This window comes from Clinocottus analis, unplaced genomic scaffold (genome assembly GCF_023055335.1).
Source record: "Clinocottus analis isolate CAN_PGR_092001 unplaced genomic scaffold, fCliAna1.0.p SCAF_20, whole genome shotgun sequence".
Taxonomy (NCBI): domain Eukaryota; kingdom Metazoa; phylum Chordata; class Actinopteri; order Perciformes; family Cottidae; genus Clinocottus; species Clinocottus analis.
Genome location: NW_027175932.1, coordinates 14,165,338 through 14,237,426, shown reverse-complemented (window position 1 = coordinate 14,237,426; position 72,089 = coordinate 14,165,338). Strand labels below are relative to the sequence as shown.

At 43.9% G+C, this 72,089-nt stretch overlaps 2 protein-coding genes across 2 annotated transcripts in view; one reads left to right on the top strand and one right to left on the bottom strand.

Annotated features, from left to right (window-relative positions):
* slc41a2b (solute carrier family 41 member 2b) overlaps window positions 1-27,316 on the top strand; it is a 32,307-nt gene extending 4,991 nt beyond the window's left edge. Inside the window, exons 5-11 of the mRNA XM_068586837.1 lie at window positions 447-591; window positions 799-945; window positions 4,910-5,057; window positions 5,569-5,648; window positions 11,641-11,772; window positions 12,463-12,611; window positions 25,001-27,316. Of these exons, the coding sequence (XP_068442938.1) occupies window positions 447-591; window positions 799-945; window positions 4,910-5,057; window positions 5,569-5,648; window positions 11,641-11,772; window positions 12,463-12,611; window positions 25,001-25,186 (987 nt within the window). The 3' untranslated portion in view covers window positions 25,187-27,316. The remainder of the gene's footprint in view (window positions 1-446; window positions 592-798; window positions 946-4,909; window positions 5,058-5,568; window positions 5,649-11,640; window positions 11,773-12,462; window positions 12,612-25,000) is intronic.
* A 15,004-nt stretch (window positions 27,317-42,320) lies between these two features.
* Window positions 42,321-62,874, bottom strand: chst11 (carbohydrate (chondroitin 4) sulfotransferase 11). Its single transcript, XM_068586765.1, has 3 exons — window positions 62,791-62,874; window positions 44,894-45,123; window positions 42,321-44,705 (listed from the first exon to the last, which is right to left on the bottom strand). The coding sequence occupies exons 1-3, from the start codon at window positions 62,872-62,874 to the stop codon at window positions 44,081-44,083; spliced, it is 939 nt and encodes a 312-aa protein (XP_068442866.1). The 3' UTR covers window positions 42,321-44,080.
* Between the last annotated feature and the right edge of the window lie 9,215 nt (window positions 62,875-72,089).

Below are 72,089 nucleotides of genomic sequence, written 5' to 3'. Positions count from 1 at the left end.
CCCATTTAAGCCTTAGTCCATCTCCATGCACGTGTGTGATTCTATTTAATCATATCATATTTAAGGATATATCACCATGGATGTTATGTGTAACCCTCTCACCATTACCAGTGGTGGAAACTGTCTGGATCCCGGTGGGCGTTTGCTCAGACTGTTTTATTGATATCTCAGTCTATGTAGTAAGAGTACGTTCTCTGGTAATGATCTACCCACACTGACAAACGCATGCAACCTCGTAGGGGTTTTGTATGCAATACACGTCAGCAGGAAGTATTATGTAATAGATTAGTAAAAACCGACCCAGACATAACATAATTACAGTACTTTACCTTCATGTTTTGTGGAACTTGACCTTGCATGAGTAACCCTTCTGCTGATCCTGTAAGCACTGTTTGTGTGTTTTTCCACATGCGTAGCAATGCTGTTTTTTCCCCTCATCCAATTAGGTCCAGGCCACGGTGGTGGGCTTCCTGGCCGCCGTAGCAGCCGTGGTTCTCGGCTGGATCCCGGAAGGGAAGTTCCAGATGAGCCACGCAGTGCTGCTTTGCTCCAGCAGCGTGGCCACGGCCTTTATAGCCTCCATGCTGCAGGGTAAACACACACACACACACACACACACACACACACACACACACACAGTGACAGCTGAGGACCGCAGCTTAAAATACACTGTTAACACTGTTGCTGTGGAGAGGCTGGGTCACTTCTGTCTTCCTCCAAGTTAAACACGTCTTCCTTTCTGACTGACAGGTTGTTTGATGTTTGCTCTCTGAAGGACCCCTCTTTTCTTTGTGTCAGGTTTCATCATGGTGGGTGTAATCGTGGGTTCGAAGAAGACTGGCATCAACCCAGACAACGTAGCCACACCCATCGCCGCCAGTTTTGGTGACCTCATAACCCTGGCGATCCTGGCCTGGATAAGCCAGGGCCTCTACAAGTGCCTAGGTAGGTGATCAGCTACTGCCTTCAAAAGGAGATCCCGTTGTCTTTTCATACATATATATATATAAAAAGACATATATATGTATTTAAAAAATAAATAAAAAAGCCACACCGACGGACAGCCTTGCCGAACGACGCACAATTACGCAGCGCCTCTCAGTTGGACGCCTCCAACCTCGCCTCTGCGATGTTGTGCGTCCTGACCGGCCCACCGGGGATTTCCTCGCATCAACAAGAACCACACTTAGTTATAACGCAACGCACAATTATGCAGCGCCTCTCATTGGGCTGGGTGCACCGCGGCGCACCCCCCGGGTCATCAACGATGCATGATCAGCATTTCACTCACCAGACGCACTTAACCCTCTGTGGGGAAGAGGTCATCAGTAAGTCCTGAGATTCTAGATTCTAGGTTCTCTGCGAGCTCCACTGACCAATCACAGCGCATGTAACTAATCACATGTCCAGACCTAGAAGTCCGTTTCATGTATTTTATTCAGGCTAATCTTGCTAAGAGGAAGACAGGTTAAATGTATAGAATCCTGTGAAACAGGTTCAAAGCCGTAGCAGAGGCCTGAAGGAGCAGAGGAACAGATGAAGGCAGCTGTGCAATGAGAAAATAAGCTAATAGGCAAAAATAATTATAATACATGTAGTGTATTTGTGAAAAACAATTACATTATAAAATCGCTATAACTTTTAATTATGAAAATGAAAAATATATATATTTTTAATTATAAAATAGCTATAACTTTTAATTATGAAAATTAAAAATATATATATTTTTAATTATAAAATAGCTATAACTTTGTGATTCTGTTTAGGCCACCAGAGAAGGCTTAGAAGGCCCTGACGGCCTGCCACTGATAAAAAGATAACGGGTCAGAGTCAGTCGGGGTGTCCTGGTCTTTGTTGATGAACCGACTGCAGCTGGAAAGGAACCGTTCTTGTGGAGTGAGATCTTGGTCCTGATGGACCACAGCCTCCTGCCAGACAGAAGGGACTCAACACTTTGTGTCCCGGGTGACAAGAACCAACAGTTAGTAGAGATGCAGGAGGAACAGAAAGGGCCTCATTTCTATCACCTTTTTACTGAGTTTGTCACATAAACTTTGTTGTACACAAGGTACCACAGACAGGGATTGATGCATTTACAAACAACTACATACACATACCACTATTGCCTTGCAAAGAAAAATAAATGAGAATACATAAATCCACAAGCAAACAGATTGACAAAACAAGGGCATGAGGGCATAATAAGTGAAAAAGGTCACCAGTGTGAACACGACCTCAGAGGTTAACCTGACAGATTTTTGGAGTTCAAATTGTCCATACATTGCACATGCATTCATGAGGTGGTGGATCCTCTCCACCTAGTCTCCAGTTAAGATACGCTTTGGATTGAAGCAACACGAAACACTTTGACAATCACTGAATTTGATAGAAACGCTCCTCAGCTCAGCTGGAACCTGGAGGAAACTTCCTCAGTCAGCCAGCAGGGGTCCCTCCTGCCTCGCTCTGCTGCAGCGCCGCTCTCCTCTTGCAGAACAGAGTGGCCCTATTGTGCCACACATTCCACATGTTTAACTCATGTAGCACTGAGACCTGCGTCCCACCACCTTGTGTCACTCAATCCGGTGGACACCGGGACTCGTTTCCTCTGGAAAAAGACTCTCTGTCTGGTCTAATTATGGGACACAGACATTCAGCACAGTGAAAGGAGCAGTTCAGCGCCGTGAGCTAAATGTGTTAAACACACATCAGATTTCATAATTCCACGCTGGGGTGTCTGGCTGTGTCTCTCCCGGGACAGTGGGCCCTGCTGTTCGGCCACACCAACACTTTCCTGTTAAATTGGAACTAATGGTCAGTTTATTCTTAACAAATCTTTATTTAAACCGCGTGATTATCGACACAGATATGAGCTTAATGCCTCTAATGCTCCTAATTTTGAGGTGAACCAGCTGAGCAGAAATGGTGAAATGTCGCCGCTGCAGGAGCCAAGAGGAGCCCAGTCAGGTTTATTTATAACGCACCTTCAACAAACAGGCTGGAGCAGGCTCAACAGCAGATAAGAGCATGAGACGGAGCGGACACCGAGGAAAAATCAAGGCCAGAGCCTTGACGTTTGTGCTCATGTAGCATCTCAGGCCCGTTTCAGGGCAGTCGGCAGGACAATTGACTCCATGGTTTCGGCAAAATGGGGATGATAGGGTTGGTATTAAGTCCAATAAATAAATCGGGATCAGTCTAGACTTGAATACTGAGTTAAGCTGCATTTTATATAACAATCACATATCCATCTGTTATGACACATTGCCCAAAATGACAAAAAGAGAGGACATTATCCTCCTGTGTATTTAATTTTTTTCACCACATCATTACATGCAGCCATAAACTGGCAGCAGGCTGCCGAAAAGCAGTAGAGCTCCAGAGCCAAATGTCTGGAGTAAAGCTTGTGTGCTAATTGATTTAACAGAAAGTAGCAATTTTCTTTACAAAAATAACATAGATTTGCAAAGTAGGAGTGGTTTCTGTTAGTTGTCATTCAACGATGTCCTCAATGTTCCGCAACATAGAAACACACGCAGTCTCGTGGATAGTTTAAGGATGGTACAGATGTCATTTTAGTTTGAATACTTTTAGCTTTGTTTGTGAGAACCATAGCGATGAGAGCCGTGAGACTGAACCAAAAACAAAGCGCTGAAAGATGTAAAACAAAAGCGTCGCAGAGCTGAGGGGAACTGCAGAGTTGGTGATAATTCATTGTTGGTGCTCTGAACAAAATCAAAACATCTTAGCAAATAAAATCCCAAACCTGCAGGGTCAAACCAGACAGAGCGACAATGTACGTGTTCGACAAATAAAATCAGTGGCATAAGGAATAAGCCATGTGGTAAAAGTGAGTTTTTAGAAGAGATTTAAAAAAGCAAACTGAATTTTTAGGGGGGGGGGGGGTTATGTTCTTTTAAAGTTCTCCAGACTTGTCCATGTCAAAAAACTAAGCCTGAAATAATTAGAATGTGTTACTTGAAACTTCCTGGAAGAATGTAATCTAAATTCTCCGCAGCAGGGCTACCCGATGGCAGGGTGCCAGAGGTCCATGTAAACAGTTTAACCTGTAGTAGACCCTCGTTTGGAGCGCATACGATCGGCCGCTGACTCTGTGAATGCTCACTCGGTGTCAGATTCCCCGTCAATGTGGGTCGATCTGGGTACAAGGCTCCGCTCTCAGCTCTGTATTTAAGGTCCAAAAACCCGCTGGAGCCCGTTCCAACCAGAACACTGGGACATTTCTGTTCTCGGGTTACACTGATGATGAATCTGTTTCCTAATGACGGTTATTTAGTGCTCGGAACTGGATCCTGCTGGAAACATCTGGTCGTCGTAGCTCGAGGCAGGTGCTTTCCCCTAATTGTTTTTTGTTTTTTTTTCAAACTCGTTGTGCTATTTTGTAGTTTGAACAAAGCGGTGCTTTTGTTTAGAAAGAGAGCGAGAGGAACCTTCCCTGTGTTGGTTCCACTCCATGCTCCGCATTTCAAAAAACAAAAAAATTAATCACAAAAGCACAGTCACCTGAAATGGCCTTAGATAAGGTTCTGTATTACCTTTGGGCCTTTATTTTTTCCAAAAAATTTAATTATATGGAAGTTGTAGATTGGATTTTAAAAAAAAAATCAAGTTTTATGTCCTTTTTCGTCATATCAATTAAAATAGTTAATAGGTGAATATTCCCAAATAGATGCTTTCAATTGAGAAATTAATTAGCAAGTTAATTCAGGATCGTCTTTGGCGCATTGGACACGTTTGTGTTACTCAAACTAAACTTTCTGGGGGGAAAGAAAGTATAATTTTGGACTGTACCCAGCTAGTTTACCGTGCCGTTCCCCAGTGCATGCTGGGAAGGGCACCAAACCGCCATCCAGACAGAGAAAAATGAATGCCGTCTCTTTCTGTTCTCCAGATACCTACCCGTATGTGTCGTCACTGGTCTGCGCCTTCTTCATGTGTCTGACTCCTCTGTGGATCGTCATCTCCTCCAAGCACCCGGCCAGCCGCACCCTGCTGTACTCCGGATGGGAGCCAGTCATCACTGCCATGGTCATCAGCAGGTGTGTTGTGTGTGCGTGTGCGCGCGCGTGTTTGTGTGCCGGTGTAGTCTTCAAAGGTGGAAAGAACTGCTATTCTGCGTCTGCAACTCCCGGTGTCTGGATGACTCATCCCCCAAAACAAATTTGCAGCACCCGAGCACATGCACCCTCTGGTCCCCTGGCAGCCTCACTAATGCAGCCAGTAGGAAGGGAATACTCTGAGCAGGCGATACTGCATTTCTCAGACAATCAACAAAAGCATTTGCACACCATGAGCAAAAAAAAACAAAACTATTGCACCGTGTTCCACTCTCTCCTCGTCGTTACCACTTTGCAGCTGATGAAGCATTTCTCTTGGCATTTATAGATAAGCACACAAATTCACCGTCTTCCTCCTGCCATGCCCTCTTTTGTATCTTTCTGTCTTACACACACACACACACACACACACACACACACACACACACACACACACACACACACACACACACACACACACCAGTTAATCATCTAATTATGTTGTGCTTTGCAGCATTGGAGGGCTCATCCTGGACAAAACGGTGTCTGACCCAAATCTGGCCGGCATCGTAGTGTACACGCCGGTTATCAACGGTGAGTCACAGTGTTGGCACTGCTCCTTCCTTTTGCTGTGAATGGCTTCGAGGTGTCACTGTTTGGATCGCAATCGCTTCACTGCACCAACAGACGAGGGCAATCCGGACCAAAGGTTTTGATACACAGCTTCCTAAGTCCCGGGGATTTTAGAGAAGAGTATTACATATGTAACAAAATCTTGTTTAGTCAGATTGCTCTAATCCTATTCAGTCAAGACTAGAATGGATCCTCTCCTGAGAGTTTGTGTTTATGTGTTCACGTTGCGCGCCTTGTTGGTGAGGACTCCTGTATCTCTACGCCTGTCAAAGGGTTGCAGTTCTGTGTGTGTGCTAATTTAAATGCAGTGTGTACTTCTTTTTTTTTCCGTTACGGTCCTCGCGATATGATGAAGTCATAAATTGAGACGTGAAGTTATATATTTACACGAGACGGAGCAGTGCAGATTATGTTTGCTTTTTTAAAGCAAGTTTAGGTATTGAGAAGGAAGAAATGTTGTCAAAACATCTCTCCCTTTGGGTAATTTAAGATGTGATATCCCGGGAAGAATCAGACAATATTAAGCATAACTATGTAGTTAAATGAAAAACTCATTACTACACAGAAGAGTACCAGTGCTGATGGGAAGAAACAAGTGCAGCGGTTAGTTGAAAGCTTTCTTCAGGACATTCTGTCCTATAAGGCGGCAGAGAAACATCCCAGTTTCATTCTATACAGCAGACAACAACGTGGGGTTTTGGGTACGGAGAAACTGCTGCTGTTGGTCCAGTTTGTCTATCAATTTTGCGATTAATGCAAAGTTTGACCCTTTGGAGCTGAGATTCAGACAAAGTGTTTACACACAAGATGGATGACGCACCGTCGAGTCTATTTGTCTTGTGCTGTGCCGCTCCCAGGTGTGAATTAATGTGGAACCCAAAGAAGTGCTGATACTCCGTCAACAGTCCCCTGATTAATGAAAAATACTAAATAAAGACTCCAAGTGCTCATCAGCATAAATGAGTGACCTAATGAGACAGTCTGTCTGTCTCCACTCCATAAACTGGTGCCGTTCCATTTGCTCTTGCTTCTACCTCCCACCGCTAACTGGCTCAGCCACGGTTGCCAGGGCCCTGGCACCTCCACAACAAGAGATAAGCTTTTAATTAAGCGCCATTAATGAAAGACATTTAACGAGATAGGAGTACGATTCTGACTCTTCATTGGTTTCTGCGTCGAGACGCATCACAGACAGGGAACAGCTGGGGGAGTCTGCGCCCCGCTTGTGAGGGGGGCGCAGACGTTTTTATGCCAGAAAAAGAGCGGCCGTTGTTTTGTGTGTTTTTTTTCTTCTTTCCCATCTCCTATGATTTTTTTCAGCGTGTGAGGAAGCGGTGAGGCGGGGGTGCTCGTGTCGTTGGGATTGATTAAAATGCACCGAGGGTCCTGTTCTAATAAAAGAATGAAATGAAAGAAAAGGGAGACGCAACAGAAAGCGTGGAAGGAAGTGTGTGGATGTTTGATTAGAGAGGAGATGAGTAGCGCGCGATAATAAAAGACGGGTTAAACGAAAGGTAGAGGGAGAGAAAGCCTTTTTTGTACCAACACTAGCCTCCATTAATTTCTTTTTAATACATTATTTCATGCAATTTCCCCAGAGATAGAAAGTAGCGGGTATGTTTAATCCAGGTGTTGAGGAAGCGCCTGCCAGTTAATTTCCTGTTGCACTTGTTCATATTGGACCAGCCTCTGTAGCTACAGTGTATCACACCAGAAACGGGGTGTTTCTTGTCTTTATTAATATTGTAAATTCAGCTTCAGGTGTCATCATAAAGTCTTTGATCTGTCTTGCTCAACCTGCAGATATCATATTATGTTATGCGTCTTCTGCAGTTCTCCACCAGACAGCACTCGGGTCTTTAATCTTCGCTTGTCATCTTCTCATATTTGTTTGTTTGTTTTGGGATAAGGTGTCTGCCTGTTTTGCATCCCACTTCCACCTAAAAGTCATTTGTTTTCTCCCCCCAAGCCTCCCTCTTTTTCGGTTCACGTTTCCTTTCATCATATTTTATCTGCGTTCGTTTTATCATGTCACAACCTGATAATGGAGCCGTTCAAATAAACAAACTGAAATCAAACCAAGAGGCGAGGTGGTGAGCGGGCAGACGGCGTTTTGCGTCGGCTCCCTCGGGGCCGAGCGACCCGGCTGAGAGGAGCACGGAACCCCCTGCAGCTCCCTGTCGCTGAAGCCCACAACCTCGTCATCCTCATTCTTCCTGTCAGACCCACTGACCTGAATAAACCCCCGAATCCTCCTTCACTCTACCTCTGCCCTCTCACCGCCCCCTTGCTGAGGCGCTAGAACCCCCCCCCCCTCCCCTTATTTTATATATATATATATATATATATATATATATATATATATATATATATATATATATATATATATATATATATATATATTGGCTACAAAACAGGTCCATCAAATGCCAAATTCCCGATGTTTTTGGCTCAGGTGTTTGTTATTAATGAAGTGTAGTCCTTGCAGACTAGGTGATGCATTCAAAACAAGACATACCCTTTTCCCCCCAAGACACTTTGACGCAGTAGGAAAAGCACAAATGTAAATAAAAATAACTTAGAAACTAAATGTAATGATAGCTGCGTTTCATTTGGCTGTTCCCGTCTCAGGGGCCTGGTATTGTTCATGCTGGCTGACGCTGTCATGTCTGACTGGGGCGGTTTAACGCAGCGGTCCCCAACCTTTTTTGTGCCACGGACCGGTTTCGTGTCGGTCAATATTTTCACGGACCGGCCATCACGGTTTGGGCAATAAATATGACGTAATAAAATGATACGACCGGCATAAAGCAATTATAAAGTGCATAAATATTATACAACTCACCTTAACGCTGAATTAGTGGGAGCCCTGCCGGTTTCTCTGCTACGAGCCGGGTCAAGGTGATGGGAGACACTCGACGGGTGGACTTTATGTCTGGTCTACTCCATAACTTCGACCTTTATGTCCAGTCTACTGCTTAACTTAAATCCCGCTTCACAAAGACAGGATGTTGAAATGGAGGCAGGTTTCAGAGCTTTTTTGGCGATCTCAGAATATTCTGCCTTGATTTTAGACCAGAATACCGGCAGAGTTGTAGCAGACTTAAGTTTTGTTTTTGGGGTAGCGTATGTCAAGAGGTTCAGACAGACAGTTGGATGTATCCGGTCCTTTTTCAAAATAAAACCTTTTTTTCTTCTTCCAAATAAAACTTTTTTTACATTTTTTTTTCTCACTTTTTAAAAAATTAATTAATTCTGTGCGGCCAAGCGACCCGGGGATAGGGGGGTTGTGGACCGCTGGTTTAACAGACACACACAATCCCCAGTATAGGGCTGCGGTAACTTTTCAGGCAGTGCTATGATTTTCACTGTTCACACATTCACACTACATTCGGGAGCATTTGTGTCTTTTCACACATGATACAATATATAATATAATATACACATGCTAAATAGAAATAGATGTTTACTCAATTAGCCATTTGACTAACACGCCACAATAACACCACACCAAATACCTTTTTCCATTTTGTCGCTTTTAAGTTTCTCTGTATCATATTTATCAGTAACGGCATTAATTAAATCCACTGTGTAGCACTTAGAGCTTCTTCTCTCGTTACTCCTTTTATTTCCTTCTTCCAAAACGGGGGTGAAGCACACCAAGAGCTAAAGCGAGGAGTTGAGTTTTTATTCAAACAAAACCATGAATTGTGTGTTCACTGCGTACCAAATGAATCTGTGTACACCAGGACAAACTGGCTCTTAAGTTACCACATGACCTGGTGCTAAAAACATATATTTCTAAATAGAGGCTGCTGCAGTGGTCACGCCACATTAAACACACCGGGGCTACATTACATCACTTCAGCTAAAAACTACAAAAACACTGAATCTGCGTGGTAATTGCCATCATTTTTGGCCGGTACAATTACAGATGAAAGAATAATGGCAACTGCTAAAAATGTATCATAAAGGGCTGCACAATATTGGCAACAAACTTACACACAACAAACTCTTTCTGTCCAAGAATCCTTAAAGTATTTCAATCCAAGAATCCTTATGATGAAGTCTATGATGGTGTAAATGATGTATGAAACTATATATTGTGTAGTCCCAGTATAAACATTTTAACATTGGTACCGACGGTATTCCTTGTGTCTGTAAGGAAAGGGAGAGCGTGAATGCTCATCGTGAAGTTGTGTCTGCTCACTTGGCCCCGTGGCACTGCTGGTAATGCTCCAGAAAGATGTCACCAGGCCGACAAAGAGACACAATAGATTGATTTAAGTCGACGTCACCCTGAGGTGGTGGCAGTGTCTGATTCAATATACTCGCACCACAATAACAAGTCTGTTTTTTGGGGCGGGGTGGGAGTGTGAGAAACACTTCCTGCTTCTCTTTCTCCTTGTGTTTATAGTACACAACCGCATCAGTGACTGAAAGCAGCCCTGTATTGAGGATCTGTTTCCTCGCTGCACTGCAAGCATTGAACGCTGCACTCCTTATGATTCTGAATATGTAGACGTCTCTCTTCCTTCCTCCAGGTTTTACAGACATAAAGGCTAAATAAGGGTTGTCTTCTTCTCTTCTGAGCTTAAATGACGCCCACCTTGTCAGCTACTTTGTTGCTGATATCTGTATGTATGTGAGCTCTCCGGCAGAGCTTAGTCACCAGACTGGGTACAAGGATGAAAGATGCAGGAAGTGTGTGTGTGACTTGCTGAAGGGAAGGTGTGATAGCTGCAGTATGTGAATGTAAAGTGGCCCTGTGTTTCGTTGGTACAGATGGTGTCCCACGTTCGCTTGACTGTTCATCTGCTCGACAAGGAACATGACTGTGATCCCTTTTCCTCTCTTGTAATGGGGCCCTTTCAGTACAGCACCAGCTCCCAAACGTCTTGTCTGTTTAAGTCAAATCAATCATTTTTAGAGGCCTGAGACAGTGCAAAGACAAGAGGAGTTGACTCTGAAAATATTATTTGGTGGAGCAGATTTTAACACTGTGCTATTTATCTTTCAAACTAGATTCATGGTTGTGTTCAGGAAATCCAGCCTCCACTAAGCCTGCCGCTGCTCCATCGAGCTTGTCGGTGATATCATGAAGCCCACACTGTCACTAACTGCACTCCTTGAAGAAATATGGATCATTTTTTGAAAAACTTAAAGGTTTCTAAGCGAGGCACACAAAAGGTTCTACAATATGCGTTGGAAGGATATATCCAAGTGAAACTCTAATACGAACCGAATTTCCAGAAAATCTGCAAAAAAAAAAATAAATGCCAACGACTGTTGTGTTTCTATCCACTAGTATTTTGTGAATATTACAAGTATATTTCAATGAACGGCACTCGGGTCACAGAATCTTATTCTATTGCTATTTTAGTGAAGCGCCAACTTTTACACCTCATCCAAACGGTTTTGCAAATACATATTTCCCCAGGGTTCCTACTCCGGATATAAAAACAAGTGGATCGGAACACACTGTTCACCTTGTGATAGCAGGATGTGTAACTATAACATTTCCTCGGGCTCAGTCTCTGTAAGTGTCCCAGTCACAACCGTGGAATAAGAAAACCTAAAAGGAATGCATTTGTTCTGAATGGTATTAGTGACACAAGTTTAACCATTCATTTGTTTTTGTTGTAATAAGCCTTCTGGCACAGTTGTTGGCTACTTTTTGTGTCATTCAGTTATTTGTGTTCGGGCAGCAGTGGTTCATGTAATTCCTGGGGACAAAAGGGATTCATGAGTGCGCAGCTCGAGCCCTGTCTGTCACGGATAGACCGCCACTGAAGACGACCCGGTGAAGGCCGATCTCTAGAAAAGGGAGGGAACGCTGGAAAGGCATTATTGTTGGTATCCGTTCTAACCCAATGAGTGACGCTACCATGTTTACTTGCCTTTACTTTACTCTGATCTCACCTGACTCTGAGTGCTCTCCTGTCCCTTCCAGGCATCGGGGGTAACCTGGTGGCTATTCAGGCCAGCAGGTTCTCCACTCACCTGCATTTCCACTGCGCTCCTGGGGAGGTTCCCGACGAGGCCAAGGGCTGCTACTACCCCTGCCGCACATTCTGGGGTAAAGGTGAGTACCGCGCAGGCAACACTGCGGACCACTTCATGAAGTCCCACGCTGGCTACGATGGCCCGGCATCGCCGACTCACTCTCTTAATAATATGTTTACAATCATACACATGAACGCTTAACATTGAACAGATTTCGCTTTTGAACCCCGGGTAATTTTCATAATTGGAGTCACCATAGCTATTAATAGAATTAGACACATTGTAATTGGCTGTCTCACAAGTACAAGTGTTTTAAGCCGGCTTTGATATGGCGGTCTATGGAAACGCTGTCAGCATTCTCATCAGGCTTTACGTTGTGCATGAGCGTCACCGTTTGAGACTGTGGGTTTTGTGCAGTGAGCCTCAGCGCTGCTGGGTCTCCGCCCCACCTCGCAGTGAACTACCCCATCTGTGAGGCGCGTGTCTGACGGATAATTCCCATCTTTACTATTTTACACTTTTAGTGAAGTGGACTCTGCATTGGCCGCTAATAAATCACACACATATCCAGCTGGAGATTTTTTTTTCACTTTCAAACTGCTACGGTTGGATATCCAATCAATGAATCAATGTAAACTGCTAGTCTTCTCCCACGGAGCAAACATGAACACAAGTTTTGGTTCAACGATTGATGATTTTTAGTTATTAAGCTACTCAAGTTTCTCCAGTATTCACCTTCACTTGTAACCTCCGTTTCGTATTTCCTCAGGAGCCAATCATCGCTCTGCTCAGGTGCTCCTCCTCTTGGTGATCCCCGGTCACCTGATCTTCCTCTACACCATCCACCTGATGAAGAGCGGACACACCACCCTGACCCCCATCTTCATGTCCGTCTACCTGGCTGCTGCCATGCTGCAGGTGAGCCCGTGTCCATGTGTGCTGGAGGCTTTTGCTCTACATACATCTGGCTTGTTATTCCACGCAAACGTCTTGAAGCTAAAAGGACAATTTTTCACAATCCAGAGTCTTAATATAACCGTTATTAATGCTGCTTTAAAGAGTTTTGTTTCCAAGATGACTTTCACTACAAAACAACAGCTCGGTCTCACGGGGATTAACCGCAACCCAAAGCCTTCTTTCAGGCTTCAAATATTATTTTGACATTACGCATATAAATGTGATGTTGATGGCCAATAAAAAAAACAGAATATCTCTGGCAGCGGCGATGCACTCAGCTGTGTGAATACTTACCGGTAAAGAGTAAGTAGTCAATGAGTGGCGTATCAATAGTCACTGACACCACGACGTTCCACAAGTTCTTTTCCTCTAATAAATAAACAAAATAAACCTGCAGAAGGTCAAGAAAGAACATATTCTACCACCTTTTTCAACCTTCTGAATTCAAGTCTTCTCTCTTTGAGAAAAGACTTGAATTTAAAGTACAACCCACTGAAACAGTCTTGCTCCAAATACACCCTGTGTTCATCGTGTTAGATGTGGAAATTTAAATTTAGAGTGAAGGAATCTCACTAGTTAAGATACTTATGAAGGAATGACATGTTGGTTATGAATCATTTGTCCTAAGGTGTGGAATTGTGAGAACTTAGCTGCTGTGTTTTTGTGAATGCATCGGATGCGTGCGTTGCTGGAAAGACTGTGCAAGGCTCCCTTAATAAACCTTGAATGCCTTGAACCTTGAAGACGTTGAACATTAAGATGTAATCCTGGCCCCGCTGGCCCTGGAAACTTTCCAAATCAATTAATCTCGGCGCATGAAGAGCTGCTTTTAAGGGGGCCTCAGTCCCAGATGGATTATCAAATGGCAGAGACAGGCCCATGGAGTTCTTTCACATTTTTATGTTTACAACCACTAAAGAGAGCATACCGTATTGATTGGATTTAAGAACCTTAAACACCACTTTGCTTTTTGTTTTTTTTCAATGTCCGGCGTGGTTTACAAGCTGGGTCGCTGGGAACTTCTTTCTGGTCTCTGTTGACCTGCGTCTGAAGTGCCCGAGTTCGGCTGTGAACGAGGGTTTCTGGGTGTCACAGCAGCAAGGTGACTGCGGGAAGGATTATTTATTGAAGCATGCCGCAGGAATTACTCATGGAGTTGTATCTGCTTTGTCATTAGTGCTTTGAAACCAACTCAGCCGAATTATTAACTTCCTCTATTCTAAGTGCTGCACAAAATATGGAAGTGTATTTAGTCTCTAACTGTAGGTTTTCACGGAGACATAGTCGTTGTGACGACACCTATTGGTTTGAAGCCTTGAGTTTGGCATTTTGATTTTGGTCGTCGTCACATGTTTTTTTGCAGAAGTGACCATATATGAACGTGGATAAGTGGCCATATACGGCTCTGATCTGACCTGTCAGTCACTTAGCGACCCCACCCTAAAGCATCGCCTGCTTTGTGGTCTGTTTGACTCTAAATGGATCAAATTTGACTAAATGAGCATTATGCTGTATTGAAGAAGACTTGAAACTAGAGATTGAGACATAAACTCATGTTTACAATGTTTACTGAGGGAATACATCAAGAGAGTAATTTTCTTCTATAAAACAGAAGTCGCCACCTGCTGGTCAGTAGAGCGACGGCAGCTTTAAGACACTGATGGTGCATTTACACCAAATGCGTCAAAAATGTTCTCAATGCACGTCGAGAAAAAGAGGGGGCGTGGCTTATCTCAGCCGCTTCTTTCCGGGAAAAGAGCGATCTTTTTCGTTATAGACTGTTTCATATTTGTTGTGGAAGTCACGAAAACGTTGGAACATCAAACTCCATGGTGTTCATAATAGTATCCGTAGTCCCACAACAGCGTCTGAATGAAGCCGCTATCAACTCATTCTGGAGGACCAGCAGCAGTTTGATTCAGCACCGGCAGGACGGCGGTGACGAGCGGGACATCTCAACGCTGATTGGCTGAATATGACTCACGCGTTTTTGCTGCCAGAGTTGGGAAAATTCAACTCAAGTTTGCCCCGCGGCCAACTCGCTAACACGCTGCGCGCTGGAAAATACGCACCTACGCAGCTTCTACGCAGCTTCTACGCAGCTTCTACGCAGCTTCTACACAGCTGTGCATTGACTTTGTATTGACTTTACATTGACTTTGCATGTTGTCTTGACGCGCGTCGAAATCTTGACATGTTCGGTGAGAACACACCATAAGTCTGCAGCCCATTTTTATACTGCAATACCTAAGAAAAACCTTAAAATATTTTTTTCTTCAGATGAAAATCCTTGGAATAAATGATTAAGACTCGAGAACGAAAGCAATATCTCAGGGACACCTTGAAGGAAATATTATCAAATTTGGCATAAACGTCCACCTGGAACTCAAGGTTGAACTGTTTCGATTTTGGAGGTCGAAGCTCAATGGCACTGTGACTTCACAAAAAACCTTTTTTAGTCAGAACCTAAGAATGTTAAATGAGACAATTTTTCTCAAATATCTAATAAGATAAAGGTGATGATATTTTGGGCAGACATGGATAATATAGATTAGTTTTTCATGGCCAATACAGAAACCTCTTTATGGCAGAGAAGAGAGTCTGGAGCAGTAATCCTGCAAAGGTATTGGCGGGTTGAGAGGCTGCAACTGAGACGAGGAGTAGACTCGTACATGTGAAGGTGGAAATGTCAGGAGTCTCGATCGATATTAATTTGAAACCATGGAAACAAACACAAGTAAAACAATAGACATACACTCCTTCATTACAGTTTCCATGTCACTGGTTTTTGAAGTCAAACACTTTCACTTTGAAAACACCTTCCACCAAAAACTACATTTTACAAGGTTACATTTGAAGACCTCACCAGCTGTTACTCTACCACATATCAATTTCTGCACTGCCCAAGTGTATTCCAAACACTGTGATATCGGAAAATAAAAAATGGGACAAAACCAAAAATTGCTTCCATCTCAGGTGTCAAACATGAGCCAGCGGAGCTGACACGCAGGTACCTGCACTAGTCTGGCATTGTACTTGGATCTGTGGTTGAGTTTAAACTGACGATATGGAGCGCTAAAGATCGTGACATCTGAAGACGAGATGGCTGACGATGATTCTGAGGTGAGCCATCCAGTCATCATCAGGAAGGAGACTGCAGAGGAGCGTTGCTCTCTGTCCTGAAGGAGCGGGCCTGCAGTCTTTATCTTTCTCAAAAGAAACATGTGGCTGTTTGAGGATTATGAGCAGCGTGTGCTTGCACAGCGGCTGAGCTTCTCCACCTATACTCCGACCCGGTCACTAATGACGGTAATAAACATTCTGCCACTCTCATCAAATCGCCCGACAGTAAACTCAAATGAGCTCCACGGTAATTTATGTGCCCCGACCTGCACGGGCAACATTCATTTGAATGATTTCCACGTTTGGAATTAGATTGTTTGGAAAGTGGGCGAGAGAGAAATTTAAACAGGCCCCAGTCTGGACACTTGAATGAGGCGGACAGCAGCATTAGTTGTGTCTCTCAGTAGTCCCAGCCAGTGTGGCGTATTACAGCGTATCTGCAAAGTGAAATCACCGTCCCCATGCCGATGTATTTCATCCAATGTCCTGCCTAGCAATGAAATAAATGTTTTAATTCACACATGACCTGCATTTCAAATATCCAATTGCCTAAAACGCTCATCCATTTGAGACTGAATATATGCAGACCTTGCAGTGCAGTTTCAGATGTTCCTCTCTGCCCTACATGGGGGGTCAGACACACTTTGGCGAAGATGTCTGTAGCAGCAGCGGAATTCAATAATGTCGCAGAAAGTACTGTAACCGTCTGTTTCTTTAATAGCAGGCGATAAGCGCAAATTGCACACGCTGCGGTCTGATAATGCTCCATTTAAAGAGAAAGCGGCAGAAAATTAGGGGAGAAATTGAAACATTTCTGCAGCTCGAGTGGTCGAGATATCTGTGCGAGCCTCACAGCCGGCTCCCCGGGTGGGGAGAGGACAAACGCCCTAGAATTGACTCCAGTTGTGCATATTTTGGCATGCAGTGCCTGAGTGTTTTGCACAAATCAAGAGTGACTAAAGAAAACACAGAAGACTTACCAAATAAGAGTAGAACACGAAGCTTAAACAATACACAAGACAGCATGGTTTAACAGTGCTGTATGAGCCCACAGCATATGTAGACAAATAATAGAAGATGCTAAATAAACTGAGGCAACTTCGTGCAAGAAGCCTCACAGAAAACTAGTTCCACAGATTAGATGTCAAGAAACTCTGAAAGGGTTTCGTAAAGTTTCCCTCTGATAAATATGCATCGTTGTGGTCATGTCACATTCTTGGGGACATTTAATAATACTGAAGTCAGAGGTCATAAGGTCACGTTAAGATGCAAACCAGCTGTGACTTTGTTAAAGGGACTTCAGCAATAGGTGACCATCTCTTGCCCTGAAGCCCAAACCTCATTACTTGGGTATCAGCGTCATCTCCCCCGCTCAAGAAGCCTGCACGTCTAATCTGTCGCTTGATCTCTCGACTGTCAGCTAAGCTTTTTGGTCCTCCATACCGCTCGGTCAGGCACATTAAAAACACAACATGATCCATTCTAACGGTATGGATGTACTACTTGGCAGAACCCTCTCTTTCTCCACCGTGCTATGCTGGACCTCTATCAGCTGCAGAATCTACATTTTCAGTGGATGTGTTTCTCTCCACCTGCACTCTTGGGCTTCTCTGCCGAGTTTAATTAAAAGGTTAAACCCTTAAGCATAAACAAAGTCTTCCAGAGCTGTTAAAAATCACAAATCAAAAACGGGCAGGACTTGTGGCCCCGCAGCTCATTTGTTTAATTATTCAGTCCATGAATTCAAAGACTTGTGACATATTCACACTGACTTTTAAACAATGGTTTCCAGGCTGGCACACTTTGGCTTTCAGTGGCCAGAAACTGAAAAACATTTTTGCTCACTTTGTCTACGCAGTTATTTGATAATGAAAATGTGACATGAAAGAAGAAAACTGCTATATTACATTAACAGAACAAAAAGAAAGAAGTTAATGTGCTTCACACTTGTCTGTGAAACGGTTGCACGTGCAGCTGCGTCGGGTTCTGACTAACAGCAGGATTCAAATTTCTACTACTGGTCCAGCTTTTGGCATGAGAAGACACACAGCAGGTTGCTTCACTTTGTTTAGAGCCGTGTGGACTGGATTCACACGCAGCAGAATATACTGAATAATTGATTGATTATCCCTTTTTTTTCTAAAATGTATCATCCTCTGAAAAAAAAGTGTGACATTACCAAATTATATTCCATCGAGACAAATGTTTAGATTTCGGTGATCCAGGAGAGACAGCAGATGGTGCGGGGGAGGGAATACTTGTAAACCTCAACAAGACGTAGATTGAGAGTTGGAGGTTCGCTGGAGTCGAGCAGCAGAAGAGAGCAGTGGACGACCAACGACAGGGCCAGAGCAAGAATTCTGAGTTTCATACCCGGATGTGAAAGGTTATATATTCAAGCTGTTCCTGAGCTTAGTTGTATTCAAGTCATGAACAAGAATACGTTTTTAAACAATATCAGATCAGAAATGTGAAATGGCTTGTAAAGTTCAAAGGGTTTTTAAAGAGAGCCGCGACGTCCACATGCGTTTGTCTGGACGATACCTGCACTGTCCTCCAGCAGCCAGTAGAGGGCCAGGTGCCTCTGAGCAGGGTTTAGGGTCATACTTACGCATACTGGAGTGATGCACCAAGGCAGCGGGGCTCAGAGAGGTCCGCCTGAGCAAACAAGAGGGGACTTTATGTCAGCCAGAGCAGCTTGAGAAGGAGCTTTATTCAAACCAATGCACACGTCATATATAAGATCACGGATAATTCCATACACACACGCTAAGGCCTCGCTAAAACTCTCACACAGACATTCTTGGTCGGTGCTTTTTATAGTCAACAGACTATCAATCATTGAGACAGTAATGAACGTGGTTGAGACGACTTCAAAGAGTTGCAAAATCTCATCTCCCCGTATTCTAAAGCTGTGTCTCTGTGTGCTAAGCCGTCAAACTCCTGGATGCATTGAAGCAGCCCTTCTGAATCTCATTTAATCATCTCACCACAACCTGAAGCAACACTGTGTGTGTGTGTGTGTGTGTGTGTGTGTCTGTGTGTGTGTCTGTGTGTGTGTGTGTGTGTGTGTGTTTGTGTTTTCAGTCTTAACTCGTGCTAATAAGCAACGTCCAATTATCGACAGGATTTTCAGGAACAGGTTGTTTGGTCCCAATGCTGACATCGAGTTTGATGCAGTAATATGTTTACCTCCAGGACACCGGTGCCATGCTCATGAAGGCACTGTAATTTAAATATGGTCATTAAAACCCTTTCAGTGCGGATGCAGGCGCCGGCGCCAGAAAGTGACATGCAAAACGGATATTACCGTAACTCCTCGAATATTTCAGCAATCGACGTAATTCTAACGTGCAGCTTTCCAATGCTATGCAGCACATTACGGTGATTGTAAATGAGGGAGGAGTGGAGCCAGCAGCAGCAGAACACGGCTGCAGAGCATCAGGGGAGGGACTTGACTGACATCTTACTGCCTTTTAGTGGCATTTACTTTGTAAATAATATGTTGGGCTTGTAAATAATAGTATTAATATACTTTCTGAGAGATCTGTCACTGGCAGCCACACCTAAAAACCCCACTCAAGGCTACTTTCCTGTCCCCACAAACACAAAGGACAGTGGGAAAAGAACAGAGGAGGAAACAGTGTTCTAGCTTCCTGTAAAAGCTGCCTGGATGTGTGAGTAGTGCAGTGATGGATTCGGTCTTCAGCTGGACAGGAACTGTTTCAGGGAGATAAATAAATCTCTAAAACGCCTGGACATGGACACATATGAAAGCCTATGACATGAACACTTACATATCACATGCATAGAGCATTCAAATAGGTTGAATGTCATTTATGTAATCTCAAGAGCTTTGCTCATGTTCAATTGTTTAGAAGAGAAATTTGATACATTCAAATGCGTTTCTTCACTTATAGTTTTTACACACTCTTCTAAGCCTTTATAACATCTAATAATAACAAATACTTGCCAGATGAAAGTTATATTTCTCCTGGAAAAAAGGAGCAAAATAATTTTGGCAAAAGGACATTTTTTGACATTTATTAATAAGTAAGACAAAAATAACCAGGTGGACTGTCATCATTATGGTACTATGAGGGTTAAGTGTGGGGTCAAAAAATGAACTTCTTCAATGATTGGGTGACTGTGGCTCAGTGGAGAGCAGGGTCATTCATCAGGGTGTGAATGATGACATGTTAACGCGCTTTGAGACGAGAACAGAAACAAGAACAGTTCATTTACCATTCACCATTGATTTTGTTCAAAGGGATGAATTCACTTGCGGCTGCTGATCCGCTCCCTTCTCCAAGTCATTTTCACACAGAAAGGAAGCTAAATAAACACAAGTTCTTTTCTTCCGATCGCCATCATCCATGTGGCAAAGTAGAAATGCACTTGAGGCCGACGTGTCGGTTGTGTGAGGGGCGACAGTCAGCTGAGTTCGCTTCATTGATTTAATCTCATATTTTTTCCCCTGGTATTTTCCAAAATGACATGGAGGGTGGCTTTATTCATTTAATTAATTAAGACGTCCCTTTTTCAATGTGATTCAATTATCACCAACTCGCTAAAGACGCTATCAGTGCTGATCTTTGCGAATGGGACTATTTGCAGAGAAAGGGGCTCATTTTGTTCTCAATGTCTGCAAATGGCCGCATTATAATACGTGCCAATAGGATTAGAGCTATTGAAGTGCTATTTGTTCAAAGGTACTGTGATGAAATGCTTGGACGGTAACATGGTTTCTTTTTGTCTTGTTTGTGCACGTTTAACATCCGCAAAATAACTCGTGGTCCATCGCACGTCCTATCATTTTTCAACTTAATTTCAATTCAATTCATTTAGCATAGGCCAAAATCACAAAGTTGCCTCAGAGGGCTTTACAATGTGTACACACACACACACACACACACACACACACACACACACACACACACACACACACACACACACACACACACACACACACACACACACACACACACACACACACACACACGTCTTCCTCTGTCCTGGGACATCACATCGGTTCAGGAAAAACTCCCCCAGAAAAAACCTTGCACACATTTGGACACAGTAAAAAAGCTCTCTGTGGAGAGCCTGGCAGGCGGTCATGAAGGAGAGCAGCTTTGCTCCACTGATTGGATAAATCTCACCAAACACTCTCCTTGAAATAAGCTTGGAACGTTCCTGATGATGATCTGGTCACAAATATTTAAGAACTAGTCAACTGTCCTTTTCCTGGGGGGCGAGTACAAGTCCCAAGTCTTTGCCACCACACTATGCAGTGTCAGTAGTCTCAAAGCGTCACCAATTGGAGTCTGAACCTGAGCCCATTCTCAGGGTTTCAGCTTCCAGATGTCTTGACCCAACATTCAGCCGCTCGGTAATATTTTTGGGAATGAAACTTGTCCACAAATACAATGGAACGAGTCCTATATCGCCATTTGAGAGCGTAAATTATACTCCTGATCAAATCTCTCAAACAAGAAGCTCTTATTAAGTTTACTTCATGAGTTGAAGGTTCACGACAAGTTTGTAAAGTAAAGAAGTTTGTGAATATGATTGCAGCACTCGCACGAGCAACTTTTGCGGCAAAAAGCCAGAGAGGTGTAGGAGAATGATTCAATTTGCCCAAAAGAAAGAACATTTCCAGAACGCTGCATGATTGCACACGTCAGAGACTTTGTCAGTACTGATTTGGGCCAGGCGTCCGTCCAACTCTGTTTGTTAGAGAGGATTCAACCCACTCTGCTCGCAGCATCCACACCGAGCTGAGCAGCCGTCTGCCTCTGAGTTCTGCCGCCCGCGTAAGTGGCTTGTAATTGGGAAATTGACACGGAGGCAGACGCAGGCGAGCGTGGCCATCTCAGGAGATCAAACCGCTCCGTCTTGCAGACACTCAGACCTGATTTAAGTCACTGAATACAGAGACGGACGACGAGGCCGCCTGATGGAATGCCGCTCTGTTGTATTTGTCTCGTTCATTTCCATTTGTTTTGCCAAAATGTGTAAATTAGATGCAGCTTAATCCTTGAAAGGCTGACCTGAAACTTCTCTCAAGTTTCTCTGTCTTTACCTCCCATTCGTTGTTTCTCTCAGGAAAAAGTAAACTACTGTTGTGAAGGGGAGACTGTATCAGTGCTCGTCCTTCAATCAGAGGATTGGCGTTTCATCTCCAGCTCTGCTAGACCGTGTCGCACTTTCAATGTGTTTCATGTTTTAAACATACATTTATGATATCAGAACTAATGTTATTGGTAAGATTTCATTCTTCCTGCGTTTTACATTGAATCAAAGTTTTTATTTTATTTTATTTTCATGTACTTTTGAAACCTGAAAATACTTTTAAAAAAAAACATGCCTAGGATGTCTTGAAAAATCTACACGTAAGTAAACATTTTGCAGCCAAACAAACAGTTTACAGGATAGTCAACCTTTTGTTTCTTTATGATGTTTGTCAGACTTGACTTGTTTCTTTACAGGGCTTTGTATACAAAGACAATAAAGTAGTCCATAAATATGAGTTCAGAGTACACTTCCTCCTCTGCATTGAGGAGGTTTATGGCGGTGTTACGGTTACACTCGTCTTCTTGCTTATTTACAGTAATAATGCAACATTTTTTATATTATTACATTGCGTATGACTGCCTCTCTGCAGGCTCGAAGTCGCCGAGCTTCAGCCTCCAGGGCCGAGCGGCTGTATTCGCAACTTCAGATGCAAGACTGGAGCTGAGCGACGACACATGCGACCGGATTGTTTCCCAAGTAGCCAATTTACAACCTCGTTTCAGGCCAATGATGAGATAAATCCTGTCAGACGGTAGCCGCTGGGCTCCCTGATTGTATTGTCATGTTTTTATTTAGCCATCAAACTCAATACAATACGTGTAGTCTGGATTTAATCTAGTTACAATGTGACTGCAAAGGCACCGTAAGAAGAACGATGGCCATCCTACATTCTTATTAGTTAAGATACCATATATATATATATATATATATATATATATATATATATATATATATATATATATATATATATATATATATATATATATATAGACACACAATTGTATTGCATTTTCTCCCTAAAGAACTGGAATGCCAGCTCAAGGGGTTGAAGCATGGACCCCAAATGGAAACCAGAACGCTCCCGGTTAGAAACGTGTCCTGTTGCTTCCTGATTCTGCCTCGCAACAGGATTTTCTTAGTGTATGGTTTATAGAGATTATGCTACACGAGGCTGTCGGCGCTGTGGGTTTAAAAGCTTATCGTACGCACGGATGGCGCTTCCATCGCGTCGGCCTGCACGTCGTCGGGCAGGAAAGCAGGCGGCCACGTTGATCAACAGGATTACACATTCCATCACAGAAACGCTCCCGCATCCAAAGACTAGTGGGGCTGTCAGCAGGTTATCAGAGCTCATGCATTAGTATGTTCCTCTAATGAAATGATATATTGTCATAATCAAGTATCCCCGCTCCCTCTTGATACCATCCCTGCTGCTCGTATTCCCCGGCATGTTAATATCTTCTGATGACTGCCATCTTTTTTTTGTTTTTAGAATGTTTGCACACAACTGTGGACAGCCCATTTCCCCTTAAATTATAGACCGGTCCTTATCTTTTAATGGACTTCTCTTTTACTCTCGGCACGGTTGCCTCCATGCGAGGAAACTTGAATTATGAATAACTCTCTTAACTTGTCTCTCGGTCTGCTGCTCTGTCCATTACTCCTTCTCCTCTCTGTCCTCGCGAGTTTAAGTGTTTATGCCGTTCTGCACAGCGTTCGGTAGCACTTGTTCCTCCCAGACTCGATAACACAAGCTTGTTCCTGTCTCCGTCTTGCTATTCTTTCTCCTCTTTGGTAAAGGAGTCACTCAGACCGCATCTCCTTATCCTCTTTTCATTTCTTTTTCATAATTCTTTGGGATTGCCATGAACCCCGTGCTTCACGAGTCAAAAGGAACAAGAATTAAACATAAATTATTCAGGGCTTTCCAGATTCAGGCCCACTTCTACAACATATAAGTGACAACAACAATAAACATTCCTTTTTTATTTGTATCTGCATCATCGTCATTAAGAAGAGTTTCTAGCCAACTAGCGCCTCTGTAAGGCTCATGGTGCTTTGAGCTAAATGCTAACGACGGGTACAATGTTAGCATCCGGATGTTTAGCAGGTGGAACGTTCACCATGTTCGCCCTCAGCGTTCAGCCCGTGGACGACAAGGCCGGGACAAAAAGAAGTGGAGGAAACCACCTTGACCCCATTGGTCGCCATCTTGTCTTTTTGGAGCCAGACGTGAGAGCGTGACTCCAGGGAGCGATGCACATTGCTGGGCCTCTATCGTAACAGACAGGTCACTGTGCAAGCAACCTGTCAATCACCTTGTAGCCCCGCCCTACAGCATCCCCTGCTTTAGGGTCTGTTTGACTCGAGATTGAGATCATAAACTCATGTTTACTGAGAGAAGCAGAGTCATTTTGAAGAAGTCAGAAGTAAAGATGGAAACTCAACCCAGAAAGAGCAGCCGGTCCAAAACTCATCAGTGAGCGATCAACATCTTTTAAGGAAACCAAACGGAAACATGACTACACACACACACACACACACACACACACACACACACACACACACACACACACACACACACACACACACACACACACACACACACACTGAATTTCCTCATTAATTTTAGATTTTCTTCTTGTACCACAGAGAAATTAATATTTTCCTAAAATTTGTATTTCTTATTTATACTGTAGTATTATTTTTGGAAGATATACTTTAGGAACCTTGTTATGACATTTTGGGAAATCTGATTATTTTTTTAGCTAGTAACTCTGAAGCTCACTAAGGAAATGATTAAATATCCGTTGAACGTTATTTGTAAAAATGTCCCAGACTGTTTCTTGGCTGAGACCGTTTGCCAGACAACTCGTGGAAACACCAGGATGTTCTGGTTTCCATTCTTAGCTAAACTAAGCTAGTGGCTCCAGCTACATACGTATCATTCAGACATTAGAGTGGTATCAACAAACTCATCAAACTCTCAGCAAGAAAACAAAGTGTTTCCAAAACTGCCGAATCATTCATTTGAACTGATTCATTCTGACCTCAATAATCGATGGTTTTCAATGGATGGATGATGTCTTTTCTGCCTGAAGTGATGGCGTGGGCCTCAATATCCTCACAATCCTCCTGTCTTTCTCTTCCAGGTGTTGCTGCTGCTGTGCATAGCAGACTGGATGGTGCATTCTATGTGGCGGAGCGGCAAGGACCCCGACAGTTTCTCCATCCCTTACCTGACGGCTCTGGGCGACCTGTTGGGCACCGCCCTGCTGGCGCTCAGCTTCCACTTCCTGTGGGTCATAGGAGACCAGGACAGCGATGTGGGCGACTGAGGCGGCCCTCTGACAACAAGGCATCGGCGCTTTGCCTTTGCCACCCGACTTGTCACTCCCTTGAGCCTCGTGGGAGCGTGGGTGCCCTCTGTTGCTGGCCAGCACATTCCTCTGCTTCACTTCACTGAGACCACGTGAGAGTTTTGGGAGCTATTTTCTACTCTTGACTTTTTTTTTTTATAACACACAAAATACATTATTTTCCATAAAATTAGACTGTTCTCAGCACAGATTTTGATCTGCATAGTTTGCAGAGAAGCACTTGCATATTTTATTGCTGGTCTTGCTTCGAGGAACAGGGAACCTCGCTGCTGCTGGCGAGGTGGTTTACTCTGCCAGCCAGGCATCAGTCGGAGGTCTGCTACTTAAAAATATCTCTTTTGTTGGTGTATATTTTGGGGTTTACCACCCACCGTGTCACAAACTTCATTACCTGCCTTTTGTGTTGCGGCTTTGCAACATCAAGTTAGTGGAGGGACACAGAGACGACGCGGTGGAGGTTCATCCCGGATCAACTGAACAACCGCTTTGAACTGCCATGTCAGCAGGTCGACCAGCAGTGGATCTGTATTGGTGGGCGGAGAAGTTCACGTTTCTTCCCCTTTTTATGTCTGTTTTTTTTTTTCTTCCGGTATCCAAATGTGCTCTTTCCATACAGAACAGTTCGGATTTCCCCCCTTTTTTGTGTGTTTTAGTTCTCCCTCCCTGTTCTCTGCAGGCTGAGGCTGGAACGTCGCTCTATGCACGGGCGCATTTCTGCAGCTGCTTTTTTAAATTATATATAGTTGTGTTTTCAAAACTGCCTCCTGACTGGACGTTGGATCAGGGGTTCACAACCCTTTTGGGAGACCAGCAAGTAAATGAATGCCAGTCTAATTCTATAGCTCTCTGTTCTGAATTTACATGATTTCTTCTGCAGTGAATGATGCAAACATAGGAACATTGACACGATTACAAAAAGGTTCAATTAATAGATAATGTTCAAGGTCCTTTATTTCAACACTACCTGGTACCCAGCTGATTAGAATTGACCCTTCACTAAACCCCGTGTCCAATGAACTGGGCGTGTCAGGTCTGTACAGCCAGCTCTGTCATGTGACCACAGCATCAGCCTCAGTGTTCCAGCATGGTATTGAGTACTGTAGCCATCATTTCATCGTTGAACTAAGCCCAACTCATTTAATGTCGACAGCAAAATCAGCAACAGGATGTAAGAGGAGGCGGGGTTAATGAATGGTCAATTATTGGTTTAGGCCAATCAATGCACAGATGAACTCACTTTGTATCTTTGCATCTTCTCATCCTCCTGATGGTGTGTCAATGTCAACAGCATTTCTCTGAATCTCGTGCAAAACAAACCATGAAATCTTCTGGGTTACGTTCTCGGCGGCGGCTCCTGTGTTTCCCATCGTTCAAGTCCTTCTTTTGTCTGTTTGCCAGCGTTGTGCACATCGAGCGGTACAGCAGGAACTCCCCCTGCAACATTCTGCGGTGGATGTTCATCATGCGCCGCTTACATGCACGTACTCCACCAATCAGCTGTTTTTGCGTCAGCGTGGGCTGGTTTTCTTCTTACTTCAGACCGACATGATCGGTGTGAACACGACCTGATAAAACTCCAGATTTCAGTCACTTTTTCAGATTTGTTTGTTACAATCGTAAGGTCCAGATGAAGCCACCCGACTATCCAACGTGTCTCTAACTCCTGGAGAAATGACATCCGTCGTACTTAAAAATGACCTCCCTACAGCCAACCTCCTCCTTAATCTCAGCAGCATATTGTGTGCACGTGAACGTTCGCTCTGATCAACTCCAAAGTGTGCCTCTTGAGATTCACTGGTTAACAAGGTATTTCTCTCCGTCACGCCATTAATGCAATTTTCTTTCTACAGCATTGTAATACTGCGCAATTCCTTTTGTACTCACTTTTAGTTGTACGACGACGACTATTGTGTTACTGAGGAGTTTCATCCCAAAGTGATATCATTTTAATTGCTGGCATGAAACTTCTTGGAGAGATGAAAGTTGTCAGATTCCAGAGGGCGACGTACATCTGCTACGAAACCCTTTATTTGTGTTTGTGGCTCATGTGGGCCAAAAGTGTCTCAATAAATGTCCTTCTAATTAAAAGCGTCTCACTTGTGGTTCTTTTCGTGGGAGGGTGTCGCGGTCGAGAGGCCGACTTCTCATCCTCTCATCCTCTCATCAATGCGATAGTGACCACCGCACTGCAGGGAGGACTCGCATTTGAGCAGAAGTTCGGGTGCCAATGAACGGTAAAGACGAGCCTGAAGTAATCCCTAGAGAGTACCAGCGTGCTCCAGCAGTCTCCATGACAACACGACCAGGCAGCGCGCAGGCCTCTTCTCTTGGCCTCAATGTTTGGGGACAACATGCGTTTCTGCTCCGATGTCACACCAACGCCCACCTCCAACACATCAAGATCTCCCTTGAGAAGAACAGAACGTTTCTCTTTCACAAAATAATTTACATTGTTTGGCAAAAGCTCTTTCAAGAGACTATTTTTAATAAATAATATTTACTTATAAGTAAACGATGTCTTGTGCTTTCTAACTGTAATAAAATGCGGCTAGAAAATGTTCCTGGTTTTAATAAGGAGGTATATTCACATGATGCTAGGTGGGATTTTACAACAAGTCATCACAGCGACTTTCAGTTTACATTCTGTCATGACTTGAGGTAAAAAGAAATTGGGAGGAAATTTGACACAAAATAATCTACCGGGAATCTGCACTTGTGATGCAAGATGATGTCGCTGTGTTGAGGCCAAAGTTTACATCTGTGTTTTGTTGCAGCAGGGAGAATCACAAGTTCAAAAACCTGTCAAATGCACAGGACACACTATATTTTGTCATAAATAATAATAATAGCTAATAGCTGCCGGACCTCCGTGAGCTGATGAGCAACTGATAAAAGCACTGACGTCTGCAAGTCTGGCTTCTCACGGAAACAGCCACGCTCGCAAGTCAGCGTGCAAATAAGAAACTTCAAAGTTGTGTGTCACAAGGTGTGTCCTCCTGGAAGCGGTGAGAGGATCAAAAGGGAAAGGGCGGACTTGATGCTGAGTACGTACTCTCAAAAGTCCTGGGCTGTATAACTAATGGATTTCCCATATCTTCTGAAACACGGTGAGAAGCATTCCAACATCACAACTTACCTCTCATGTGATCAAAGTCAAAGGAGTACGTGTATCGCTTATTCATGCTTATGGATTGTCTGGCTGGGAGTTCTTCAGATGAAGGACTTTCTGTTCTCGGGGTTTGTATCGACTAATAATAGCAGGACGTCTAAAAATACCTGATTATCAGAGCACTGAACAACCCATTGCAGGCAAGCATCGGGCTGTGCAGCTTCATTATCAAAGGGTGACGCTATAATTATTATATCTCAGTTGATGTATGAGTTTGTGTTGTTGATTTTAACAACGCACCTCTGTTGGTGTCCAGACGGCTCATTTTTAACAAGGTCGATGGGACGCGGCGCGAGCTTGATGAACCGGACTGTGAGGTTTTGGGGGTCTAGCAGAGGGGGGGGGGGGGGTTCTGCCAGCTCAGCAACAGTGATCCAGACACGACGAGAGGGCGTGTGAAACCTAACCCCCCCATCCAGCCACCCTTGGGGCTATTAGCAGTATGGTAACACGGAGCCTTGGAGACAGCCGTCAGGGCTCTGGCGGGAGCTCGCGGCCAGCTCCTGGATCCCCCGGCACCTCGCTGGGCGCTCAGGAGAACAATTGATGTCTTATGCACCACGTAATTGGAAACAGATTTCTCAAGGGGCCCGTGCGTTTTGCTAGTGTAGCCAAAGTGCACAGTGTGTCACAGTTACGAAACCCAGGGGCCTGAAAGTGCACCAGAAAGTAAAAGAGCCAAAGGTTTGTGAGGGGGAGAGCAGAACAATCTAACCTGATAAGGTCCTCACAGATTCATGGGGGATTCCACATGACGTAATCACCTGCTACCTCCATTTCTACACCTGCATAATACAATCAACACACAACAGGACACGCAGAAGGGTTGTTGGAGCCATGCGAGGAAGTCACGAGGGGGGAAATACATCCGCCTGTTCTCGTCGGCCAATCAGGGGCGAGGTAGCTGCTTTTAGAGGCGGCTGAGGCGAGGCAACAACACCCGGCTTTAAATACAGCCTCAAGCGCTGCTTCTGAAGCATTTCCATCCATCAATTTAAATATGAAGGAACAATTCTACCAATAAATCTAATATAATTGTGTTGTTTCTGCACCCACAAACAAGGTTGGAGGAAATTGCAACAAAATCAGTCAAGCTTCATGTTATTTCATCAAAGCTATCTATTATGAGAAACACCAATAGTATAATGGCTTGCTGTGTTGCATGAATAACTGTATATTAAAAATACTTTACCCGGATTGCCAAAGGCAGGAAAGGCAACAAGCTGTCAATCACCCAATAGCCCCACCCTCAAGCATAATCTGCTTTATGGTCAATTTGACTCTAAATGAACTATCATTTAGTAAATGAACATCCGCGTTGCTAACCTCACAGCATGCTACGATGTCAGTATGATGCTGTGTGATCTAGAGAGAGCAGCCTGTGTTCCCTCAGTTGTGTCAACTTGATGGACATTCACCTTTTTCTGATGTTAATATTCCTTCATAAATTTGTTTTATTTTCAGACCGTCTGAAACCATTTCATGAATGAAGGGTCGATCCTGTGACTGTTTGCACTGCCTCTACCACGTATTCCATTGTAATTGTATTCAAAGAACATTTTTCATGTTAGAATTGTTGTCTGTAAATGACTCCAACTTTAGGTTTGACAGGTGTCTGTCTATAAAAGGGTTATGAGGAAAAGACAATCAAAGCTATTTAAAGTCGTCGCTTAAAGCCATGCCATGTCTGAACGCAGCTGTGCATCCTGTCAGGAACAAGATGGAATGTCAGCTTTTCTTGACTTTCTTCTTTTCAGAGACAAGGTTTCTGCTGGTAGAAGCAAGAGCATCTATGTGTACTTATCGGGCCAACGGAGAAATACCTGACACCGTGCAGGGACATTCCTCCAGAGTCAGGACACATGAATGTTTCCTTGTTGAATGTATTGAGCTGACGTTGATCTGCTTTGACCTGCAGTTCCTTGTCTTCTTCAAACAGTTGTTACTCACTCAGGCAGCGTCCCACTGTCTGAGACGTCAAGTCATTCCTCAGAAAGAAACCCAGAGACAGCTGGTAACCAGCCTGGATGTGACACTGTGACCTCTGCCTCCCCCCCCCCCCCTCCTCTCTCCCTTCACACACACACACACACACACACACACACACACACACACACCACCACCACCGTGTTCTCCATCTTTTACACTGACAGTAACTGTACTTTCGGCAAGGGAAGATCGATAGTGCCGTTGCCGAGGACGGATGACGCAGCCTGTGGTGGGTTCTCCCTGCTCCTCGAGAGAGACGCCGGTCGCTCCGTCTTTATTTAGCCGGTTATCAATCTGGTTCGGGACGCGACCCGAAAGCGAGATAGGAGGCCGGGAGCCCATACTCTGTGGGGAGATTCACAGCTGGATGTGTGCCACCCTGTGAACACCCCCGACACACTAATTGCCCATCACTACAGAAGGACACTCAGTCGGGACACGTCTCAGGTGGCGACAGGTTTTCGCCGATCCTCACTTGTCATCACTTGACTCCACAGGAAAGCAAGCGTCCTTCACCCTCCAGCCAGCCAGCTATGATTGGGTCTAAGCGAAACCCTTCAACAGCGATGGATCATCGCTTACGCGAGCTGTCACTGGGTTCCACCAGGGTCCAAAGGAAGTCAGCGTCTTGTCTCTGTCTGCTCACTGTGATGGTTCAGTCTCGTGGTTCTAGCGAGACAGAGCCGGTTAACTCACGACATGTTGTGTTTACATCTTTTTCACAGCTTTTTCGCTCCCACCAAGTAAAAAACTATATACACAACACGTAATGCAGCTTTAAAGAAGAACTATTTGCTCTGATTTGTGCTTCACACATTCATACTTCATTCATTCTTCTTCATTATCAAAATCTGGTGCCTGACCCACAATGCAACTCGACCGCCGACAGTTGGACCATAGAGTTATGCTGGGAGCTGATGCAGTCGCTGGACTGGTGAGCTCAATTCTATTCTTTGTTTTCTTCAATTTCAAACGAGTATATTCTTCATATCCAATCGACTCTTGTGACATAACTTGAGGACAGACTTCTCTCAGCCCCCTGTGGAGACACTAAAGGCTACTTCCTGTTTTAATTGGAAATAAAGGTGAATTATGAAGCTGATCTAATGTCATTTCACTCACATGAATACAATAAGTAAATCAGTATGGAGTAGGCCGGGCACGTTTGGCTGGGGACTTGTAGGAACCTCTGCACATCAAATTCAGCGATCAGGAAGTCAAAGAACCAACTGTGAAGCCTCACGTCCTCCATCCGTACGTCAGCCTCCAGGAAGTGAAGCTCAGCTGCTCTCCCATCTGTTTGTCAGGGCCGGTGGAGTCTTGTGCTCAGGCTGGAAGCTGCCTCCGTGCAGACAGCTCACCCGGAGGAGTGGCATCTGAAGTGCCGCCTGAGGGTGAAAAGTTGCATACTACATAGCCTGTAGAGTCATTATTCAAGGCGAATATTTGACTGTACAGCTCGTATGCAGTCGTATCGCCATCAATAACGAGGCCTTCTGAGTACGGGCTCAACACTGAAGTAAGTGTGATTTCATGAAGCTTGCAGGTGAATTGTTTTATTGCTTCCCCTTTCTCTGGGGAAGTCAGAGTTCCCCTTCAGAGCAGTGCACAGGGCTGTAAAAGATGTCAGACTGTGTAAAACCACGGAACGCCATCTGTGCTGTCAATCACGCTTCTATTGAGGAACGTTTTCAAAGCCGGCCCTTCGAGTTCATCCCACTGTCATCGGTCACTGAACTAAGGCTGGTCATGTTAAAAAGTTTCTCCCTTTATGAATTAAATTCTCCTCTTGATTTCATGACATTTTTATTGCCACATTAACCCTCAGGACAGAAGAGATGGGTCTCTATTCTGTTCACCCCACAACCCTAAATGTCAGCATTTGCATAGATCAGCGGGTAATTTATAATCCAATCAGTCTGCATATCCTGACAACACTTTTTCATATTTATGGACAAAAAATGGACGAACCATGCATAATGTTTTACAGCAATAAGCGTCCCTGACACTTCACTGCATTGACAGGTCTTCATCGCTGACCTGTGTGCTGCAGCGGAGGCTTTGCTCAAGACAAGGGCCTCTCTCACTGAGCCTGCTGGAGGTCAGAGAAGTTGCTCAGCTCAGTCGTGGGAAACCTGCATCAGAGAGCTCGGTCACATGTTATCTGTGACGAGGCGGCAGCAGAAAGCAAAGCGTCAGTTGGAGTTTCACGCTGGCAATCAGATCCCCTGCACGGTCCGGATGAATCATTGTCATGACGCTATTTGAGTTTCATGGTTCAGGATAACTGATGTCAGATCTGTAGTTCCACGTTATCTTAACTGTACATGGCTAAAAGCTTAATGTGTGCTTCCATGCAAGTGATGGGAGACGAGGACCGTGGATTTTGTCCCCCATCACTAAAGCTGCATGCACATCAGGAAGGGATCGGTTCTCAGCCGCGATGAACAGGAGGAACCATCACAGCCAACAAAAGATCAAAGCAGGTACGGGCACCTGATAACTGATTTCAAGATGACTTGAAAAATGTAAATGTCCTTTAATCCTTGTTTCTAAAGTGAGAAAGTGTCTCCTCAGAAATTTCCCACTTGCCTGAAATTGAGCTACTCAGGACTTCACCACAGGAAACTCTTTTACAAACATCTTTTTTTGTCATAAAGGGGCTACAACTTTTTTGTGCAACCATGGATTTTGTAGGGGCATCAAATGAACTTTGAACCTTAAATTGAATAACATTTAACTTAAAGGGAAACTTTAACATTGATCGATTAAACTGAAGCAATTCATTCTTTTTGCTGTTGTAAACAGTGGCTCCTTGGCAATCAGCTTTTCTTTTCTTTATTTACACAACAGAAGTTCCATTTTTGAGCGCCATCTAGAGTATTTCCCCTGAACTATCAGCCTGAGGTTCTTGCGTCCATCTCCCTGGCTGTCGCGTTTAATAACAGCGCTGAGTGAGGGAAGAACTACATATTCTACAGCTGCAAATTCATCTTTTTCTGTCAATAGGAACCAGCTAAGATATGTTTGTAAGAGTCATTAAATATCATAGAGAAGAGTAGATCTGCTGCCAAATAGAATATAGAATCTATCTATAAAATTCAGATTTTTGTTTTGTTTATGGGCAAAAACAAGTCAATTGGTCAAATCAGAACATGACACCTGCATGTCAGGAGAGATCAGAGGCACTCGTTCAGGAAACCAGCCTCTCCCACACACACACACACACACACACACACACACACACACACACACACACACACACACACACACACACACATGCACAGTCACCAGTGGCTCTTGGCCTTCCTCTAATGACAGGGTGTGCAGTCGGAGAGGGCAGGAAGGGTAATGTGTATTTCAGTGATGGTACCACAAGGTCAGCCAGGAGGATGGCTGCCAAGTGTGTGTGTGTGTGTGTGTGTGTTCTTGTGTGTGTGTGTGTGTGTGTGTGTGTGTGTGTGTGTGTGTGTTCTTGTGTGTGTGTGTGTGTGTGTGTGTGGTTGCTGAAGTGGGTGGGGGTTAAGCAGGTGTTTGCACTCGGTTGCCCGTCAAAACAACAACAACACACCCCGCTTGTCCAATGTGTCTCGTGTACAACGGGACACATGACGTGTTGATGCTGTCACAGCTTCTATTTCGAGCTGCGAGCTAAGCGTCATGGTAAATGGAGCGCATTTGTTTAGTTCCTTTACTTCCCCCACACCTGAGCCACAGACACAGACCGGAAGGGCGGCGGTCAAGAGTGAGCTGAGGAGATTCTGCACAATTTCATGTCTGTATGACGCTCTATTTACAAAGCCAGACACAGGAGTCGGTTAGCTTAGCATGAAGATTAGAAGCAGTCCGGGTCTGGTTGTGCTAAAAAAGGAACAGTGTTATTCCTTATGTTCCATTTGGTTATTGGCAGACGAATAGCTCGATAGAGTCAGGTCAGGTGTCTGAAGCTAGTCGACCGTCAGAGGTTCTGATGCAGCACAGTGGAGCCTTTAGTCCAATCCAGCTCTTCATTTCACTCATCAACAGGTGTTTTTTAGAAAGCCCAAATATGGATCCCTCTCTCTCTTTTTTTTTTACCCTTTCTGTGGATGGATCTGATTTTCTCATTTATACAATAGGTATGAGCGCTGGTCTACATTATTATATTGTATTATACCTCCTTTTATTCCAAAAGTGGGAAAAGAAGGCAATCGAAGTACATGCAATTATAAAGCCTCCGAGGAAGGGAGTGGATGAAACCCACTTAAAGGGGATGCTGGGCATGCAATGTGGGATCATTTTTGCATTTTGGGGGGGGCAATCTAATGATTGGGTTGTTTTGAGGTTACTGGACAAGAGAAATGTCCAAAGCAGAAGAGGAATCTGAGAGCAGACGTTTCACGCATGCACAGGAGCAGCCTGGTGACGTTCTGGGATGGAGCGCTAGCAACAAGCACACAGTATCAGCAGAAAGCCGAGCAAATCCAGCTCCAGTCGGAGGCTATTCGAGTGCGAGGACAGGACTCCAAGGGAAAGCGAGAAAGATAGAGAAAAAAACTCAAAGCTCTCCAAATCTGTGTTGTTCACAGATGAGAGCTATCTTACTCCACGTTTCTCTTTTATCTCTTTTTGGTTTGTTTTTCTTCATGTGGCACTTTTTGGACCCCGGGCCTCGTCTTTTGAGCGGGCCACTTGAAAGGAACCACTGAGCGCAGCAGAACACAGTGTCGCGTAATGAGAGGGACGGGGTCTCTGCAGGGATGCTGAGCAGAGACGGACAGAGACGGAGGCTGAGACACAAACACAGCTGCCGCAGCTCTAATGAGCCAGGTCTTAAGATGCACAGGAGCACCAGGAGCACCAGGAGCACCAGGAGCACCAGGGGCACCAGGAGCACCAGGAGCACTATGGGCACCAGGAGCACCAAGAGCACCAGGAGCACCAGGAGCATCAGAAGCATCAGAAGCACCAGGAGCACCAGGGGCATCAGGAGCAGCAGGGTCATGAGGAGCACCAGGGGCACCAGGAGCACCAGGGGCATCAGGGGCACCAGGAGCATCAGAAGCATCAGAAGCACGAGGAGCACCAAGGGCATGAGGAGCACCAGGGGCATCAGGAGCACCAGGGGCATGAGGAGCACCAGGAGCATCAGGAGCAGCAGGAGCATCAGGAGCACCAGGGGCATCAGGAGCACCAGGGGCATCAGGAGCACCAGGGGCATCAGGAGCACCAGGAGCATCAGGAGCAGCAGGGGCACCAGGAGCATCAGGAGCACCAGGGGCATCAGGAGCACCAGAGGCATCAGGAGCATCAGGGGCATCAGGAGCACCAGGAGCATCAGGAGCACCAGGGGCATCAGGAGCACTATAGGCACCAGGAGCTGTCAGATAGATACCACACGACTGGTAGAAGAACGTTATATAAATGGATTCTGATTGGTCAGATGTATTTACTCTTCAACCTTCCTTAATTTGTCTTGCCTCTTCGTTCTGGGACAATGCGAGGCTGTGTAATAAGTGTACATAGTTCATAACAGGATTGTTGTGTCATGCTTTTATACGCTGATGAACTACTGTAACATATTTAAGTCTCGTCCAGAAATGTCAGGAGGAAAAGATTCTTAAAGGGTCAGTTTGCCCCAACTTGCTTGATCTGATCTGAGTTCTCTATCTACTGCTCATGATGGATTAAGCTACTGGAAAGCTATTATTTACATAAATATACCACGATATACTGTTTTCTTACAACACATTCTACCGGCACTTCAGCTCAATATCAGTCTGAATAAAGAACGTGTGCAAGATGCTTCAGTTTAATAGATAAAGAGATCCTGTCAATTAGATCAATTTATAGGCTTCTAATCCTGTAAGTAGAAGCCATTTAGAGAGATATGTGGGGATGCTGAGACAATGACGAAGCAGCAGGATGATCGCCGGTGGACAGGAACGCCTGTGAACGCATCACACCTCCATCACACGCAGACGTTTGAACTTCAGAGCAGAACACAGAGAAGACAAGTTAAGAGCAGAGCAGAAGATGATGGAGGTCCTTGATGATGCTGCAGCGTTCATATGGGAATTCTGCAAATACAAATACTGATTTAAATATTCAACTTCATTAAATTACATTTATTTAGTAAATCCCAAAATTGCAAAGATTTTGACTTAGAGGGCTTTACATCTTCTACACATACAACTTCCTCTGTCCCGTGACCTCGTTCAAGTAAAACTATTATTATTAAGAGTGTGTTGAATTATTCATCTTTTTTTTCAGTATTTATATCATTTTAATTTGAAGGTCTATTGTCGATATGGGTTCTGTCCCAAAAGGTATATTTTATATTTTGTTAAGAGGTGTAACTGAAAACCGGTAGTCGTCCCTCTGCTTGAACTTACAGGTTAGTTTCTTCCAGTATGTTAAAATAATATGTATAAAAGGTATTATATTTCCTTGAATTCAATCACCTTTATCTTCCACTCAGAAACATGGAGGCCACAACGCAGCCAGATGCCCAGCTTCCTCCTTCTGCTTCGTGTGGTGTGTTTTCTGTGTCAGAGCTCATTTACAGATCGTATGTTTCTACATATTTGACATAACCTTGTGCAAAAAAAAAAAAAAAGCAGAAGAAAAAAAGTGTGAGGCAGTGGGAGTTTCAGTGTCATTTTATTGTGAAAACATCAGACAGGATGAAGCGCAGGTCGTGCCGCTGCAGGATCGACACCACTCTCCCACACTCAGAGTACTGTACACGCTCAATTATTCATGATTCCGCTGAGTGAAAATGAACGGGGTAAAAAACAGAGGAGTGAGACGCCCTCCCGAGAGGGAGAGATGCAGAGAGTTTAGGAGTGTTGCCATGGCGATTGTGAGGATAGGAGCATGGGTAGTCGTCTGAGAATAAATAAATAAATAAGTAATTGGCGCCTGTTTGAACGAGAGTCTCGGCCTTCATCTGGGACGCCCCCTGTAAGGCAGAGTGGGTACAGCACTGAGTCCACGCACGCACACATACACATACACACACACACACACACACACACACACACACACACACATCATGATGCCGCCATCATTCGGCCGCTTCACATGTAGTTACAGCGCATGAGGCACTCTGATCCGCACAATGGTGAAAAATGCTGATAACATGGTATAAATACAGAAACAGACACGGCTGGTTTAAGACTCACCCTCCACAGGGTCTCACACACACACACACACACACACACACACACACACACACACACACACACACACATCCACACCATCTGGTGGAACATGAAGCTGCTGGGAAACACTCGGGAGAGCAGAGGGTGCGTGATCTCTGCTCACTGAAGGAGGACGCACAAGATGTCAGGGCGACGCGTGGGCATGTGACACCAGACCAAACGTCAGATAAGTGCTCACACGCTAAGCTTCTGCCAGTTTCATCCTAGTTCTACATCCTCAACCCCTCTGTTGAAAATGAACAAGTCGCCTCTTGATTATTAATGGCATTGCAACCACACCGCCATGTTTCCACATTGCAGCCGTTACTTCGGTGGCCACAATGTTACCATGACTGAAAGAAACGATTGCCATTTAATCTGCTGGATTATTTACGTGATTTCTACCCCTATAGAAAGAATTATTGACAGGGCGGAGGCAGCAGGAGCATCACAGCTCCTCTGTGATGCCGTCACATGGAGCCTCGCTTTGCGTTACTGCAGTGAGTATGTGTATGTGTGCGAAAACCGTAGTGAGGGCTTTGCCAAGTGAGAAGTACATTTTTTAGGAGTATGAAGGGTAAAAAAAAGGAAAAAACACCTCATGGGTGTCATTGTATGTACTGCATTTCCTTAAACTGAATTTCCTGTTGCAAAGTAGGTGTTGACGCTTGTCTCCTCTTCCAAAATGAGGGTTAATGGCCCTAAAAAGCTTCTGACATCTGACATAGTTTAGTGCAGCTTGAATAAAGTTTTGCACAATAAAAAACTTAAAACGGTTTCTTTTTGTGCCATGAAGTCATTGGGTAAATCCAAAATCTGAACCCAAATATAGAAAGCAGTAGGGGCGCGTATCGGCAGGCGATCTTTGTCCAAATGGTTTTCTAATTATGTTGATAACTTACAACAGCAAAGTGTGTGAAGTAGCACAGTGAGAAGCCGAACCATCTGTCCTGCTGGCAGACGTTGGAGTCGGGAAAAGAATAAATATTCACTGTGTGTGTGTGTGTGTGTGTGTTAGTGGGGAGGAAGGCTCAGGAGACCACAGAGAGGAGCTCTAAATTTCCTTGCGTTGCTGTGAATGAAAGGCACAGAGAAACAAAAGCATCCAATTCTGTGTCTGTAAGTGTCTGAGGCCACCAGAGCACTAATCCATCCAGACATGACAGCTCAAAAGCAACAAAAGAATGAATGACATCATGTCTACACTGGACAAAAACATCCTGCGCTGGGAATATAGATGTCAGAAATGAAGTTGTCAGAGAAGGCGGGAGCGTAGCGAGAAATGGCTTTATCCCTCTGTACTGAAGATATGAGATATGATCATGTTTTTGGTGAAATATGTTTTTTAAAATATTTTTGGTGGCAAAAATAACCCCAAAAAACCTTTTGTCTTCTACCCTCCATATGAGTGGTTTGACATTTTGGAGCGATACACTTTGATTTATCGCTTAAATTCTCGCTGAGCTAGCAGCCACTGAGTTTAGCTTAGCATAAAGACCGCCCAGTCCTTAGGTTTGCTAAATTACTGATCAGTCTCAGCCGTAGACCTACTTTGCGTTAAGTGCTAATGAACAAATGTGAGCCCGCGAGCGCCTTGAACTGAAATGGGGAAGTTAGACATTCACATTTTCGCAGTTCTATTGTGTGCATGCTAGCACATGCTTAGCTGCTGGCTTGGCTCTATACTCGCTGTGTCTCAAATGAGATACTTATGGGAGTACACGTCTATGTTATACACTGTACAATGCGTTGATTTTAACTCAAATTGAACAGCCTGCTAAATTAACCAAATAAAAAGTACAGAGGATAATATCTGATAATAGTATAGCGGTAGGCCTACTTAACTTACGTTTATGTAGTGCTGTTTTAACGGAAGGATCGCAACAGACAAGACAGCCTCTTCTGCTACTGAGCCAAGATTGGTGTGAGTGTACCGTCCGGTGTTCACTGCATTTTACCGTACTCGTCTAGGACACACTTAAGTACTCATAATAACATCTATAAGTACAGATACAGTGCACAAACTAAGACTTGTTACATTTGGAAGTAGCCTGGCTAGGTGTTTCCCCATGTTTCCACTCTTTATATTGAGCTAAGCTAACCGGCCGCTGGCTATAGCTCCATGTATGACAGATACTCTGATTTTCTCACCGAGGCAGCAAATACGTCCCAAATAGTTCAGCTACCTTCTTAATTGATACTGATATTTACCTCCTATGACTCTATGCAGTATCTAAAATGTGGTAACCTTCTACATAAATAATACAGTAATGATATGAGCACAAAAACTCCCTCAGGTGTGTTAAGAAGCCTTCCTCTGTTCCTCTCAATACACAGTTCAGTCTAATAATAGACATCGTTCGAAAACAACATAAATATAGCCGTTGGCTTGACTTTAATATGAACACTCCTACAGTAGAAGACAGCTGGGCAATGAACAGGGCGCTGCAGACTGAGAAGTTAAGAATAGGGACAAAAGCACTGGCAGAAAGTCAGAAGGGGCCTCTAGGTGCTCGCTCCCCGTGGGGATGTTTCAGCAGCTCTGTTTACTTAAGCAGACTGTGCTGTTACCACAGGGACGGTAGGGATCACTGACACTGACTTTATATGTACAGAGGCCACTTTTGGAGCGAGGCGGGGGAGGAGAAAGGAGAGGCTTCTGTAACAGCTCGCTTGCAGCCTAAGAGGTCCTTTGTGTATCGTTTGTCTTCCAATCTGGAGGCTAAATGAGCAGTTTAAGGCAAGGCTCTGTCAGTGTGTTAGAATGGAGGGCTGCTGCTCACAACTGCTGAGTAAGATGCTGCGTGGCCTCAACATCAGCAGGAGACCTAATGTGCAAGCCGATTCCTGTGTGTAATTTTGCGCTCCTGATTCAGGGAGGGGGGGGCTCCTTCATTGTTTGTGCAGGAGGACGGGTGGCCGAGGTTACAAGGACAGGCTCGTAGCTTTTCCCCTTTATTAGAGCCAGATGTTTGTGTTTGGGGTGAAGAAAACCAAAGACAAATCAGGCTGGTCTCTCATATAACCCTCTCACACGGGCATGTGCACATATTACAGTAATGCTACTTTAACACAAGAGGCTTGCAGCTAAAGCATGTCTGTGTCCCGGGGGAAATGTCTATTTATTATCTCAGATTTAGTTATCACACCTATCAGTTACGCTGACATTTCACTCACCAGAGACACGGAGTCACCACCAGACAAAACTTTATAGTAAAGTGGACCTGAAATTGCAGTAACAGCTGTCAGTTACACAAGTCGGATACAGTTAAATACCAATTTGGAAGTAAAAACTCGAGACAAATTGTCCATTAAAAATACCCCCTGCATTGCAGAGCTGAATGTACATGACTTTACATTATTTACAACAGACAGTTAATCGATTTAATTTACTCGGAGCCTCATAACTTTTCATGCTGGAGCAAGATACAATATTTTATCTTGTATTTTTTGTCGAGCAGCAGGGCTGGAAAAACCTGTGTACTGTGTACTGTGTACAGTATTCCTGTACTGGAATATTACAGCGGGGGTAAAAGGGGCAGCGATAAAGTCTACTCTGCGTAGAGGGGAGGTGTGGTGGATGGATGGATGGATAAAAAACACAGGACTTTCACCCAGGAGACGGGTATACTTCTCCTGAAACCATGAGTCAAAGTTGACTTGTTTTAAGTTATGTACTTAACTTATGTAACCTACTGACATATGTACTTAACATGGCCTACTACAACTACGCAACAGACTTATTCTAACCAAAAACCATGATCTTTCCCTCAACCTAACCAAGTAGTTTGGTTACCTTAAACCTCGCCCAGTTGTTTCCATGAAGTTTCTTTTGAAAAGACAGTGCATGCAACGACACTCGCAAAACCAACACTGGGGGTTACTTAGTGCGTCGTCATGTGTGGGGCCACTGACCAAGCTGCCATATTTCATGAGTTCGATATTACGCTGGTAATAGCTAATTAGTTGAAGGATTTGCACCATGTAAGCACATTAGTAATAGCATAGTATTAAGGGATGCAAGACTTTTCATATTTAATGCTGTTCATTATGGAGGAGTTTATATTTCAGGCCATGTGGATGGTCTTGACTTGACTTAACAGGGACTTAAAATAAACGAGGACCCATCTTAAGGCCCTTATCATCCATCCATTAGTTAAACCCCTTTTCCTTTTCAGGCTGACATTGTGCTTTAGTCGTGCATATTTATGTATTTCCACACAGTGAACCTTGGACTGTGAGGGACCCTAAAGGTCTAGCACACATGGCAATTACCAGCTTTTTTTGCCGTCTAAGTGCAAAAATGCAGGTCTTAACATTACATTCTGACAAGGACCCACTACAAGTCAGGGCCTCGAGATCGAGTAAAGAAAGACCCCTTTAAGACCCAAATTATGTGAGTTGATATTGTGCTTTAGTTCAGGCATATTGCCACAAATCTGCTTCATCATTTGCTAATCCAGCCTTGACAAGCAGTATCAAAGCAGAAGCAACCTCTACACTGAATCTGATGAGTCAAATGTTATAAATACCAGCAGGAATGATGGTCAAAACTTTATGAAAATCAGTCCAGCAGACTGCAAAGGAAAATATTATTTCTGGTTCAGTCAACCGTGCAGCTTTTTTTTCTCCAAAAAACATTCTCTTTGACTTTGAAGCTGGAGTGGTTTAGAATTTACAAAGAGGTAAAAAACTAAATGACTCCCTCCCTCCCTCCCTCCCTCTCTCTGTATGGTACTTACGTCTGTAATCCAATCCACAGCGTGATGGAGAGTGCAGTTATTAACCTTGACATTGCTCTGCATTGCTAACATTAATCACATTACAGTATGAGATACAGTCTCTGATTCTGTGATGCGGGCAGTAGATTTGTTGATATGTACACTGAGAGTAGCAGCTAGTTCTCGTGTTGTGGTTGAGGTGGTCGGGGTGGGCGAGGGGGGGGTCTTTTCACCAAGAATTTGCTTATCGACAATAATGAGCACTGAACACACAAGAGTGTGGATCTCTGAGGCTCTCGCAGCCATTTTGGCACCAAATGTTTGACAACAGGGAATGGAGAAGAAGAACTCGTAAATCTCTGATGATCTCAGACACAGAAGGACAAAGCCATGGGCCAAAAAACATTGCACAACCTTCACAAATGAAAATGTGTAAAGTTGTGAAGAAAGAAAGCAACATGACAGACCACTGGCAACAGTTTAACTTCAAAACATTTCCTAAAATATTTATCGGCACATCCAATTCATCTCCAATTTTTCTTTAACCAATAAAGCTAATTAAATAATCTGTTATTGCTGCTCGCAGCAATGCTTAATAAAACAATACAAAACAAAAATAAGCATAGAAATAAAGAGGCATCTTAATTTACTGAAAGACATGGTTGGTCGTCTGAGCAGCGGCTTTTGTGGGTGTGTCCCTGGGTGTGTCCACTGAGCCCCTGGGCGGGGCCGGGTGGGGCACAGCAGGGCAGGGTTATGAGATCCAGTGTCTTTAACCCTTCCACAACCACACAGGCTGTCTCTTATCTTCCAGCTCAGACTTTCGGCACAGACTTCTCACTTTCAACTTGTGCACCCAATCTCTGTGAGAACCCCCTGTAACTTTCTAACGACTTCCTGGAGCTCAAAGTGTTAAGGATCCTCGGTGTCACAAGCAATGATTATTTAGCACTTCCACACTTCCCCGCCCTAGCAGGAGAATCCGTCTTCCTCTGTGTCCTCAAGGTATTACACAAAAGGTCCCTTCTGCCAACATCATAATTATAGAAACCAGTGACAACTTGTTTCGTTAAAACTGTTGGCTAAAGGCCAAATCGTTACGCTAACAGTTGTAGAGGTCTTGAGAGTTAAGCCGGTAGCCATCTATTACAGGGTGTCCTTGCGGCGGTGCTGAGTCAGTTTCCCTCTGAAATGAATAGATCTGACGTGGGTCTAGGGTGACGGGTGCTAACACACCGAGCCGACAGAGCGGCCAGGAATTGTACAGTGTTTTACAATTTGACGGAGTTTCTCTACTGATCAGGGGGAAAGGGCGAGATAAGCTTAGCTCCCACAATGCGTTGGGGTCAGGGCGCGTGCAGGCCGCTGTTTGCTTTGTAGAATCTGAAGCAGCCTAATTTGTCAGCAGTTTGTTTAAACAAGTAGGGTACATCATCAGGAGAATCCTTCTTCAGGTCCGTCCTCTGAGGAAAGGTTCCCCTTAAAACACCTTGAAGACCTGCTTCATCCACACTTTTTAGTCTTTGCATGCATTTGGTCCATTTAGCCGACATTCCCAACCAGCGCTCTCTTTATCACACAGAGTTGATTGGAGTTGCTCAGACAAGCACGCAATACCTTTCTCGCTTTCAGCACCTGTTTGTATGTCTAATTCAGACCCCATGCCTGCAAGTTACAACGACAGTTTAAAAAAAAAATCAAGTTTGCCTCCAAAAAAAACCTCTCCACACACTTTGTTGCCTCTCCTTAAACAAGGCAGCCATTCTCAGAGTCCTAGCTCTGCCCTCCATCAGTCCAGCCGGAGGTAGCCGGGTGTGGTGTAGTTGAACATGAGGAAGTCCAACTTGTAAAGCTGGTTGAGCTGGATCTGCTGCTGGGTGCTGATATTGCTGAAGAACTGGGCCGTCATGGCATCTGTGGTGCGGGTAGACTTGGCGTAGCTCGGGAAGCGCAAGTTGTCGCCGACGCCCACCAGCCTCAGCACGTAGTTAGCGTCCTCTTCCAGCGTCTCGTACTTGCCCACCAGGTCATAGTGGATGTGACATGGGTGACAAAGCTGGTACACGGTCTGCCAGTGCTCGTTGAGCGGGCCGTCGCGCTGCGTTGCCGGATCCACCAGGTACTCCGCGAACTCCTTGAATTTGACATCAGCGCCGTTGAGCAGAGCCTCCTGTGTGGCGTTCTTGCGGTAGCGGCGGATGATGCGGGTACCGAAGCGCTTGTGGAAGGACGAGTTGTACTTGAGGGTGAACTTGTTGCGGTATGCGGAGACCAACCTCTCGAAGGGCTCGCGAACAAAGAGGAACTTGAGGTAGTTCTTGAGGCGGTGGTTGATCTCAGCAATACTGTACTGGTTCAGCGTCTTCAGGTTGGAAGGGATGTGGGCTTCATTGGAAGGGATATCCATTGGGTCACTGTGGAAGAGAGGCATTCGGGCAGTGAGCAAAAAAAAACAATATGCATTTACATCCTTGTATTAACTTACAGTGTAATAAGAGCAGCCTTCAGGGATGTGACCACATCAAACAACACATGTGCTGTGCTTTTTGCTTTCATCGATCTCACAGCAGTACATTAGAAGGAGGATGACCCTAGTACTGACCTGTATTTGCCCCGGCCAGTCAGCACCATCATGACGCGTTTCCAGTTGGTACAGGCCACCTTGGGGACGTAGCAGTAGATGAGCTCGTGGTCCTCGTCCACCACGAGGTGTTTGAGGTCTCCAGGTGTCAGGACTCTGCGCTTACGGCTGGATGCACTGTAGACTCGACAGGCATCCACCACCTGATCCCGCCTGGTCTGGTGGAGCACGGCTGCTCCGGACAACTCCGGCTGTTCAGACATAGACAGAGGAAAAGGGAGCGGGAAAGAGAATTCATGTGAGAAGGGCTTTCAGTAACTTTCTGAATATTCAGCCATTTTAACAGAATTAAATAAACATTGGTAATTTGCTGCTTCTTTTGGTAAATAAATACAAAATGTATAGAAATGTTATGGGGATACTTTTTAACAAAACATGACCAGTAAACACATTCTCACTCCAAACCTGTCAAACTGCTCTTTTTCATATAATGCTCATGCAGATGTTTTGATCAGTTAGTTGAAAGCCTGGTCGAGGCACTACAGGGTGCCCCTGGGCACCGATACCCACGGGCATACACCGAGGGGCTCTGAACAAGTGAGGGTATTTGTTGATCCGAGCATATTGTTATTAAGTATATTTCCAAGCAGAATTATCTTCCTGTCTATAAATTATTTTGTTTTCTCTACACTGTGTCCACATTTCATACCTTCCTTAGCAGTGAATGGAAAATCTCCCCGTGCCAATAAAGCACTCTAAAATAAATGACTTTGAACCGCGGCAGACAGAGGGAGTGATGAAGTGAGATAAAGCGTGTGTTATTAATCACAGCCTTTATTATTATACCCTTCTTTTTATTGACTCGATCTTTTTCTCCTATCTGAGTCGCTCCGCAGACTACGATAAAGATTAGTTCACGGGTGTGGAGGAAGATAATGATATTGGAGGATATTACAGATATTGAGTGTTCAATATGCGCAAATCCAAGCAACAATCACTCATATGAGGCATATTTCATATTCACTATGATTCTCGTGATGAAGTGGATCATGGCAGGAGGAGTCTGAGGCGGAGAGCAGCACAGGGGCTTTGCATCTAATGGGCAGGAATGTTTTCTTATGCCTCTTGATTATTTTTCCTCCTGGTCAGAATTCCCCTTGAGGGCAGTTCCCTAAAGTTTCCTCGCCTGATCTAAATTGATTGTACTGCTTCTTTACTGCTCCATCCCACTCGCAACAAGTGTGGCCTTTCAGCGCTGCACTGGCCTGTCTGTCACAGAGCGCTGAAACCACTCAAGGGACCCCCACCCAGCGTTAAGCATGAAGACAGCGTGACTTGTATGTATTTCTCTTTGAAGTCATTCTACGTTATGTTGCCCGGTGGGGGATTCATCATGTGCGAGGGTTTCTGTAAGAAACCGATCTTTTACCCCTTTCTATCTGATGCCAGCATACAAAAGCATTCATGGATGAGTCACCGTAAAATCTAAATTATTTCCAGCAGGATGTCTGTAAAAGCCACATTTCATAGTGTGCCACTTTATCTATGAGCTCCGTTATACAGTCATGTGGGGAGACAGGTCATAGGTCTTTAATTCCTTGAAAAATCAATCGGGTGAAGAGTTGGGAAGAAGGTTTTTTCTCACTGTGGTTTCACATTGTGACAACAATCATGGCAGATTTTAGCTTTGTGAATGCTTTCAGTTAACGATCCCCCCTTTTGTTGCGTACAGTCTTAAGACATTGCTTATACTTAATACAAAAGAGAACATTTGCCAAACATCGTATCTACTGTTGCTTCAGCCTGAAGATTCATTTTCATCTGAGTGATGCAATTGATCTACTATGGAAACACCCAAAATATGAGATTTCTCATTCTAGTGCGAACAGTGTAACTTTTGGATGACCTTTTTTCCCACTAAATAGTAAACGTGCACAACATATGGATTTCTCCCCAACCAGAACCTTTACACAAATCAATATTGTTTTCACACTTTAATAACCTGCACCCACAACCATTGATCTAGGCCATGTACGGAAATAACCTGTGTGCACAATATCATAACGTGTGCACACATATTGATCTTGTCCCCAACAGATGATAGATTTGTGTGCACAACATACATATTGGCCCCACAAAGTTGCACCCACAACTTATCACCTTGTTCCAACAAGGTGTCAACTCTCACTCAATCTTATAAAGAATAGATTGCACTGTATTAGTGGCAGTGGGACACTCACAAAGCTTCCATTCAAAATGATTATGGTATTGAGTATGAAGTACTCTGTTGGTATTGGTATCCCTTCACTAGTTCTGGTGCTGCCATTGTCAGTCATTTTTCTAAACCATACCGAGCCTGAATTATATTTTATATGGACAATTAAAAATACTTTCCCCCATTGTAAACATTCTACTTTACAGCTTCATTATTTTCTTTAGTTCTTCACATCTCCTTCCATTTACCTCGGTTAAACCTGTTACACACTTCCATATTGTTTTTTGTTCTTTTTTCAAACGGTCCTTCAAAGCATTTTGAAAGAAGTGTAAATTGACGAGGCATGACTGCACATGAACGTCTCAGCTCCCCACCCGCCTCTTCTCTCTTTGTGTGATTTCCATTCTCTTCCTTTGCAAGCTCACGCCAACACATCAAAGCCCACTAAGGCGAAACCGTGAACGAGGAATAACAGCTCTTTGTTGATGAAAATCTCTCCTCCCCCCCCCCCCCCCCCCCCTTCCCTGTTCAGAGACATCAAGCTATATGATTCACACAAATGTCGCAGCGAGCGCGCGGCCCTCCGTCCCAGAGGAGGACAAACGCTGCAATTAGCATGGGAAGAAGGAGACAAGGGAAGGAATCTTGTCATCTCCTGCTTTGCCTCAGTGTTCCTCTCCTTATCTCCCTTCTTTTCAGGGGGTTGCTTTCTGCCATTTTATCTCAGAGGCTCAAGCCCGGTCGGGTCTCTTGTGCAGTTTGGATGAAAGGGAGATGAGAGAGGCGATAAGTCGATACAATCTGAGAGGGAGTCGTGATGAAGATCACTGACCTCTGGCCACGTCAAGCCGTTCCCATGGGAGAGCAGATACCATGTACGTGCATCATTGTGAGCACAGTCGCCTCCTAATCCCCTTGGACCCGAACAAGTGTGTCAGCATCGGACAGCAATTGCCATAAAACCACAGCTATTAAAGTATTGAGCAGCTATGTATGATATGGTCAATTTAATAACTATAATGATAATAATGTATTCTTTATTAATCCCCTTGGGGAAATACTTCTCTGCATTTAACCCATCCTTGATTGAGGAACAGTGGGCTGCCCTGTGAGGAGCCTGGGGAGCAATTAGGGGTTAAGTGTCTTGCTCAAGGACACTTCCACATGTGAACTATGGGGAGACCAGGGATCAGAATCAGAATCAGACTCATTTAACTGCCAAGTAAGCTTGTACAAACGAGGAATTCGTCATGGCAGTAGGTGCATCATATCAGTGACTATATATTGAACCAGCTACGACCACTCGTCCCCCTGAGCTCAGCAATTCCTTGCAGCATGATGCTCTGTATTGATTTAGATGTGACAGGAAATCAGCACTGGGAGGAACCTCAAAGGGAATGCCTGTGCATACTGTTAAACCATATCTCGCCATAAACATCATTATCAGTGTCGTGCAAAAAGAAAGTCTCTGTTGTCTTATCTCCAGACGTCGGCAGGGTTCCATTGAGCATTCACGGCGCTGCTCTTTTCTTTGTCGCTGCACATTTGTCGTTAAAAACGTTTGAGAAACGGATGACGGGAACTGTGGAGATTGTGTTTCCATATTTCAAGTCTTCATTTCCTCGCCATGGATGCGTGATTCTCAGCAAAAGTTGTTATGAGTTTGAAATATGATCTGAGCATCGGCTTTAGACGCGCTGTGGCGGTAATGAATAGCTTCCTCCTGATCTGCTGATGGTTGCAAAGAAAGAAAGAGAGCGGGAGGAAGCTAGGAGAGGATTCAAAAGGAAAGGAAGGAGGGAGGATGTGGGCAACTACCCCGACGTCCCGAAAGGCCTCAAGGGGAAGTTTGGTCTCCTAATTCATTACAAATGAATTACAAGATTAACTAAATGTAATGTCTACACATAAATATTTTGCTTAACTTAATGTTTAACCCCCAACTTGTCACATACGGACACATTTTTAAATACGTCATTAGGAACAGCAGAAGATAATGGCATGGGTAAAAAGTAATTATGTTTAGAGTTACGTGTGCAAGTAGTCAATATAAATCGTCACACACTGACCTACGGTTGCAGTTGGATGAGTTCACATTTTTGCGACGTGTTAAGTAGTCCACGGTAATAACTCAACGGATTCCTCTTGTTTTTACACGGGACTTGAACAGCGGTCTCCTTCATACGACATCACGTGACTTCAGCAGCGTTTTCTCTGAGCGTCTAATGCCGACACGGCAAGAAAACAGACATGTGGAAGGTCATAGATGCGTTGTAACGACATGCAGAGTGACTTACTGCTACGAGGCTGAACCTAAAGGCACCCTGTAGATTTGTGGATCTCTAGCAGTGATTTCTACCATTGGTCACGGACATTAAAATCCTCCAGGATGCACACACACACACACACACACACACACACACACACACACACACACACACACACACACACACACACACACACACACACACAAAAAGAGCAGAGATGCAAAATCCCTTGTTGACCAAGAGGAGGAATGATTTCACAGACCTGGGATCAGTGAACTGATGGGCAGACGAAGCTACCGAGCTCCCTTACGATGTGTACTTGTTACAGGGTATTTCTGCACAGCATATTTTTTAATGACAAGCACCCGATACATAAAGAGAGAAGAAGAAAACCCTGCGTAGGTGTTGGAAAGGAGGCCTAAGGGCTCGGGCAGGCTCACCTGGCCGCGGTGGAAATCCCTATCTGCTGCAGAATCTGTTGAAGTGATTCACAGACTAAGAATCAGGCTTCTTAGTGACCACAATTCATACTGAGATACATCTTCAGACGTACTTAGAATTACCATACATATGGAAACAACTTTCTGTTGATAATTTATTCCTTAGAAAAACTTGAGGTAATATGTTATGAATACTGCCTCGGAGAAAATGAGATGCTTATGCGACGTGATTTGTAGCCCAGAGACTCTGCAGAGCGTCAGAGCACTTTGTTTAGAGGAGATGCCCCGAAACATCTTTTCCTCTAAGAAATAATTATTTCCAAAAACAACGTTTTCTATTGCAATTTAAACACAGCATCAGTCGGTACAGCTATTTAGATATTTTCTTCAATTCGTTGAGCAGCCTTGTTTATTTTCCCTCGGGCTAATCTGCTGCTCCTAAAGTATTTACACTCTCGGGTGGAGTCGTACCCCCTGACGCTCAAAGAGGATCAGGTGAAAGGAAAGGGCTGCTTTCAGTGATGCTGGTGGTATGCTTCTTCTTTTTCTTCTTTTTTTTCTCTTCCGCTAAACTACTCTTCCATTACGCCTCTTAAACCTGATCCAGCTGGTCTTCTGTTTGTTCATCAGCTTCTCTCTCTCTTCTTCTCGCGAGCTGTGAAGTCATCTAAACAAAGATCAATAGGATTCATCAATGCCTCTCTCTCACTTTCTCTCTCTCTCCTTCAATCGCTCTCTCTCTCTCACACACACACACACACACACACACACACACACAGTGAGCTCTAAAGGCAGTCTGTCTCGCTGACCCTCTCTGCTTACAGACTGGCATTCATAGCTCTGGCAGGAATAAGGGGCTGCCAGTGTGCCACAACTGTACTGAACACACACAGACACACACGCCACACACACACACACACGCACACGCACACACACAAACGCTGCTTTTCTTCACCTGAGTCTCTGTAAAAGGCAACAAGGCGAGGCTCCTTCTATAAAAACCCGACAATGCCGACAGTTAATGAGGCGAGTGCGTCGGTTCCTCTGAGGGCCGGCGGCACATTCACTTTACATGCTGCCATGTATGAGGAGTGGGACACCTGCGCCCGCAGCGATGCGGAAAAAAGAGCAGAGGAAATGTTTCTTTACTCTGTATTTACACAGGGGAAGCTGCCGAGAACAGGCGCTCTTTCTGAAAAATGCCCCGCTACATATTCATGCAGCTCCACACATTCATACCTGGAAAAAATAACAACCAGAGGACGTAAAGACAACATATTTACCAAAGGCACATGAAGAAAAAATGGAGGAAATAAGTGGATAAATATTCATCAATAGGATTTTTAAGAACACCTTCATTCCAAAAAATTTAAGAAACTGAAAGAGTTCCTAAAACTTCATCACAGGATTTATTGAATCCTGTGATGAAGTTTTTTCAGATGAATTCAGTAACAGAAAGATAAATATCAACTTTTATATGATGTCAAGTGACCTGTGCTACAACAAAGATGTTATTGACATTTAAAGAGTGTCTCATTACATGACACGTTCTAAATATATAAAACAATAGTAACAATATTTCTGGTAACAAAGAATTTAGGTTTATATTTGCATTTAGGTTTATATTCACATTGCCCCATGGTGCTTCCTCTGATCTCAAATCTTTGTGTATCTGGGCATTTGGGCAGAGAGGACACTTGGACATGTGGAAACAAGGCCCACTGGAGTGAGTACAATGGTGGAGCCTGATCAGAAATCCCATACTCTAAGTTCATTTTAATAACTCTATCATTAAACTGGATTGGACTTTTAAAAAGCAGCAAAGACAAATTCATAAAGCAGTGGATGTACTGATGACCTCATGACCTCAAGACATCATGCCCTCATGACCTCATGCCCTGATGACCTCATGACCTCTTGACCTCTGTGCTGTTATGTTACATACAGAAAAACATAGCAGTATAAGATACACAAACACAAGGTGATGCTGATTCAACCTCAGCTACAGTTAATGCTAATGCTAATGCTAATAATGTAATCATTAACGCCATCGCCCCTTGTTACATATTTCCCTTTGAGTGAAAGTCTTAAATGAGCGAGTCAGCGTCGCCAACCACAGATAAGATGTGTGAATATTACTGGGCTGTGCTCTTCAGAGATGGCTGTCTGTAAAAGTTGCAGTGAAGCCGTGACGCCTGGCCTTAAGGAGCCGTTAGTGTTAACACACCGTTTCACTAGCAGCCTTTAATGCTTTTACTGCCCCGGGACGGGAAGACAGGGGCATACTGTGAGTCTGGAAGTCTTGGGGTGTTTTTTTTTCACCCATAAAAGAACATTTTTAAAATGAACAAGAATAAATATATTTAAATTAAATGCTTTTGCGTTGAGATAAAGATAATCCTTTATTAGTCCCACTGCGCGGAAATTTACAGCAGCGAGGTGGAGAGTGCAACATCAGTAGGAAAGAAAAAAAATACATTACAAGACATATTCACACAGTAAAGGCATAAGCATAGTAAATAAGTAAAACACAAATAACAACAAAAGCTATAAAACACGATAAGATTGAGTGTTAAGATCTACATTGGAGGAGTTTGACTTAGAAGTGAAATCAGTAAGAAAAGTACTACAGAAATGTAGTATTGCACTCTCAAATTCATGTATCTTGTACACCTCTAAGAGTTTTCACATTGATAAGTTTTGTTGCCTAAACTTCACTAAGTATTTCACAATCCTTTCCGAAACCCAACCACATAGTTTTGCACCTAACAAAGTACTTTTCCTCAAAATAACTCAGTATTTTGTGATATTTTCCTGAACCTACTCTGTAGTTTTGTTGTTACTGTAAAGACTGAAGTCTCTTTTGAAAAGACTGTATTTATGTAACAAGAGGAAATGGTTGGACTGTACAGAAGTCACTCTAAAAACGGCGTAATTAAATAATATCTGTGATTTTGCAGAATCATTCAAAATCAACATTCTTCTCTGCTCATTACCAGCTTGCTCACAAACACTCACACACCAAAGTGACGCAGGAGTTCCGCATCATTTAGCTCGTTAACTACAAACACTTTCATTTCATTTCATGAGACTTTGCAGAAATTTCATCACCTTTAGTCTTTTTACTGTGACAGCAGCTGAAAAGCTGTTTTCCAAAACTTGAAACGATCCTGTCTGGGACATCAAGTCGTTATCTTTCTTTTTCTTTTTTTTTTTACCCACCTGGATCAGATTTTCCCACAAAGTAACCTCTGAATTGATTTACTTTTCAGCAGCCAAATACCAACTCCCTGACTCCGGTGTGTCCTTGAATGTACCATCTGCCTGTAAAGGAGATTTGAAAGCTCTTTCCTGCAGGCTCGCAGCTGCATAACAACAAGATGCACCGTCATGCAAGTTCGATAAAAACGGAGGCAGAAATGAACTCTAGCTGAATCTAAACTGTGTACGCATAAACACACACACACACACACACACACACACTGCTGTGGCCATGTGACACCTGGGTAAGTCGGACGCTCCCCTGTCCCACGGTCACATTAACCCTGGAACCCGAGCTCAGCGGCATGCACACTTACACTGCTTTTACTCTCATTGTCCCCGTTACCTTTAAATGGTGCCGTGAAAAAAACAGCACACAGTGAGAAACTGTGTACATAGTATCACAATTATACAATGATGAGTGTGTGTACTGTACTTTTTCCTTTTCTACATCTGAAGACCAGATATTATGTGTTTCTTTACATGTGTGTGTTTCTGAGTGTGTGTCAGTACGTCTCAAAGAGAAGAAGTGGGGGTATAATTATAGCACCGCCGACAAGATAATGACAAACTGCTCTGACTTTCCCTCAAAGCCATCAAAGTTTCTCTGCCTTCTCATGAGCACTTTACCCTTTTCTCTTCCTGCATGTCTTGTTTTGAACCCCTCGGGGAGCAAAAACCACAGGAGAGAATCAAGAGGAGATGCAAGAGACAAATAAGCAAAATGAGTGTTCCGCTTATCACTCTGCGACAGATGTCTCTCTGTTTTCCAACCTGCATCTGGAACATCTGCAGACTGGTGCCCTCAAAAGGCTGCGAAGAAAGTCATTTGGGAGAATCTTCAAGGCTTCGTTACCCAATAATCACAGACTGAAGTCTGTAAATGTCTGTAAACTGTGTGCAGTCTCGGTCCTGATTTATAGTTCAATGTCATGTTTCACCTGTCAACACATACGGGCGTGTCGTATGAGGCTGTATGGGAGTTTAGCAACACGACCTGCAGGTCCCTTCTGGCTTTGGGACCTAGAAGCTACGAGCTCGGGACGGGCTTAGGTTGAATTATTTCCAAATAGAACTCTCTCTCTCTCTCTCTCTCTCTCTCTCTCTCTCTCTCTCTCTCTCTCTCTCTCTCTCTCTCTCTCTCTCTCTCTCTCTCTCTCTCTCTCTCTCTCTCTCTCCTGCATTTTAAGTCGATATGTGATGCCCACCATCATTTTATCCGGCTACAAATTAGCGTCAAATTGTCATTATTAGCATATGAATTCTTGAGGTCACGAAATATATTCACTTCATCTTCGAGTCCAAGTGGACGTCTGTGCCAAATTTGAAGAGATCCCCTCAAGGTCGTTCCTGGTAAATCACATTCAAGAAGGCTTCTTAAAATCCCCACTCACTCGGGTGAAGGCCAGTGCATTATGGGAACATTACGAGCTTGTTTTCTGAGTGTTGGTGGCATACTGTGTGCATTGCCACTAAACCGATGATCTATCAGCTATATGCAGAGCTTACGCATGCTTTGTTTTTATGTGCTGGTCCATTTCCGCAGTCAGATGTTTTTGTGTAAAAAGAAGAAAAACTAAGTAAGCCGCTGGCTCTTCGTCCAGAACCAAGTCGGGTCGGGTCTGAAAGTTTGTGTTGAACGCTCAGCGGTGCTTTAACTACACAATGATTGTGTTTATAGTCTTCATTCATCGTGTGATTACAGAGCGACTTCAAACCGGAGTCACATCCAGGAATCTTCTGTCCTGATATGTTATTATTTCTTTAAGACCGGTCCACATTAACAGGCCCATCACATTCGCTAACACTCAATTTATTTCCTCATTAAATCACCTAATGGGGGATTGAATTTACAGCCGGTTTAAGACTTACTGCCTGCAGCAACCCATCGTCTGCTAAAGGCCCCGCAGGAAGTGGTGCGTTCTATTTGTCCTGCAGAACTGGCTAATTGTCAAGAGCATGGTGGTCCTTAAATGTTGTGCTCTGATACCGGCACACAAGGAACCCTTTAGCGTCCGTATGAGACACAATCTAAACTCCCTGTTATGTTGCGTTCATGTGTGGAGGAGTTTGTGGTGGACGTACGTGTCGAAGGGTGACCCAGGGTGGTAAAAAGTGACATTAATGCTCCAGGCCGAGCGTCTCTATAGGAAACGAGTGACTGCAGTCTGACTCCAAACCAGTTTAACATTCTGATACTTGGGATATGCATCTTCCTTTACCTTGCATGTGATGCATTGTCCACGAGGACATTGTGGACATTAAATTCTGTATTTTGGAAGGATGCTCGTGCTAAATCAAGACGCCATCAGTGTTTTGTCTCTCCATTATGGGAAGCATAGTCTCCGCTGTCGATGTCGTAAGCTGTGGAGCAACGCTTCCTCTCCAAAAGGGAAACACAACAGCTCAAATGTGGACATGAAATCTACAGGGAAATCAAGATAAACCAACAGCCTTATCCAGAAAGGGACAGGACGACATGGACCGAGGGCTCCAGCTGTCTCCTGTGTGCGTCCTGGTTTACCCCCACAGTGGTATCATGTGATGGTCTCAAGGAAACCAGCTAGTCAAAATCGCGACACAATTTCATCGTGAGGAACCTAAACATATTCAACTTCTCGGTGGCTTGCTGTGCTCTGCCGTCTCCCCTCTCCACAGTTTATTTCCTCGGAAAACAAAACATCTCTAAATCCCTTTGTCTCTCTCTTTTCACTCCTCTTTCTCCAGCCACGCTCATCTGCAGCCTCCAGAGATAGACCGAGACAAAAAGAGTGCAGCCTCCTCTTCTAAATCCCTTTGTCTTCAAAACCCAGAGTGACTTATTCAGCTTCCCACACACACACACACACACACACACACACACGCATGCATCTTGCATACAAACAGCGTAGAGCTGTGCTTTCTGATGGCGTTTACAACAGAGTGACAGTTCCATGGAGGACAGGAGGGGAAGTGGGAGAAAACACACACACACACACACACACACACACACACACACACACACAGTAATCCAAGGGATTGTGGGTCAGCAGGGTATCTGCAGCTGGTGAAACAATCCAGACAGGTGTTATCTCGCCACAGAGACACTTTCCTCCCTTCTATGGATACTGTAACAGGATGGGAGGAAGAGCCCAGACGTTCGGGCAGCGCAACAATCACAGGCAGAGTCTTTTCTGCAGGTTTTAAATGTTTTTATTGAAATAAACAATATAACTCAAAGGTATCTCTGTCTAGAACTATCACAACCGGGCCACTACCCGGCTTACCGGTTTCACCTCCGTCGGCGAGTAGAGAAGCCTCTCTTCTCTCGTCGCATCTGCCCCCTTCTCTCTTTCCCTCCCTGACCTTTATAAGCCTCGCTGATGAGGAGATCAGGATCAGGTGAGCCTCGTCCCACACCTGATCCTGATGCTCCTCTAACGCGTGGGTGGAGCCTTCTGGCTGGAATGTAGATGCCTGCGACAACCCTTCCCCTCAGGCCGTTACAATACGTTCATTCATGAAACTGAAGAGGACCGTTCATTTTGAACCATTTCCAATTAGATTTGTTGGTTGTCCAACCGGGACTAATGAGTTCTTCGTCTCCTTCATTTGTAGAAATTTCAACATGTTATGCTGTTGAGAGGGAATTGTTACCAGTCTGCCAAAAGTCTCCTTATTTACCAAAGTATCTTTCTGTCCAGGATCATGAGTTCTGGGCCATGAAAGAAGGAGACCGTGGATGCAGGGTCCTGGAGAAATGCTTTCCAAGGGATTCAAAGGCGTCGCCAAGAGAAGGATGCGTAAGTTTGCTTAGCCTGCTGCCACAGCAACCCAAACTCTGATATTCAGGGGAGACAATCAGAGCAGGACATTCTGATGGAGGCCCTTTCTTGCTCAACGAGTCCTCAAACAAACGCGACAAAACAGGTCATTTGCCAAAAAAAAAAAAAATCTCTTAAGGGTTTTCTGACCCTTTCACCAGGACAGCCTTGTTTGCCAGCTCAACAAGAAACCTCCCAATGCAACCATCCAGGACGTTGCCCAGTTGTCATGGTCCTGTAAAAGCTCCACTTTGCTCTCTGCCCTTTGAAGAAAAAGACGACCCTGAACATTCTGTTTGGGTCGTCCCTCAAAGTAAATACAAAGAAATGTGAACAAAATATTAACTTTCATGAACTGAAATGACACTGTGAAAATATTAAAGTTCTAAAAAACCAAACCAACGTCGTGGTAGAGAACTATCAATGGCAAGGCGGCCCCGCCCTAAAGCATACCCTGATGTTTGTTTGACTGTTTGAATCATTTACTAAATGAACATCACGCTGGATTAAAGAAGACTTCAACCTATAAATGGAGACCATAATAATATTAATAATTAATCAACAATAAATCAAGAGAGAAGTAGTCGTTTTCTCATTGACTTCTATGGAATCGGACTTGAAAGAATGAATGTCTGCATTGATGTATTGTTTTAAAGCTGAGGTTATCGGTATATGAGGTGTTCGATGGGCTACGTCATGTGTGATGACACAGGAAGTGAGAAACTGACTCATCGATCATAACTGCACAGTGTATGGCTCCATAGTTGTGGAGGTCAACATTTCTAATTAACCAGGTCTTTATTGTTGTGTTGAGGGTTTTTGCCATGTCCAATATGCTATAACATCACAACCTGTCTATCAAAAATGTTATTTTCACAAATCAGTGAACACACACCTACTTATATCCATATTTTTCTTTTAAATTAAGTTTGTTTCCATGGAGAGATGGACAATTATGGAAATTATGGAAACATACAGTCCATGAATGTGAGTAAATTGTCATTGAGTGTAAACAGAGAAAGAAGAAACAAATCAAATCTGAAAGCAATTAACCAAGGTGTAAATAATCGTCCATAATTTAAATGTAACCCTTTCCGAAGCTTTAAACCCAAACATAAAATATCATCAGGCTTTTACCTGGGAAGATTTATTTCCTGCTCTGTGGGGACATTTGAAGCACAGATTTACGACAACAGACACACACAGACTATGAACACATACTTCCATTACAGTGGCACTTCATTAAGTGCTGATGTTAGCTTTGAGTCATTCATCCCGGTTCCAAACCCAGACACAGTTTGCACATCCTCAGTTCTGATCTCTGAATCAGCATTTAACTGTGAGCCGGGTTTTGGCTCAGTAATTATGGTGTCTACGTGCCTCTGGAAGAAAAAAAGAAAAAAAACCTTTCCATGAGGAGGAAAGATAATTACTGCGTAAGGAAACGAGTTTCCTTCCCGGCCTTCAGATGGTATCTGACCATGTGTGTGGCCACATCCAATGATTCCCTCTGGAGGTTTTATTGCATTTGGCAAATCAACTCGCTCTGATTTGAATTCTGATTAAAGGAACCAGTGTTGGCCCCAAAGTCCAGTTCAGTACTGTGATGTAGCGCAAACACTCCGGAGAGTAAAAATAGCAAAGAAGAGGATCTCTGTGAGCTTTTGGAAGACATCTTTTGCTCCCTGCCTCTAATGCACCTTGGCAAGAAGAAAGTTAAGCCGTTTGGATTTTCTCCAGATATATTTAATGAGAGCGATTATTTGTATGGAAATCAAAGAACATTCATTAATTGAATGTAAAACATTCATTCAACACAAAAAAACTTGGAAAGAGAAAGATGGATTATTTATTAATAGTTGATTTAAAGCATGAATTATGTATATCAGCAAAAAAAGATGACATACTTAAAAATGAATTCATATTATATTCTAATCATGTGTTTTTGGAAGCAATAAGTCTATTGCAGTTTATCGCTTCATTTTCACATATTCTAATCTATTTTTTTTTTTTACAATAAATATAGATTAGAACAAGGCTAACAAGGCCTTGCGAATGAACACCAAACATTGGCATCCTTGAGTTTGGGAAGAAGAAAAATAATCAAACTAAATCATTTAAAACCACATATTATTGTTTTAATATTTGGGTCTCTCCTTTTTTTAATTTTTAATCACTTTTCAATGGTAGTTTTCTCAGATTCTGCACGTTCCCTTTTATTTGCTTTACCCCAACCTTAAACCCAAGTCTGAAACATAAAGCCAACCTTACTGGTTTTTATATAAATAATAAATACATAATTAAATACATTTTTATTTTCTATTAAATAATAAAATCATCACATCCAAAATAAGCCAAAAATGTCCCCATTGTGATGGTTTACATTTCAAATTGCTTATCACAAATCCAGATCACATACTCTCTCTCTCAAACACACACACGCGCGCGCACACGCGCGAACACACACACACACACACACACACACACACACACACACCTTTCTTGACCACCGACCCCAAGCGCCCTGCTAAAGTTTACCCTCGCTGCAGTAACACCCCCTGTGCACACAGAATATATCAATGGGACCTTCACATGGGTGAGAACGTGTGGAAAAATCCTTCGCGGAAAAAAAGAACTTGGGCGAGTCTACGTGCACCGGGTCTAATCCTGAGCATCCACAAAACCACTTAAAGCCTTCCCTCCAAGCGTATACCTTTTATAAGGTGCACTCCACAGTGATGAATGACCAATACAGAAAATAAAAAAACGACACAGATGATGCGAGAAAAGGAAAGAAACGTGAGCTCATGAAAGCACAGGACGGAGGAGACAGAGCACAGGGAGGAGAAGGACGGTTGGAGGCGTGTGGACAAGATGGACCAGAGTTAGTTGCAGACCAAAGAGGCAGGCGGACAGTCAGTGATAGATAGCGAGGAGGACAGTGATGAGAGAACAGAAGAGGAGCAGAGACTATCCAATCCATCACTGTGATAGGATCACCTCCAGCAATGTCCTCCTCTCTCACTCTTCTCTTCAGCCGCTGCACCCTACTGAAGAAAGTATTGTGTTTCAGCCTCTGCAAAATATATTATATATATATATATATCTGTTTCAAATGTATATTTGCATTATGATGCCCACATTGTGTATGGATTCCTTTTCTGTAAACACAATGACATGTTTTTGTGGACGGAGTACAGGTGGAGACAGATTCATTCTCTGAACACGTGAGTTAATGCTGGGTTGCAGGTTTTGTGGGCTTTTAAAAAATATAATCGCTGAAAATATTTGTTTCTCTCATTATGTACAGTGTTACTCGTTAACGTTGTCAAAATGGAGAGCTGACGAGAGCTCCGGTGAGGACCGCTCACTAGTTAGTCGGCCAGTTTCTCAATCTCCGGAGCTGACTTGTTTACCTGGAGCTCCTGCCTGAGGTAATCTCCTAGTGGCGGCTTTTTCTCTGAACAGTGTAAGGTTGGCACTGTAGAATTAGCTAGGTAGCTCGCTAACCAGCCGGCTGTTAAATGAGTAGAATATAACAACCTAATGCTTCATCCACAAACACTTGGAAAAGCATGTTGTTAACACCAGATAAGTCACCGCTTTGTTCGGAGAATTTTCTGTGACCAGTGTTGCATGAACACATGGCAGAAATAGCAAGCTAGCTAAGTCGCAAGTCGTCCGCTGGTTAGCTTGCTAAATCGACCACGCTTTAACAAAAAAAAACTAAGCGGGCCATCTCTTCATTGCAATAATAGTTTAGCCAATTATCAACATTTTCTTTCCTGCTCTGAAACACTTAGCTGATATTCTAGCATGCTATATATGAAGCCGAGAATCACAATATTGAATTGCAATACAGATAGTGCTAACCAACAACACAGAAAGAAGATATTTTAATGTGAAACTTTAGCCCAATACTCTGAGATGATTAGTCTTTGCCACCTGCCTGTCTTTTGCTTTAACATTGTGACAGTCAAGACATCTGTAAAAGAGTCTATACTGTTGTTCCTGGCCAACTCTTTTTGAGCATTAATTGCTTGAATTTATTTTCCATCTTCAATGCTTCTATTGGTTTCAGATCACTCGCTTGAGATTGGTAATCCATCACAGCAAACAGAGTCACTTTGCTTTTCATCAGAATTACATTATCATTGCAAGCAGGCTTTGAGGACTTATGATGCATGCAAGGACGTTCTGAGGCCTACGCCAAAGAGCACCCTTTAAAGAGAAACTGAGAACAACTGCTTTTGTTTTTGCCAAAGCTTGAAAGCTTAAAAGTTGTAGTATGAGTTTTTTGTAGTTCTGTTAGTTGTCGTGTTGCAGTCCATCCCTGCAATATATTTTATTTTTAAAAACAGTTCAAGCTTATTGTTTGTTTTGTCTGTATTGATTTGGTTGTTAGGCTGACATCATTAAAGTGTTAAGATAATGATATGTGAAGATAAGATTTACGTTACTTAACAGGTTACTTACCACAATCTTTTCCTCAAAATAACCAAGTTGAACAGTCTGAACAGTACGTTTATTTTAAAAAGAAGAGCAGAAAACGGCACTGACGCCAGAGGGGTGCGTAGAGCAATATAGTTTGAAGTAGTTTGCGCCACTGGGAGTACTGTTGGGAGTACTTTTTTGTTTTTTACATGAAAATCTTCGATTATTTGTTTTTGTTCGGGCAAAACATATTTCTTGTTTTGCAGCTGATGGCAATGCATGACAATACTGTGCCTCTACCTTCCTGTACTGAGAATCAATGAGCTAAAACCACCCACAGACTGCACTGATAGCCTCGATCAATTTTAGATGCCATCAATTTTTTTTGCGCATAGAAATCTGAAATCACAACGAAACTCCACACAGGGTTTTTGTGTTATCAATTACTCAGTTAGCAGTATCCTTTTTACAACGTTTGCTTTTTGTCTTCCAAATTACATATTTTTTAAAAATACAGCTTATGAATGCAATACTTTTTGGCAGCCACATCTAAATGGCGTTAGCTGCCAGCAAAGCCTTTTTTTTTACCCTCAAAACTCTGCCTGGAAGGTAGGAAATCATCCTAAAAGTATCAGATGCTTTAGAACGCCATCAGCAGTAATAAACGCAAAGTACACAAGTTTGGTAAGTTATGGGCTGAATTGTGTAAAGCCATCAATACACTTTTAAGAACTTTATAAGAATCAGGATGAATCCATACTGTGGATGGGAAACTTCTTTTTAAAGTGGCTGTTTTTAATCTTTAATCTTGCCTTGTTCAGCTTTGATAGTGTCCATTAACTGAGTTCATTCTTGCTAGACCTATGTCCCGGTCTCCATTTTCATTTTGTCATCCTCCCTGTCTCTCCTCACTAAGGAGCTATAAGCCATTAAAGCTGCAACTCGTAATATGCATTAATTTCCTGCCGGCGATCATGTAGCAGGTGTCATGCTCTGAAATGGCTCCTCAGATGGGATTGTGGAAAGCTCAATGATGTGAGACTTTAGTGGCTGGAACAAACACTGACAGTGCAATAATAACCCCACTATACGCAGAGACAAGTGAGGAATACCACCTGCTGATGCTTAATACTTTACTTTAGTTCCCTTGTTCTTTCCTCTCTTTCCTTGAGAGAGGTAAGTTGTTCGATTTCAGCAAAATCCCAGCCCCTTTTTGGCCCTCTGTTCTCATTCTTTATAGCCTGAAGATGGCTTTATCGCCTGAGGCCAGTAACACTCCTTGACTACTGGACAAAAGATGGACAGCCATTATGCGTTTTTTAGGAGACACAGAAAATACTAAAGCGAAGTCAGCTGCCTTCAGCCCCTCAGAGGGCCTTACTGGGTCAGACCTCTGTCAGCTGGGGGCGAGTACAAATTGGAAGAGATGAGGGTCAAGAGAGACGGACATAGAGTTTCAGACTGAGAGAACAGTTGTGCGAGAATGTCAGCCTCCTACCTGCGTTGGGTTGTAGAGCTCCTGCAGGGCGTTGCGGGACCCTTTCCTACAGCAGCCGTCCACCACGAAGGGGTTCCTCCGCATGACTGCAAAACAGAGAGGAAACACCATGATTAACTGAGGATTAACCACACCAACCTGCCCAATCAAACGGAAGGAAGGAACTAGGGACTTGTTGAGAGGAATCACTGAAGATCTCTGTCGCTCAAGATTGACCCTCATACGCAAGAACACTGACACTCTATGTAGTCTTCTTCTACTGGAATACAGTCTGTTGCTAACTCTTAAAGTTAACGCTGTCCAACCGTTGCTATCCACCAGTGGTAACTGCTGTAGAAGGGCACTCCGGGATGGCAGACCTCCACCAAGGCCAAGCCCTGTCTTGCAATTTTAATGAAAGGGAAAAAATAGCTTGTGTATCCGCTTCTGTCCAAAATATCCATGCTACACCCTTCCACCAAGTTCCATGAAGATCTGGCCAATCAGTATTTTTTTTTTGCAAACTTTCTGACACGCACAAACAAACCAATAGAAAACACAGCCTCCGTAATTACAGGATCTTTGGCCCGTTAAATCCCCCCTCTTTTCCTAGGATTGTTTTAATTTTCATCAATTCCTTTAAAAACACCACGATGAGACAACATGATTGAAAGCCAGAGGAACGGGACACAATATGGACGCATTAATAGAGTCTGCCTTGCTGCCGGTCCAAACAAGGTTAGTTTCTCTTTGCATCATTTATTTTTAAACCCTGAACATTCCCACCAGATAGAAAAGCTATTTTGTACGTGTGATGTTATCTCAGTATGAAGTCAGAGCTATTTGGGAAGGGAAGATTGTGTTATTTCTTTTCTTTATAAAATACAGTCAGAAGAGCCAAATTGTTCAGGAGTTGTGATGTTTGGATGTACATATTATGGTGATATATGGAAAAGATAGCAAAGGTCTTCCACTATAGGACATTGGTTCGTTTTGGCTTTCACCCCCAACTCGGTTTGATGTGATGAGAGTTAAATGCAAAAGAACCCAAGAAGATTTTTTACATATTTCTTACGTAATGGTGGAAAAAACACGCCTATGACCAGAAGACTTGCTTCTTATCTGGGTTGTATTCTTGTGATAGATGGAATAGTGAAACCTAACTACTCTTTGTTTTAGCCACAGACCCCCTGGAACAATCCTCAAGGACGCCACTTTGGAAACCATCGCTTGAAACGACCAACTGCAGTGAAGAGGCGGCAGAAAGCTACAGGGATAAATAATGAGAGCAGTGACTATATGCCAAGGGCGAAGCCACAGTTCAGCGTTTGTTTGGCTGGATCTCAGCTCTTTACACAACTCGATACAGAGCGGTAGCTGCTGGCAGCAGCTCAGTGGGAGCAGCCAGCGCAACGCTCCGCCCCCGCCAACACACTCTCTCCAATTACTCTGGATGGAAAAAGCGCTGAAGGATGGCACAGCATCGGCAAGGGAAGAAATGGGACCGCTAACGAGAACGCCAAGGATTTAATGGCAGTTTATTCCACACGTCATCTGCCTCATGTTAATGGATGAACATGTGTTACTGCCATCAGAAGAGCTGATGATGAGACCGACGCATGTTCGCACTGGATCCATTTCTATGCAGTTATGGTCTCCTCAGGAGACCTTCCAAGTTAACTTCAAGTAATTAATCATACGACGACGTGAGGAACAAACTATGCTTTGTTTATACTTCATAAACAGTTTTTTTAATTAGTAACTATACTACTTCTTACTCAATCACTTTATTAGCAACTGACAGCAATTTTGATAACTGATGGTCATCTTTCAAGAAATGGCGTTCCAGCTTGTCAAATGTGTCATTCATTACTTTTTCTATATCACAGTAAGTTGAGTTTCTCTGGGTTGAAATTCAAATTTGTTTTACTTTTGTTTATTTTCTGAAACTAAAACGAACAGGAATACATATAAATGTTAGTTTTAGCCAGTGCAATAGCTAACATTTAGGACTACGGGTGTTGGGGTTTTACCCTTTGGGGTGTACAGTCTACAACTCAAGCCTATGCCACTTTCAGCATTTAGTAATTTTCCCCCAGGATTGAGCATTTCATCACAATAAAATGCATCCCTGGCATCGTTTAGCGATTAGAACTTCATGACGAGTAATAAAACAGCAATAACCTTTTTTACTGGCCTGTAATTTTGTAATCATTTGCGAGGACTATAAGATTCTACTAACTACTGAGAGCCGAAGTCCTGATGTCATCAATTAGTTCTGTAACTGAATACAATCGCTTGTTGAGCTTTAAACTGAGCAGTAGGTTTAAATAACAAATAATTATTGCTAGTCACATTAAAATAATATAATTACAAAAAAGTGTAAAGTGTTATCTTTGCGTGTGACATCTAAGTTATCTGAAGAGAAAAAAATATGCAACGCAATGACGCAAGACAAACAACAACCACTACGAGATGCCAATCAACCACAAAGTGAAATGACTACAAAGTGATGTCAAACGACTACAAAACCGACACAAAGCGACGACAAAGAGGTCTAAACAAAAGTCTTTGTTTAGCCTCCACTCACAGTAGCTCGCTCCTCTGTGGGAAAGGGCTGTTTGTTTTTTGTGCCCAGCGGTGTGTTGTTTCACAACCCGTCCATGGTACAGGGTCAGTGGCCAATTATACACATTTGCCGTTTGGGACATATTTCCGTCCGTGTTTGCGTCTATTTCCAGTGTGCAGTGGGAGCAGAAGATGAGATGACGTTGAAGTTTGCACATCCGCTGTGTGAAGCCGATAATGTCACGATCCACATTTGCTCATCTTCACACCTGCTCGTGCACTGAACTGTAAATTTACAAATCTGTTGACTACAAACATGTAAATCTGTCTGTGCCTTCCAGCCAGTACACACTCAGTATCCACATAATGAGGATGTTGTTTGTGACTGTCAGTTTTTTCATTTTCTATATCCTAATTCTTTTTATTTATTTGCCGCAGCAGTGGCTAAAATCTCCCTTCAAAAGGCAAAAGGGGTTTATCTACTCTTACTCCCATCTCACGTCGGAGGAACATCAAAGCAAGAAAGACGCTACGCATCCCTCAGAGGGCTGTTGGTTTCAGAAAAATTATGAAAAGAATTTGTTTAAAAATGGATGATGGAGAGTGGTGCGGCTGGGTCTGACCACAGATACAGCCAGCATCCCTGTATGTGAACTGTAATCTCTCTATTGCACCCACTGACGGAGCCCTGGGGAGGCAGCTGAGCGCTTGTTAGTGTAACGAGCCCCAACAGACAGCCATGACCTTCAAAGACCGAGGGGAGGATGGAGAGAGGGGCGAGGGATGCCTTCACACACACACGCCTGTACATGCACAATTAATCATGCACACACACACACACACACACACACACACACACAAACGGCGCGTGATTGATAACCTCGTGGCTTAAGCTGGTATTTAATAATGCGCTTCAACGTTGCGTCCTACTGTGGATGATGTAAACAGGCAATTACTACGTTTCTCTGAAGACGCGAGCTCTGAGTGCAATCATATCTGCTTTCTTTTTGTTTTAAGTCGCTCACACTGAATAGCACACACATTTTGCACACACTTCCACTACCCTGCAGGCTGATTCAGTAGAACGGCAGTGATGGCTGATTGCTGTGGACACGGGCTGCAGGTGGAGCTCAGCGTAATGAGGACGCAGTCCCGTGTGAGTGTGTGTGACGGCTCGCAGAGCTGTGGCGATATTTGTCCGCTTGCGCCAGTGAGACCACTGCTAATGACGACGGATGCCGGAATGAATCAGGTTGAAAGGTCGTCTGCGCTGAGCATGGACACCCACACATATAATACTTCTAGGCGTCCATCATTCACCACGAGGGGCGGGCGGCGGGAGAAAAGACGCTCCGCTGAAGACCAAGTAACCGAGTAACTGAGCTGTAAACACGACAACGCACGTCAATGTTTTTTACCGTCTAATTTGGAAAAGCCATTCTCCACAAATGATGTCTTGTTATAATGAAATAACAATTACATGACAATCAGAATCACATAAACTTTTTAGTGGATGTCTTTTCACAAAGGACACACATGCAAAAGAGCCCTCTGCTCCATCAAATCATCACGTTCCATCTACAATCACACATATATATGCGTATTTATATGTCATTTATTTTCAGTGTCATGCCATCATTGATTACACACATTTTTTGGAGTATTTCTATGCCATTATTAGAGGTTTTGACAGGAAACAAGGGGACGGAGAGCAATTTTCTGCTGCCCTTTTAACTTTTGATGGAGCTATTAGTCAAAACCTGTCAACCATTTTGAAAAAGTGGCATAGAGATCATGGCTGTGCTGTTATACTGGAAAACACAATGTTTTTTAAATTTTAAGTAATGAGTGCCGCCATCTGACAACAATAAAAGATGTCTCATGCTGCCAATGGTGCATGGACCAGATTCCAAGTGACTGAAAAGCTTTTATTTTGAAGCAGCGCTGCATGGAGGCAAACAATTTAGCCTTTTATTCTAACTTCTAGTTTCTAAAACTTTGTTGTTTGATTTGTGAGCACTTTGTCGTAGTTTGCGCTGGCAGCGCTGTTAGCACTATTAGCACTTGTAGCACTGCTAGCTATTTACTGCCGGCTCGACATGTTAAGAGCCGTCAAGAGGTATGAACGCACGTTGTCGTATCCTGATGATCGTCTCTGGTGCAAACAATTTTCAGACCCCACTTCCTTTTCCAAACTGGGGAAGGAAAAGGGTCAGACGGAGGGCGTGGGCCCCAGCCTGGAGCTCTAAACCCTTCTCTAAACATTTGGCTTCCTTTCCTCATCCTGCTGGGTGTTTTTTCAACCAATTTCAAAGTGAAACACATTTTCCGTGTAGGTTTATGCTTATGTGACCACCCTTGGAGAAAAGCAGAAAAGCTCATCTTCCTTAATCCCTTTGTCCTCACACAACTCCCCCCCCCCCCCACACACACACACACAGTAATTTAAATCCGTCCACACAGGCCTTATCACTGTTCTCTGGTCTGCTCTGATGCCTGCAGGTATGTACACAAACACACACATCGTACGACACAGACAGCAAGTAGATACGGCTGAACTGTTTAATCTGTAGGAGTAATCCTGTCTGCTGCCCGTCTGCTGCTTTTACACTAACTGTTCACCCCACACACACACACACACACACACACACACACACACACACACACACGTGTGCGCTAGAACTACTGGGACCTCGACGAGGAAAAATGAAACCAGCTTAGAGAGCCGTGTGTGTAACCAGTGTCCAGTCACCAGGAGCATGAGGTCACCTGTCGTCTCCCACCAACACCTGGCTTATTGGTTGGTGGGAATTGAGCTGTAACCATGGAAACAGCTACCTGTCACCTGCACCGGCTGGCCAGATTCCTGGGGTCTGGACTCAGGTCAGGTCATGGGAAACAGAGCGGTTTCATTTCCTCGGCGCTGACAGGTATTGACTGTGAGCTCCGCAGAGTGCAGGCCCTCTCATGATGATGCGCTAATGAGGTATTAATGTATTAATAAATATGAGGCCGGTGGGCTCACTCTGTCAGCTTTGAAAGATACCTTCATACTCATTTTTGTGAACGTGCACATTATTGATGCAGCAGAGCACATTCAGCAATACCAGACCATGTGACCATGAAGAGAACGTTGACCAGTGAATCTCACTTCCAGATGAAGTTACTCTAGTGGTCACTAGAAGAACTGCGGCTTTTGATCAGTATACATTTCACAACTGAGTAATATAACCATACATTTATATACTACTTTGTAAATTTCAAGGTCTTTCATCTCTATTGGTACTGTACAAATTGCTTTTATCTTTACTCTTTACCTGTCAGTTTAACTGCTTTTATCTTTTACTCTTCAATGGACACTTCTATGACTTTTATCTCTTACTCTTCAGTTGACAGTTTAACTGCTTTTATCTCCTACTCTTCAACTGACACATCAATGACTTTTATCTCTTACTCTTCAGCTGACACTTCAACTACTTTGATCTCTTCTGCTGCGTTCACACTACGAGGGCCTCAGCAACAAGCTACGAACTATTTTTATTGGAAGCCGGTGACATGAAGCTCTGAACTGATGCCCGACTCTCGTCTGTGTGTGACGTGTTACAGACTCAAAGTTGAGCTCGTTCAAACTCTCTTCAGCGTTTCAGTGACGCACCGAAGCGTCAACCAATCATGTGTTTTTGTTTCATCCACTTTCGTTCCGTCTTAAAGAATGGCGTTAACCAGTTCTCAGTGCTATTTAAAGACACGACGACGTCAGCGGAGACTTGAACAACCCTTCAAACGCCGACAGCTGGCCAATCCGGGCCGGTTGGTTTCTTTTGTCGCTTGTGATGTGAACACAGCGTTACTCTTTGACTGACAGTCCAACCGCTTTCATCTTATGAAGCAGCTTCCAGCTTTGTTCTGTGATTACACTGAACAGTTCAACTGTTTCATCACTTTCACCTCAACAGAGTCCTCAGCTCATTGAAGCAATTCATCTCCAACTGACATGTCAACTGCTTTTAGTTATTACACTTGAACTGCCACTTCCAACCCAGTCAGCACTTCGCGGGACACTTCAACTCCTGATGCTTCAACGTCAGCTTCAGCTCTCCATCAGCACCAAAGAATCAGAGCAAAGAATAAACAGTTAAAACGTTTGAACTTGTTTACATTGTTTAAAAAGCTCAGAAGAATCAACATTTCATAACATGTAAGGACACGTTCACTGTGTTCACAAAATGTCATTCAGTCATTTACAATTTGCTCAAAGCCCTTGATGGACATCTGCGTTATTGAGACATTTGAAGAGCTTCATTTGCCTCACCCCACTCCTCTTCCTCCCCATCGTCTTCCTCCCAATCCTCCCCCTTTTTTTCTCCACTTGCTGCCTCCACACCAGTGGCCCAGTGACACACGCGCGCACACACACACACACACACACACACACACACACACACACACACACACACACACTCACACACTCTTCAGTCTCCATGCTTCCTGCCTTCTGTCAGCCCTGGTGGTGATGCTGTGACACTGACAGCCCTCCTGCCTCTCCTCCTCCTCTTCCTCCTCCTCCTCCTCCTCCTCGTCTTCCTCCCTGTCACCAACACCCCACTGCAGAAGAAATCCTCCAAAACGCTTCGATTTCCAGTTTATTATCTCCTCTTAAAAGCAGATGGAGAGAAGCTGGAAAACATCCGGCTTGATGCAACAAGCTAAGCACCACCGGGACACTTGAAGTGCTTCGTAGTAAAACTTAATGCTCCCCGAAGTGCGGCATTTGTAAATTAACCTGCACTGTGCCCAAGAAGGTCCGACAGGTTTTACCATTTTACTTCAAACACCCAACAAATGCCTTCGTCGGGTTCAAAAGGAACAAAGGGACAAAACGGTGACCCAGCGAGCGCATCACCCTCGCCTGCCTCTGTCAAATACCATTGTAGGAAATTGGCGTCGTAAATCAAAGGCGCTGCTCGCTTGTGTCCTTTCCTTCCTGTCAAGAAGGTCCTGACCATCCTGCATGGGACCGAGGCATTCATGGAGTAAAACCCTTTACATTTATTATGATTTTAAAGTTACACTTGACACTTTGTTTGTTCTCTTCTTCATAAGCGTCTCAAAGTGTTCAGCTTTGAGTCAAAGTGACGATTTGTTTGGATTTATCTTTTGCTTCAATACAACATGTCAGTTTGTTAACACAGGCTCTGACCTAATTTGACACTTATTATATGAAGTGAGACAAACAGGGATTGTACAAAAGTAAATAAAGCAGCCTACACTGCAGTAAATACCAATTTGGTGAACCCCGTAATGTCTGCTTTTTGTTTATGCCGTCAGTTGTTGATTCGACTCAGTGGTCGAGTCTTCCTGTCCCTGAATGCAGTCAGTCGCTGTGACGCCGCAATATGTCGTCCTGGCGCTTGATTGCACGATGAGGCGCCCCACGAACAGCGAGCCCCGCTCCCGCACATGCTCTGTGCGTTCCCTCAATCACACGCAACATCTGCCGCCGTCTCTCAGCGAGAGAGATTACGGAGGGCCGCTGGAGGAGGATTAATTTGTCGCTAATCTTACCTTCGCAGTGGGAGAGGGCGGAGATGCACTTCACGCTGGGGCCGCCCGCACACCAGCCAACACACACACACACACACACACACACGGTTGATTGGGTCTAAACACGAGCACACACAACTTCTTTATGGACACACACAACTGAAGTGGCGCTGCCTAATTGGGATTTAAATGAACAATGCAAGCAGAGCAGAGAAGTGGAGATACAGGTGATTAGCAATGTTGGCACAACTTCATTTAACAAAGCTCAATAAGAACTGGGGGAAGCGTGTGTGTGTGTGTGTGTGTGTGTGTGTGTGTGTGTGTGTGTGTGTGTGTGCGTGTGTGTGTGTGTGTGTGTGAGAGTGAGTGTTTGTCTTTCTGTGTGTGTGTGTGTGTGAGTAAAACCAATCAAGTCCCCAGTGGTGATTGGCTGCCTGCGTCCGTCTCTCTTCCTGGTTAGAGTGCTCAGTTTAATCCCCTTAATGATGATTACCGACATGACGATAATACACAAGCAATTACAGCGTCGCCGGTCCTCTCCTCAGGCCCAGAGACAGAAACCTGACATTATTCTCCACCGATTCTCCTCACAACTCATCAATCTGCATCGTCACGAGTCGACAGGCTTCGGCTGACAGTGGGAGTGTCCAACAAGTATATCTATAATGAATATCGTACAAAAAACAAGTTTAATAATGGTGCAAAATTGGAGCATGACTAGATGTGCCGTGCACATGCTGACATCATGCTGCTGAGCCTCCCGAGCTCCGGCATGCGGCTCCATCGTGGCTCTTCACACTCCACCGTGTCAGCTGTCAGCATGTTTCTGCACCGCCGTCACACAGACGCAGACCTCCACTACATCCTGCGAAACCGGCAAATAAAGTGATTCTGACTTGGAGAGCGTGTGATGATCGAGGAAGAGGAGGAAGAGGAGGAGGACGCACAAGCAGAATGCGAAAGCATCTGGAGAGACAAAGATAGCGCTTGACAGCTTCTAAAATGTCTAAATCTCGATACAAGGAAACGGAGAGCAGTACTTTTCAGGGGTCCTTGAACACATCAGAGCCGACGCTCAGCCCACTGGAGCGTACGGGGCGGCGGCAGACGGGAGCAGCGGGTCAAGCGGAGGCAGGGTGAGGAAGAAGAGGGCCGCTGGAGCTCACTGTCATTCATTTATTATGAAGGATCCCATGTTCGGTGCATCG

Coding starts and splice junctions, on each gene's coding strand:
- chst11 (XM_068586765.1), bottom strand. CDS start 62,874: ATGCGGAGGAACCCCTTCGTGGTGGACGGCTGCTGTAGGAAAGGGTCC. Junction 45,124..62,790: donor AGCTCTACAACCCAACGCAG/GTAGGAGGCTGA, acceptor ATGTCTGAACAG/CCGGAGTTGTCCGGAGCAGC. Junction 44,706..44,893: donor ACTGGCCGGGGCAAATACAG/GTCAGTACTAGG, acceptor TCTCTTCCACAG/TGACCCAATGGATATCCCTT.